The sequence below is a fragment of the Octopus sinensis genome, linkage group LG15 (assembly GCF_006345805.1).
Source record: "Octopus sinensis linkage group LG15, ASM634580v1, whole genome shotgun sequence".
NCBI classification, from domain to species: domain Eukaryota; kingdom Metazoa; phylum Mollusca; class Cephalopoda; order Octopoda; family Octopodidae; genus Octopus; species Octopus sinensis.
In genome coordinates this window covers 49,821,740-49,877,962 of record NC_043011.1, presented here as the reverse complement: position 1 = coordinate 49,877,962, position 56,223 = coordinate 49,821,740, and the positions used below count along the sequence as shown (strand labels likewise).

Genomic DNA, 56,223 nt, shown 5'->3' with positions numbered 1-56,223 from the left:
CAAGCTGCCAGAATCGTTACTATTCCCGACAAAAGGCTTCGCGGGTGATTGTCAGTCTTTACGTCCTGAGTTCAAATTCTGCCGAGGTCCGCTTTACTATTCATCCTTTCGAAGTCGATAAAATAATTTGAACCGGGGGACTATTGGTTCTGGGGGACTATTGGTTCTGTGTCAGAAACTAAGAAGAATTATCACGTATATACACACATACACACATATGCACACAAGTACGCAATCACACATGCACGCACACACACTAACACTCTCAGTCATACATGCGGTCGTGGACGGGGGCGCGATATATGTATACCTTTGAGTTTTTCTGAGGTTTCATATATATAAATATATATATATATTGTTTGTTCCTTCTCAAGCCATGCCTGTCTTATGATGAGCCGGTTTCCCGGTTTCATTGGCGTATAGGTTCCCCGTCCATCGCAGGTGAGCTGCAAGATGCAAGAGGAAAGAGTGAGAGAAGGTTGTGGCGAAAGAGTCAGCTGAAGTGTGCCACTACCTTCTGCTTGAGCCGCACGGAGCATAGGTGTTTTGCTCATAAACACACACATCGCCCGGGCTGAGATTCGAACCCGCGATCCCTCGACTGCGAGTCCGCTGCTCTAACCACTAGGCCATGTGCCTCCAAACATATACATGCGCATACGTAAATAATATGTATGTGTGTGTGTGTGTGTGTGTGTGTGTGTTTGGATGACATATCTGTCTCTGTGTTTGAGTAGGCGTATGACGTGTATGTTTGTATGTAGGTGGGTCCACACGTATATTTATTTACGTATGCGATATGTACGTGTTTCTATGTATTTTCCCAAGAGTGTGTGTGCATGCGGGCCGCGCACATTATCAGCATTACTTCGATACTGGTTACATCATCTGCTTCACAGCTTTGTCGGATGACAAAAACATTCCAGTTGATATTGAGAAAGGTACCAAAAAAAAAAATAAGTAATGGAATGGAAATCACATAGGTCCAGCCAGTATCAAATATTTGTATTCAGGGCCCTAATTCAGCCCTCCAGTGTAGGATTCCGTCATCTTACTACAATGTGCACACTCTTCGGAAATATTTATTTTCTCTTTTCCTTCTTGCAACAAGTACCTCTTAACACTTATAGAAAAACTTCAGTAAAAATTCATACTTAACTTGTGGACAACAAACGTCTAGTATATATATATATATATTATATAATAATAGGAGATGTGGAACACGAGGAGTTGTGAATATAAAAAAAGGAAATGAAGAAAATGCTGACAAATAATTTAAGTAAGGGAGAGTGTATTTAATTAGGTGAAAGTTTCACCTAATTAAATACACTCTCCCTTACTTAAATTATTTCGTCAGTATTTTGCTTCATTTCCTTTATATATCTCGCCCAGAGATTTATTATTGTTTATATATATATATATTTATTTATACACTGACGAATTAAAGTAGCGTTAGCGTTGTAAAAATACATACTCAACGTATGTGCTTTCTTTGTTCGTGGGTTTGCTGCAGAATAGAGTTTGGGGGTACGATTCCCTCATAATGTTGGGTGTTAAAATATCTGAAAGTCATAGACAGACGAGTTGACCCCCAAGCACTATCTGGCATCGAACCATTGAAAATACAATACAAAACACATACGTTGAGTATGTGCGGTCGATAATATATACACACATGTGTGAGGTGTGTGTATATGTGTATATATATATTTATATATATATCGTGGCACTCCGTCAGTTGCGACGACGAGGGTTCTGGTTGATCCGATCAAAGGAACAGCCTGCTCGAGAAATTAACATGCAAGTGGCTGAGCACTCCACAGACACTTGTACCCTTAATGTAGTTCTCAGGAATTCAGTGTGACACAGAGTGTGACAATTCTGACTCCTTTGATATACATGTACAACAGAAACAGGAAGAGATAGTGAGAGAAAGTTGTGGTAAAAGAACACAGCAGGGTTCGCAACCCTCCCTACAGGAGCCTTGTGGAGCTTTAGTCTTTTTCGCTCAATAAACACACACGATCGAAACCGTACAAATATTGGGTTATATATATGTATATACACTTTTACACTTTTACTTGTTTCAGTCAACTGACTGCCATCATGCTGGAGCACTCACACACACACATACACACACATACTCTTTTACCCGTTTCAAACATGGTCCTTCACAGTGTGTATAAATATTGTATTCAGGGCCCCAATTCAGCCCTCAAATGTAGGATTCCGTCATCTTACTACAATGTGCACACTATTCGGAAATTTTTAGTTTCTCTTCTCTTTCTATTTTCTCTCAAGGAGAGGTGTATGTACACCTCTCATGTGACAAAATTTGAAATCCTGTGAAATGTCATAACAACACATGAGCCATTCTCTCCACTTCCGCATCACACCTATCCGCTACGTGCCTCAACTGTTGTTTTTATTAAGTTTTATTTCCTTTTTAGTTCGAGAAATTTCGTCCTCATTGTTTAGAATTTCCCTTACGACGCCAGACCTCAGGACCCAAGGTGAATGCCTAGTTTCCAAGGCACTGCACACAAAATAGTAACAAAAAAAAATGTAATTTGTAAAATATATTTATGAAATATTTAAAACCGATAAACGTCGCCCTTTTCAAGCCTAACCAGGTTCATGGGCCTGGTTTCCAGGTTTCTGTGGCGTATGTGTCATCCCCTCCACCAGCTGGATGTGACGCCAGTCCATCGCAGTTACTCAAGAAACAGGAAGAGAGAGTAAGAGAAAGTTGTGGTGAAAGAGTACAACAAGGGTCTCCACAAACCCCTGCCGGATACACGTGGAGCTTTTAGGTGTTTTCGCTCGTCCGGTCTGGGAATCGAAACCGTGATCCTCCGACCGCGAGTCCGCTGCCCTAACCACTGGGCCATTGCGCCTCCACTATGAGATATATACAAATGTAGATATGAAAGTTCAATAAGGCAGTGAAATACAAATCATTGCAAACTATATTATCGCCGGCCCAAGAAAAGAGAAAGACAGGTCAACCTTGTTATGATTAGAACTCATAATCTACAGGAAAGAATAACGATTCAGTTAGGAAATATACCGCAGTACTTATGACCACGGCTTTTGCATTAAATTTTGTACTTGAGACATTGTGAGGTGGAAAGGGGCATGTGTTCTCTCTGAGTTGGGGGCTGTTGATATTCTGCTTGAATAAACGTAGATCGTTGACTTTAGAGTCCAAACGAAAGCGTGGAGGAAACTCCAGTATTTCTATCGCTATTCAGAGTTTCTCGCTACAAATGATTGTTCAAGAAAACAATCGCACGTAGTAAAAAGCTCTGAGTAACGATGGAGTGAATCGCCAGTCTCTTCCAAATGTAATATACTCTTCTGCATGTACGGAGTACATTTTCTCACGATTTTGTCTTTAAACATGGTGTAATCACATATAAATGTGTGTCTATGTTTGTGTGTGCGTGTTGTGGAAATCATCTAGATGCGTTTTGGTGTGGGCATGCGCGACTTGTGTAGGTGTTTGCTGCGTGCTAGAGACCTGTCCGGAGAAGAACAGTTTAGTGAGTTGGATTTTACCCTAGTCATGGGTAAAGCCAAGCTCTGGAAGTGAAACCGGGTAGACAGGAAATGCATATATATATATGTGTGTGTGCACATATATATATATATATATATATGTATATACATGTCTATATACATACATACATACACATATATACATACATACATACTACATACATACATACATACATACATTACATACATACATACTTACATATATACATACACTCACACATATATTTATCTGCATTTAGAAGTGTATGTATATGTATCACTTCCAGATATATAGAGGGCGCGAGAATGTGTGTGTGTGTGTGTGAGGGACAGAGAGAGGGGGGAGAGAAAGGAAGAAGAGGGAGAGATTAAAATGTAAGAAATACCTGCTTTAATGATTATTTTAGTTGCACAATAAATTCTTTTATAAGTGTATTTGAAGAGATGAATTAATGAATTTATTACTAATTAAGCAACGAATGAATTAATATGCGATGGATGTCATAATGAACCTCTCTCGCTGCTACTGATGGCCTCGTTCTATGTGTGTGTGTAAGTGTTCGCGTGTGTGTGTGTATGTATATATGTATGCATACATATACTCTTTTAGTCTTTTACTTGTTGCATTCATTTGACTGCGGCCATGCTGGAGCACCTCCTTTAGTCGAGCAAATCGACCCCACGACTTATTCTTTGTAAGCCTAGTACTTATTCTGTCGGTCTCTTTTTGCCCAAACGCTAAGTTACGGGGACGTAAACGCACCACCATCGGTTGTCAAGCGATATTGGGGGGACAAACACACACACACACAATTACACACACACAGACACAGACACAGATACACACACACAGACACAGACACACACACACACACACACACACACACACACACACACACACACACACACATATATATATACGATGGGCTTCTTTCAGTTTCCGTCTACCAAATCCACTCACAAAGCTTTGATCGGCTCGAGGCCCTAGTAGAAGACACTTGCCCAAGGTACCACGCTGTAGGACTGAACCCGGAACCATGTGGTTGGTAAGCAAGCTGTGTGACACCTTGCGCAAGTGTCTTCTATTATAGCTTCGGGCCGACCAAAGCCTTGTGAGTGGATTTGATAGAAAGGTGTGAAAGAAGCCCACTCTATACATATACATACATACATACACACACACAGACACAGACACAGATACACACACACAGACACAGACACAGATACACACACACACACACACACACACACACACACATATATATATACGATGGGCTTCTTTCAGTTTCCGTCTACCAATCCACTCACAAAGCTTTGATCGGCTCGAGGCCTAGTAGAAGACACTTGCCCAAGGTACCACGCTGTAGGACTGAACCCGGAACCATGTGGTTGGTAAGCAAGCTGTGTGACACCTTGCGCAAGTGTCTTCTATTATAGCTTCGGGCCGACCAAAGCCTTGTGAGTGGATTTGATAGAAAGGTGTGAAAGAAGCCCACTCTATACATATACATACATACATACACACACACAACACACACACTCACACACCACACACACACACACACACACACACACACACACGCACACATATATTTACAAATTCTGTTTGTTTGTGGAGACTTATTTTTCTAGTAGTAGTAATGGCAACCTATTTGGCTGCTATTTCTAATATTTTCGGTATGTGGTTTAAGCAACTTGTTGCAATTAACCCTTTATTATAATTATATATAATCCTTACCGAATATGGTCATTTCCACACCGAAAACACTACTAGGTGAAATTTATTGATTTTATTAAATTAATTATATTTCGCCCCTTATGTGTATCGAATATATATATATATATATATATATATATATATATATATATATATATATATATATACAGGTAAGTTCAGTCAGAGTTTATAAAAACCGTCCAAGAGACATTGGTAGCCAGTGAATTACTGGTGTGTTACCTATATGTGATAATGACTGTTAGTATTACTGCTAATAGTAGATTGGTAAGGAAAGAAATAATCAGAAGTGTATCTATATTTAAGGAAAAATGAGAAAATAAAATTTTGTTGCGGCAGGTCGAGTCATTACATTTTTTGTCTCCTCCTATTTAACACACTCACTGGTAAAGTTTCAACTCCGGTGAGTGTGTTAAGTGATAAAGTACTAAAAGAGAATGACTCTCCCCCAGACACAACAAAATATGCTTCAACCCACGAACTCACATAAAGAATCTTGCAAACTAAATCCCAAAACGAAGGGAGGTAAAACTGATAATTGATGAACATTAATTAATATTTATTGATTATATAAAGACAATATCTCATCTTACAGCTGTTTCTGTTCGCGCCATTTTGGGCATAATCAGACTTAATTATTACAATATTATTTATCATTATAAATAATTACTCCAATGTAAATAGTAGAACTTCATCAGAGCAGGAAAATAAAGAAAAAGAAAAGAGAAAGCAAGAGAGAAATATAACATAAGGATATATCAACTGATGTTACATATTAACCATCTGAAAATCTTTCGACCGACTGAAAAATTTAGTTATACAATTAGAATAGTTATAATACTCAGCGGTACATGTCTATTTACGGGGGAGAAAGGCTACTGCCGGCGTAAGTTAAATATATAATAACTGTTGGAGTATTTCGGTTAGGTTATAAAGTAAAAAGTAAAAATCCCGGGAGTTACAGAACTTAAAATGATAACACTCTCTTACTCTTTGACTTGTTTCAGTCATTTCACTGTGGCCATGCTGGAGCACTTGACTTATTTCAGTCATTTGACTGTGGCCATGCTGGAGCACCGCCTTTAGTCGAGCACATCGACTCCAGGACTTATTCTTTGTAAGCCTAGTACTTATTCTATCGCTCTCTTTTACCGAATCGCTAAGTTACGGGGACGTAAACACACCACCATCGGTTGTCAAGCGATGTTAGGGTGACAAACACAGAAGCACAAACATACACACACATACACATACATATATATATATATATATATATATATATATATATATACGGCAGGCTTCTTTTAGTTTCCGTCTACCAAATCCACTCACCAGGCTTTGGTCGCCCTGAGGCTATAGTCGAAGACACTTGTCCAAGATGCTATGCAGTGGGACTGAACCCGGAACCATGTGGTTAGTAAGCAAGCTACTTATCACACAGCCGCTCCTATAACAGTTAACCGTTATTTATTTAACTGTTATCATTTTAATTTCTGTAAATCCCGAGATTTTGATTTTTACTTTTTACTTTATGACCAAACCAAAATACTCCTACAGTTAATATAAATTTAACTTACGTCGTAGATAGACCTTTCTACCGTTGATAGACTTTTCTCAAGTACCAAATGTGAATTTGTCTGTATTAACTACATCCCAAAGATGGAGCCTTGTGTCTTTGTTGGAAACCAACTCTCTCCTCAGTAGAAGATTTATAATAATTAAATAATAGAAGAGACATACATACCTATATGCATACATACATACATACATACATACATACATACATACATACATACATACATACATACATATATACATACATATATACATACATACATACATATATACATACGTACATACATACATACATACATACATACATACATACATACATACATACATACATACATACATACATACATATATCATTATCTTTTGTGTTTTACTTGTTTCAGTGATTAGACAGCAGCTATGCTATCGCACTGCCTTGAAAAAAATCATTAGTCGACTGAATCAGCCCGAGTGCTTAGTTTTTTGTTAAATTTGGTACTTATTTTATGGTTCTCTTTTGTCGAACCGCTAGTTTACAGGGGCGCAATTACACCAACACAGGTTGTCAAGGAGTGGTAGGGAACAAACTCAAAAACGAAGACAGACAAAAGAAAAAAACAAACAGGCACATACGCATATTCTTTTACTCTTTTACTTGTATTGGTCATTTGACTGCGGCCATGCTGGAGCACTGCCTTTAGTCGAGCAAATCGACCCCAGGACTTCTTTGTAAGCCAAGTACTTATTCTATCGGTGTCTTTTGCCGAACCGCTAGGTTACGGGGACGTAAACACACCAGCATCGGTTGTCAAGTGATATGGGAGGGGGACAAACACAGATACACAGACCACACACACACACACACATATATATATATACATATACATATATACGACGGGCTTCTTTCAGTTTCCGGCTACCAAATTCATTCAGAAGGCTTTGGTCAGCCAGAGGCTATAGTAGAAGACACTTGCCCAAGGTGCCACGCGGTGGGACTGAACCCGGAATCATGTGATAGGTAAGCAAGCTACTTACCACACAGCCACTCCTGTGCCTATATATACACACATACATATTTCCTCGCCACTAAATGCGACTGACGGTGCTGAAGCACATATATTGCTATAAACAAAGTTAGAGACTCTTAATGGTTTAAGAAGAGTCATTAACAGCATTAAGAGTCTTTAACTTTTAATTCCAACAATATAGGTGCTTTGGCACCCTCAGTCACAATTACTTACGATAATTATTTTCCTTTATTGAATGTTATTGCGCCTAACTCTTTCTATTAAGTTACATATATATCTGTATGTGCGTGCGTGTGTGTGTGTGTGTGTGTGTGTGTGTGTGTGTGTGTGTGTGTGTATCCAACGGGTTTTTCAGTCAGTTTCCGTCTACCGATTCCACTCACAAGGCTTTAGTTACTCCGAGGCCATAGTAGAAGTCACTTGTGTTCGGGAAGCGACTTACTTACCACACAGCCATTGCTGCGCCTATATATATATATATATATATATATGTAGGTTTGAGAGTTGGTATGCGAAAGCACGTGGTTGGATGTATAAAAGACAAAATAGAGTGAAAAAACTACAGAAGACTTGTGTTATATGGTTAAAGGATATATTTAAATCGTTACGTTAGAAAAATGTCATAAAATTTTCTCGAAGAACAATGTTACTTTACACAAAATTTTATAACATTTTTCTAGCATAACGATTTAAATATATTCTTTAACCATATAATACAAGTCTTCTGTAGTTTTTCACTCTATTTTGTCTTATGTATATATATATATATATATATATATATATATTTATGTGTGTGTGTGTGTGTGTGTGTGCGTGCGGGTGTGACCGCGTGTGTATTGTTGGCGATTTTCTCTCTCTGTCTTGCCTTCTTTGGACTTTTTCTATATTTCTGATGAAGAGCACCGCTCGAAACGTGAAATCCTCTTTCTTTCTTTTCCTTTACTGAGCGTCCAATAACACTGTACTTATTCCACGTCCTCGCGTTGTTGTTTTTTCTTGCTTGTTCAAGTTTCAGTGTGTGTGTGTGTGTGTGTGTGTGTATGTATATGTATATGTATTTGCGTGTTTATGTGCGTGCATGTATATGTATATGTATTTGCGTGTGTATGTGTGTGCATGTATGTATGTGTGTGTGTATACACATATGATTTGGACACCTTTTAATAGAATTCCACCAAACGACGCTATCGATGTAATATTCATGATACTAAAGGATATCTTAAAGCTTCTGACCCATATTTAGACCGTGGTTAGCTTCAATTACTGAGGGCCAATTGAATGCGTATTATTACCTTGCGCCAGGGCTCCCTCAGCAGCATTATAAGCTCCCGGGCAATTCAATGCGGTTGGTCTTACAGTATTTATTTACTGACAACAAACCATCGCATACGTAGATCAGAATTGGGCACCTATATCCTTGATGCCACCGGAAACATACGTAGTGTCGCTGTACCTCTTAAGACAGTATTGCTACGTGTAGATGCGAATCGGAAGATATATGGGCTGGAGAGAATTTAAATAAAGGTAAGTGGTAGAAGTACTAGAAACGATGAGATGAATCATTAAGGTAGCAAGAGGGGATTAAGAAAGGAGTAAGATTCTTTCTGTATGATTATTTATTCATTTATCTATCGTGGCCTTTGTGTCTGCATCGACAATTTATTTTCGTATCTCAATTTAAATACATAAGTACACTATAATTTCTTACAAATAGGCACTCACCGTATATGTGTGTGTGTGTATGCATGTGTGTGTATGTATTTGTGTGTATTTGTGTGTGTATGTGTGTGTGTATATATGTGCATATATATATATATATAACGATATACATGCATGCATATACATATATATATAAATGGGAAAGTGTGTATGCGTATATATGTGTTTGTGTATGTATGTGTGTATATATATATATATATACGCATACATGTATATATGTATGTATATATATATATATATATATATATATATATATATATATTATATATATATGTATATATGTATGTATATATATATGCATACATGTATTTAAGGTTGTGTATAACTAATTCACCATGTTATATATATATATATTTATATGGTAAAAGAAAGACGGCAGATGGAATATACGAGAATTTATTATTAATCAGGAGAATTGTTTCTCCTTATCTAGCATCGACCTCCTCACAGATGGGACACTTAACAATGGCGGTGTAGCTGTCTCTCATGGGGCGATAAATAGACACAACTCGTTAAAGTTACAGTTTCGCAATTATATTTTCTCATTTCGTAGAAAGAGAAAGCAGCAAAGCGAAGAAAATAACTTCATTTACATCAAAGATCACAAATAAAATCACAGATGCAGAAAAAAAGAAGAAAAAGAAACGAACACGCAATACACCGAGAAAAGTATTAAAAACAAACGTTAACAAATTTTGACGTATAAACGCCCTCTCGCAAGCCGCGTGGCGTGTGTATACTCGCTCATACATGCATCCGCGAAAATGTAAGCATACGCACACGTGTGGCTTGTTGCAATCATGATTACAAAGCGAGTTAAATAGCTACTCGGTGTTTATAAGAATGGGAAGGTTAAAACTAAACTTAATTCGTCCATACCTTAAAGTAAATTTTGTTGACAGTTACTCAAACTCATTCTCACTGCATTGTGCGGAAGTACACTTATATGCTTGTAGGAATCTTGAGTCTTTCAGAAATTCTATTAATGATCTTTTCATTGGTCCACAGAATAGACAGGGATGCCTCGGAGCAGAGTCGGCATCTCCTGGCAATGATAGTGTATGGTTTCGCGTGCCTTACTATGGACAAATTATGTTGTACTTTCTTTTATCCTCCTTCAGTCACCATACAAAATCGGCCAAAGATGTTGAATGTCTCCTATTGATGCTCTTAAAGCTTGATGACAAAGTCGCAATAACGTTTCTTACATGAATCAGCTGTCTGCCCAATGTAAATACACGGCCATCCCCTTGTGTGCACGGTACATTTATATACTAGATTTGCACTCATACACAGGTTCGTCAAAGGGCATTTTGATTTTTCTCAGCATGAGAATTTATGATATTTATTTGTTAGTATGGCAGTTCTGACTCCATTTTCCGACTCCATAAGAACTGACATACTTACAAATAAATGTGTTAGCTATATCTTAAGCATTTCTACTATTGCAATTTGGCCGTAATTGGTGCTTTTCATTGCGGTTTACACCTCCTTTGTTGGTATTTAAATGCATATGTTCGCTAAATCCAGTAGGCGGGTTATTAAATTGTTGTCGTATTATTATTATTGTTTACGTGGAGCATAAGCGGCTCTAAATTACCAGAATTAGCGTAGGATATCTTCACTGTGTGCCAATTAAAAATAGCATGATATCGATTAGATTTAGGAAAACATTTGTCCAAAGCGGCAAAAAATTTTCCAGTGATCTTGTTTGAAACACGCGAAACGAAAATTGGGTTGCACCAGAGGAAATCCTGATTCGTATATCTGTTGTTACGCTTATTTGATGGAGCGTGATGTATCTGATTAGAACAAGCTGTTGGATTATCCTGTCGTGTGTGTCTATGAGTTTTCGTTGGTAGTTCATTGTCTTGACCAATTCTTGCTGGCCTATATTCTCTATCTGAGTGGGTTCTCATACCGTGAAGTTGTGATGTTGTACAATGTGTATTACTATTGGAGGAATTACCAGTGTTGTATATGCCTGCTTCTGTATATATTGAATTTTTCACGGTACCCAGCAGCATTATGATAATTTGCATGTGATTCGAAAATTTTATTATTTGTAGGTAATCTAGAAATTCTTGTAGAAATATTCTTAACTAATCTCTGTATTATCGAGAGTGGGTGGTCGGATGCTCCGTTAATGTACTTAATATGAGCATTTGGCTTATGAAATGATCCGGCATCAAGACAGAAAGTAGCGTCAAGAAAATTTATTCTACGATAATCTTTTCACATAGTAATGTTTAATCCTATTTTCTTTTCTTTTTCAATTGAAAGAAATCTTTTCTACGCGTTTATAATTGTACTTTGCTACTTCTGTCCAGAAAAAATAAGGCATCATCCCTATATAGATGACGCCTGATACTGAAGACTGGATTAACGAAAGAATATACATTCCGACTAAGTCTGTGACCTGTGCAGAGTGAGATGACCCCATTGCTATATCAAAAGCATTCTCCCTATCTAATCTATTCCATAATATACAAATAATTTCTGATTTTCTGCTGATGTACATTAAAACTTCACGTTCTTAATCATTCTATATAATTCCTCTTCAAATCTGGTTAGGTGTTGGTTAGTCAGTGGATTCCTCCTAAATTTGAATACTATACTTTTCTTAGTAAGTCATCAAATCTATGTACAAATTGGTTGGTTTTCTCCAAAAGATCGCGTATATGAATAATCCTTCCTATTGGGTATAGGTATGTCCTTTAGTGAGACATCCAGTGTTATTTTATCCATCATGGTGGTACGCTACCTTATAGCACCTTCCTCCCGGGAATCGGAAATTTGGTTGTGGTTATTAGATAACAAAACGAATGCATACGTGTTGGTATGTGGAGGCGCGTGGTTTAGTGATTAGGATGTCAGCATCATGATCGTAAGATTGTGGTTTCGATTCCTGGACCGGGCGATGCGTTGTGTTCTTGAGCAAAACACTTCAGTTCACGTTGCTCCAGTTCACTCAGCTGGCAGAAATGAGTAACGCTGCGATGGACTGGCATTCCGTTCAGCTGGGAAACTCATACGCCATAGAGACCTGAGAACCGGGCCTATGAGCCTGGCTAGGCTTTAAAAGAGAAAGCACAACAACGCGAGGACGTGGAACAAGTATAGTATTATTGGACGCTCAGGAATGAAGGGAAGAAGGAGGATTTAACGTTTCGAGTGGAGCTCTTCGTCAGAAACATAGGAAAAGGAAAGATGCAAAGGGAAGACGGAGGAAAAAAATCGCCAACGGTACACGCGTGGTCATATATATATATATATATATATATATATTATATATGTATATATATGTGGAGGCGCAATGGCCCAGAGGTTAGGGCAGCGGACTCGCGGTCGTAGGATCGCGGGCGTTGTGAGTGTTTATTGAGCGAAAACACCTAAGAGCTCCGGTAGGGGGTGGTGATCCCTGCTGTACTCTTTCACCACTCTTTCTCCCACTCTTTCTTCTGTTGGCTTGCTCGCTTAGCCAGCGGGGTGGCGTCATTCGAAGGCTAAAACAATGCGAATGCATTGTGACCAGCGATGTGTAACAACATCTGATGGTCTGGTCGGTCACGTGATCACGTGATATATATATATATATATATGTATGTATGCATGTATGTATATATATTTATATATATATATACATATATGTATATGTGTCAGAGTGTGTAAATATATATATAAATATATATATATTTATATATATATATACATATATGTATATATATACATATATGTACATGTGTGAGAGTGTGTAAATGTGTGTAAGTGTATGTGTGCGAGTGCGTGTGCATGCGCGCACGTGTTTGTTCGCCCTTATATCGTTTGATAACATTATTTTCAAGATGTTCTTTGGCAAAAGCCCAACGAAAGTGTCTTAACAAGCTTTTTTTCCACCATAAACTCGTGGTATATCTACGTGTCTACTTTCATTATCGTTTCGGACGCCAACAACGTTGGATTGACGGAACCATTAACGCATCAGACAAAACGCTCGTTTCTTCCGGCTCTTTACGTTCTAATTTCGAAATTCTACCGATGTAATTTTACCCTGTCACTCCTCTGTAAAATAATAAAACATAGTATAAGTCAAGTACTAGAGTTAATCGAATCGATGAACTCCGCCCCCTTTCCTTTGAAATCTGCAGACCTTGTACTTAAAAATCGAAACAATTATTCCAGAGGCCATGTAACTAGACTTCAAAGTTTTCATTTTTAACTGATTCTTCTTTTCGCAACGAAAGAAAAAGAAAAAAAATAGGAAAAAATCCTCCAATTTGGCACACAGTATTATAATTATTATTATTATTATCATTATTATTATTATTATTATTATCATCATCATCATCATCATCATTATCATTATTATCATTATTATTATTATTATTATTATTATTATATTATTATTATTATTATTATTATTATTATTATTATTATTATCATTATTATTATATTATTATTATTATCATCTCATCATCATCATCATCATTATCATTATTAATCATTATTATTATTATTAATTATTATTATTATTATTATTATTATATTATTATTATTAATATTATTATTCTCATTATTATTTTATTATGATCATCATCATCATCATCATCATTATCATTATTATCATTATTATTATTATTATTATTATTATTATTATTATTATTATTATTATTATTATATCATCATCATCATCATCATCATCATCATCATCATCATCGTCGTCTCTTTTTTTTCTTCGAATTTCTGCCTTCCTTTACCGGAAGACAATAGATATTTTCTTTACTGATAAAATTCTAGTTCAATTTTCTTTTCTTAGAATCATTAGTAAGTGAGATTTATACCACATTCAATACAAACTGGCCGGTTGCCACCAGACTTGAAACCTACCAAGAAGTTAACATCATCATTGCATTTTCTTTTAATGTTTTTAAGAGGACAGGGACTAAACATTTTAAAAAGAATTCGTTTTGCTTCTTCATTTTTCTTTTGCTCCATTTTTTTATATTAATACCGCACTGAAATAGCAAAAAAGATATGAATGTTGGTTGCGTTTTCGATGGGTTGCTGATTTCATCACTTAACGCTTTTCATCTAATGGATAGAGGTGGGAGGGAGGGAGGGAGGGAGGAAGAGAATAACAGAGAGAAGCAGGGTGAGTTGATGTAAAAGGGTGCACAATGAGTGCGTGTAGTAGGCTCGGTGCTAGGCAATGAGTAAAACAACGCTGCTGCACGCAAACATACACACATACACACACGCACACACAGACGAACACACGCACAAAGAGAGGTAACGAATCATAGAAAGAGAGAAGAGGAGAAATAGGTGATGGAAGACGAGTATGAGGAGGGCAGAAGAAGAGGAAGATGGCGAGGAGCAAGAGGAGGAGGAGAAAGGGGAGGAGAAAGGGAGGAGGAGAAGGGAGGAGGAGGAGGAGGAGGAAGAGAAGGAGGGGGAATTAATTACTCAGTAGTCTCGGTGGAGTTATAGAAATGAGAAATTTGTTTCATTTAATTCTTATTTCCAGGTAATAAATATTTTTCCTTTTTAAAAATTAGTATTCTTTCCATCATTTTATATGAGCACCAAGAAATTTGATAAAATTCAAATTATATTAATTTTTATGTATACCGCATTTCTAGATGTTACCCATGCCAATTCATTAGTTTATAATATAGATTCTACCCATTATTCGAGATTACAAATAGCGTTTATTCATAAAACTCTGACATGTGTACTTTGTTCTTATTTTAACTGACCCATGGTGTTACAAGAAGCTTCTGTCACGTGCCTGAGAACCTTCCTGACCTTACCATTCAGAATACGACATACATATATATATATATATATATATATATATATATAAACAAGAGCACTCTGAGAGCGCAATCCTCTCCCAAGGCAACACGAACGTCCTCTCAACGATTAGCCAGAGATGATTTTTAAAATGCGAATATATGAAATAAACTCAACAGCTCTCACAAACGAGAATACTAAAAATGAACCCGACCACGCTCAAAAATTAAGTAAAAGCAGGAGGAAAAATAATCCAGAATCCTTGTCCGGTACCAAAATCTAATCAGTTTGTGCCAATCACGAGGCCAAACATCCCTGAAAGTTTCCTCCGAATCCATCCAGCGGTTCTTGAGATATCTTGTCCACGGACAGACAAACAAACAAATACGACTGAAAACAATACCTCTAATTTCGCTAAGGCGGAGGGAATTACTCTTGTTGATGCTGTATAAGAGAGGTTCTCAACCATTTTTTGCCTATTGACGCCTTTGATTCCTATTTTACTCAGATGGATCCCATAAGCAATTGAGAAAACACAAAACAACAACATACTTTTATACTTAAAAAAATTATTAGGGATTGTATAAAAATTGTAAAGATATTTTCTGCATTTTGGAAATATAACCAATTTACTGCATATAAATTTTGACAGCAAAATCTTAAATAGGCCTGCAAGGGCCACGTGGACCCCGGTTGAAAACTATTGCTGTGTAAGCAGACAGTGTTCGCTTTCGGCCACTTAAAACAAACTTCTTGTTAAACTTATATATTCCTTAAAAATTACAATTGGTGTGGCCCACAAAACTTTGGTGAGGTTAACATGAGAAAACAATGCTGTTCTCAATCCACCTGTACAAACTATACGTATACAAAACTTCCAAGACGCGCCCACGCACACGCATACACACACACATACCCACACGCACGCACACAAATGTTTCATAACATGTTAACTCCGCATTACTTGAAGTTTCGTAGACATTAGTGGTTCACCCAGGCTGCCACATCATGCGTCACAGTTCTACCTTAAACAACTTGACCTAGCGTGGTATAAAGTGACAGTAACATATCTCAACATCACTTCATCCTGAAGACGGGGCAGCAAACGAAAAGAAATATTGTTTTTATATATATATATATATATATATATATATTGCGGGAAGGACTACTGCAACGAAGTAGCGTATTGTCCTTGCCTTCGAACGCGGAATAGATGAAACAGGGACAACTGAAGGGGGGGAATATTTTTTATGTTGCATGTTTCGTTTCTCTGTTTATTTTTTTCGTTGTTCGAAAAAAAGATCATTTCTATGTTTTTTTTAATGTTTTCCTTTCTCATCGGGTTCAACGTTTTTTTATGTCCTGTACCCATATATGCATGTATATATACATACATATGTAGGTATGTACGTATATGTATGTATATATATATATGCATATATCTATGTATTATTTATATTATATATATATATAATAAAAAATGCAAGTCTCGCTTAATATTTTACAGACACACCCAACCCATACACAGTCACTCACACGCATACCCTCGCAAAGTCACTCAATAGCACACAACGTGTTGACTTAGCACCACATTACTCAAAGTTTCGTAGTCATAGGCACATCCGCAAAAAAACGCACATCACCACTTAATGTATTGAACACTATTTTCCTTCCTTTACAGATCTACTCGTGCATGGGTGTTTGCATATATACATACATTCATACACACACACACACACACACACACACACACAAAAGTATACGCACACACACTCACACACATATACACACACATATGTATAACAACCGTGCGTTTATAAATTTTTAAAAATCTAGTACTGGAAGCTGTGATGTTGTTTTGTTGCTGTGGTGGTGGTGGTGGTGGTGGTGGTAGTAGTTGTGTTTGCTGTTGTAAGAAAGCGTGCACGAAAGAGAGAAAGAAGAAAGAAACGACAAGGCAGAGGAATAAGATATTAAAGGTGTTCGAGAGTGTAAGAATGTACGAATGGATAAACGAACGAATAGCCGAAAGATAACGATAAAAGCCTACAATTATTGTATTTACTCACAATAGCATGGAGTTTTTCGGTGTTGAGAGTGGACAGCAGGGGTGCGCATCAGGAATTGGAGAGATGTGAGAGACAAATGGAACAGATGCTAATTACACACATTAGACAAACAATAATTAATCCACTCGGTAACATTAACACACACACACACACATGCACGCATACTCACACATGAACGTGCATATATATATATTCAAGCATATACGTACATAAGTGTCCACAGTGATATGTTCATACATACGTAGTCGTGAATTTGTATCAATCAATCTATCTGTCTTTCTGTCTATTTATTATCTCTATCTATCTATCTATCTATCTATCTATCTATCTATCTATCTATCTATCTATCTATCTATCTATCTATCTGTCTATCTAACTGCATATATATATGTATATATATATATATATATATATATATATATATATATAATATATATATAGATATATATATACACATATATGTGTGTGTTTATATATGTATATTTATATATATATATGTATATATATATATGTATATATATATAAATATATATGCATACACACACACATAAGTTTTTATGTATGTATATTTATATTTAAATATATATTTACACGAAGATATCATAATAATATATAAGTATATGAATTTATATATATGTATGTATGTGTGTATATATATGTGTGTGTGTATAAGTGTCCCTGCATATATGTATGTCTCACTGTTTCTATCGTCGTGTGTGTATATTGTGTATACCTACCTACCTACCTACCTACCTACATACATACCTACATACATACATACATACATACATGCATGCATGCATACATACATACGTGTGTGTGTGTGTGTGTGTATACAGAGGTGAGGAAAAAGATAAACAGAAAGATGTGGCCACACAGACAGACGGACTGATATATGATTGCCGTCTCAAGTATATAAGTTTGTATATATATATATATATATATATATATATATATATACAAACATATGTATGCATGCATATAGAAGTACACGCACACACACGCACACAAACACACAGACACAACCACACGTGTGTGTGTATATATATATATATACATGTATATGAATCTGTGTCTCTTTGATAGACGGACAGAGAGAGAGAGAGAGAGAGAAAATGTGTCCCTGTTTTATTTGTATAGCACATTGGGCCCTTGTGCATCCGTACGCACTTGTGTCTACACTCAGACAGATATATACACGCACACACACATATTTAGGCAGTCACACACACACAAACATAGACATATATACAGTTTCATGCACACACACACACACACACACTCTCTCGCCCTTAGATATATATATGCAGCCACGCACACGCACTTGTACATAGATATATATGCAGCCACGCACACGCACTTGTACATAGATATATATGCAGCCACGCACACGCACTTGTACATAGATATATATGCAGCCACACACACGCACACACACTTGTACGTAGATATATATGAAGCCACACACACACTTGTACGTAGATATATATGCAGCCACACACACGCACACACTCATACATAGATATATATGCAGCCACATATACGCACTTATACATAGATATATATGCAGCCACACACACACACTTGTACGTAGATATATATGCACCACACACACACTTGTACGTAGATATATATGCAACCACACACACACACTTGTACGTAGATACATATGCAGCCACACACAGGCACACACTCATACATAGATATATATGCAGTCACACACACACACTTGTACGTAGATATATATGCAGCCACACGTACACACTTGTACGTAGATATATATGCAGCCACACACACACACTTGTACGTAGATACATATGCAGCCACACACACTTGTACATAGATATATATGCAGCCACATACATACACACACACACACACTCATACATAGATATATATATATATATGCAGTTACACAATCACATCACACACACACACACACACACTCAATGACACATTGATATATAGGCAGGTATGTATGAATCTAAATCTTGGTGAGTCGTAGAAAATGATTCTCTAAATTGATTCGTTCAACACAACTCCCAGAATGCCCTCTGAGAAACCAGCTGCACTACCAACTGAAAGTTCACTTAGGTCTTTGGAGTCGCTTATGCCATATTCCGGGCGATATACCTTTATCTATTCCCGCTAGGCATTTCTGAAAATTTCAGAACATCATACATCATATAGAACGTATTTAATATTCCCTTGAAGACATTTTGAAAGTGAAACTTGCTTGATGTCTCTTTATCCGTTGATATGTGTGTGTGTGTGTATGAGTGTGTACGCGTGTGTATGTGTACATGTATGCACATGTGTGTGTGTGTGTATGAGTGTGTACGCGTGTGTATGTGTACATGTATGCACATGTGTTTGTATGCGCTTTTAGCCGTGTATTTATGTATCCGCGTAATTTATCAACAAGTGACATTTTCATGCGTTCCAGCTTAAGGCTCTGAATATCATGACTATAGAGATAATTCATATATATATGTATGTATGTATGTATGTATCTGTACATGAATATATGAATTGTCTCTATTCATCATACATGTATATATATACATATATATATATATATATATATATATATATATATATATATATATATATATATACACAATATATACATATGTAAATATATATGTATATATAATATGTGTATATCCACATATATATGTGTATATAGGCGCAGGAGTGGCTGTGTGGTGACAAGCTTGCTTACCAACCACATGGTTCCGGCTTTAGTCCCACTGCGTGGTACCTCGGGCAAGTGTCTTCTACTATAGCCTTTGGACGACCAAAGTCTTGTGAGTGGATTTGGTAGACGGAAACTGAACGGAGCCCGTTGTATATATGTATAGATATATATGTTTCTGTGTCTGTATTTGTCCCCCCAGCATTTCTTGACAACCGATGTTGGTGTGTTAACGATCCCGTAACTTAGCGGTTCGGCATAAGACACCGATAGAATAAGTACTAGACTTACAAAAAAATAAGTCCTGGGTCGATTTGCTCGACTAAAGGCGGTGCTCCAGCATGGCCGCAATCAAATGACTGAAACAAGTAAAAGAGTAAAAAGTTAAAGAGTGTATATATATATATATATATATATATATTAATATATATATATATATATATATATATATATATATATATATATATATGTATGATGTATGCAGTTAATAAATGACGGAAGATGGAATAAACGAGAATTGTTATTATTAATCACCACAAGTCTTTCGACATATCTAGCATCGGTCTCTCATGGTTGGAACGCTTGACATCTGATTCAGGAGCAAGGCAAGAAGCAAAAATACCAACACCTTGCATTACTAAACGAAAATGTATTACAGAATGGCTAAATGCCAGGACATCAACAGACTACATAACTAAACCTGCCCATCCAAGGACAACTTGTTTTTACAACTGTCACATTTTAAACGTAAAGTCAGCCACTGCAATCCGCAATGCATTCCATAATAAGGAATTAAATATACGATTGTTAGACTACAGATATTCCCTGAGAAGAGTCCTAACTAAAAAGCAGTTCGAGATAATACAATCATTTATGTACATTGCCTAAGTTCCCGAGCAAAAATGAAAATACTCATCTGCGACTCTGGGTTGTATATAACATGACGTATATAAATGTAATGAATTTTACATCAGAAGTAACAACACACAAATTAATATTCTGGTTAAAGAAAGGCTATAAGCTAATATTACTTCCATCGAAAACCTCCAACTGAAATGTCATTCACAATACATCGAAGTTTCCATTAAAGCAACAGAAAGAAACATCGGTAACTTGAGAGTAAAAGAAGCTATTTTAATTTACAAGTACAGGCCGCAAATAAAAGACAGAGAAGTGCTGCATGCAACTGATTGATTACTATAAAAATATAAAATAACCCTGCACACGCACAAACACATACTACAACGAAGATATGTCAGCTAAAAATCCTCTCTGTAAATTTTCCAAACAACGGACAATAACCTTGTAATATTGAAATAGCAGATTGATACAAACGATCGCTCTGTATATTAATGCTTCAGCTAGCATTGTTTTCACTTAGAGATAATTTTTAAAATGTATATATAGACACAGGAGTGGCTCTGTGGTGGGCAGCTTGCTTACCAACAGCATGGTTTCAAGTTGAGTGCCACTACGTGACACCTTCGGTGAGTGTCTTCTACTATAACCTCGGGCCGACCAAAGCCTTGTCAGTGGACTTGGTAAACGGACACTGAAAGAAGCTTGTCGTATATATATATATATATATATATATATATATATATATAATATATGTGTGTGTGTGTGTGTGTTTGTGTCTGTGTTTGTCCCTTCAACATCTTTCATCGATGCTGGTGTATTTATGTCCCCCGTAACTTAGCGGTTCGGCAAAAGAGACCGATAGAATAAGTGCTAGGTTTACAAAAGAAGAAGTGCTGGGGTCGATTTGCTCGACTAAAGGCGGTGCTCCAGCATGGCCGCAGTCAAATGATTGAAACAAAAGAATAAATGAATAAAAGAATACGTACATAAACACATGTACATACATACATGACCTGCTGTTTAGATATATATATATAAATATAATATATATATGTGTGTGTGTGTGTTGTGTATGCATACGTATATATATATATATATATATATAATATATATATATATATATATATATATATATCTTACGTTTTACCGATATATATATATATATATATATATATTATATATATATATATATATATATATATATATATATATATATATATTCCTTCACCAGAATCTACAGAAAAGCAAATGAGAGAAAACGTGACATATATATCTATATATATATATATATATATATATATATATATATATATATATATATATATAATATATATATGCATGTCTGTGTGTCTGTGTGTACATATATGAAATTATACGTCTATGTATATAAATACATGTATATATACATACATATATATGTATGTATATATAGATGTGTGTGTGTGTGTGTGTGTGTGTATGTGTGCGCGTAAAAATATATAAATTCCTGCTTAATTTTAAGCCTCTTCCTAAGGAGACATATCGTAGTTCCTGAAGACAGACAGAAACACACAGAAACGCACGCTCAGGTGCACCACACACACACACGGATAGAAAGTAATCGGTCATTCGCCGTTTGTTTGCTTTCAAGTTTTTTAATTAATTGCTTATATAACAGCGTACCCCTTACCTCCCAATGTCTCTATTTATATTGCACAGTAATTAAAACAATCTGTCCAACCGGGTATCTCATCATGTCTCATGATGTTATCTCAGATTGTTGTCCCATTAAGCGTAAATCAATATTACGTAGATATCAAATAGGGACTTATGAAATAGTGGCAGGGAGAAGGAGAAGCTGGGTGGCAAAATCATAAGGGTCTAAAGGGTCAAATTTATAGGCAATAAAATAGATACCGTTTGAAGTCCGTGTGAGTGTAGGACCCCTAAAATAGCATAGGGATACTGTAATATGATGGAAAATATAGGGTAAATGTGAAGGTTTGGACCGAGTGAAAATATACAGTGTCTCTCAGAAATCTCTCAAAAATGGCATTAATTTCAAGGGAGAAGGAGAAGCTGGGTTGCAAAATCATAAGGGTCTAAAGGGTCAAATTTAAAGGTAATAAAATAGATACCGTTTGAAGTCCATGTGAGAGTAAGACCCCTAAAATAACATAGGGATACTGTAATATGATAGAAAATATAGGGGTAAACGGGGGGTTTGGACCGAGTGAAAATGTACAGTGTCTCTCAGTAATCTCTCAAAAATGGCATTAATTTCATTATTTCAAAATGAAATAGTGGCAAGGAGAAGGAGAAGGAGAAGCTGGGTTGCAAAATCATAAGGGCCTAAAGGGTCAAATTTAAAGGCAATAAAATAGATACCGTTTGAAGTCCGTGTGAGTGTAAGACCTGTAAAATAGCATAGGGATACTGTAAAATGATGGAAAATATAGGGTAAATGTGAAGGTTTGGACCGAGTGAAAATGTACAGTGTCTCTCAGAAATCTCTCAAAAATGGCATTAATTTCAAGGGAGAAGGAGAAGCTGGGTGGCAAAATCATAAGGGTTTAAAGGGTCAATTTTATAGGCAATAAAATAGATACCGTTTGAAGTCCGTGTGAGTGTAAGACCCCTAAAATAGCATAGAGATACTGTAATATGATGGAAAATATAGGGTAAACGTGAAGTTTTGGACCGAGTGAAAATGTAGAGTGTCTCTCAGTAATCTCTCAAAAATGGCATTAATTTCATTATTTCAAAATGAAATAGCAGCAGAGAGAAGGAGAAGCTGGGTTGCAAAATCATAAGGGTCTAAAGGGTCAAATTTAAAGGCAATAAAATAGATACCGTTTGAAGTCCGTGTGAGTGTAAGACCCCTAAAATAGCATAGAGATACTGTAATATGATGGAAAATATAGGGGTAAACGGGAAGGTTTGGACCGAGTGAAAATGTACAGTGTCTCTCAGTAATCTCTCAAAAATGGCATTAATATCATTATTTCAAAATTTGAAAGACGGTAAGAATTATGGTTGCTAACACTGAATGTCTGTATGGTAAGAGCTTACTCTGCTACACTGCATTTTCTCCAGCAATTAGAAGAACAGCTGCTATCTAAGTATTCATGGCTGTCCAAGGCTAAATAACCAATGACAGTACATACACATACAAATATCTATAAATGCATATATATATGTGTGTGTGCGTGTGTGTGTGTATAACATGAGGATGGAGCATATAAGGATTTTTAAGTACTCTTTTACTCTTTGACTTGTTTCAGTCATTTGACTGTGACCATTCTGGAGCACCGCCTTTAGTCGAGCAAATCGACCCCGGGACTTCTTCTTTGTAAGCCTAGTACTTATTCTATTGGTCTCTTTTGCCGAACCATTAAGTTACGGTGATGTAAACACACCAGCATCGGTTGTCAAGCGATGTTGGGGGACAAACGCAGACACACAAACGTATACACACATACATATATATATATATATATATATATATACATATATACAACGGGCTTCTTTCAGTTTCCGTCTACCAAATCCACTCACAAGGCTTTGGTCAGCCCGAGACTATAGTAGAAGACACTTCACCAAGGTGCCACGCAGTGGGACTGAACCCGGAACCATGTGATTCGTAAGCAAGTTTCTTACCACACAGCCACTCCTACGCCTATAAAGTAGATCACATTTGCGTTTCAGCAACAGGTGTGTGTGGGTGCTTCATCTGATGGAATACGATTGATTCTAGTTGGATTTCTCTGAATACTTTCTCCCTTCTCCCTAACTCCCTCCCTCTCTCCCATACCCAATCTCTCTCCATATATATATACACGCATACATACATACATACTACATACACATACATACATAACATACCTACATATATATATATATATATATATATATTATATATATATTATATATATATATATATATAATATATATATATATATATATGTATGTATGTATGTATATTTGTAAGTATGTGTGTATATATTACATGAATATGCATATTAGTGACAGAAATATATCAACATAGAACGCACGTTCATGATAGGATTACTGTGGAAAATATGTAATTTTCATTTTCTTAGAATTGGACATACCAGAAGCACTATTACCACCATATAGGACGTTTGGTTAGTACGTATACATTCCAATTACTTTCTGACATTCATATATCTTGCCCTCTAGATGTACTTCGATAAACCTGTATTAGAAGATCTATCAAAGTTTCTGAAAGCATATTGCGATGATTAAATCTGAACTTAAAAGGATTTTCAGTTACCTTGATGAAATCAATAGTAACTAGTTATTAACTAGAAATACTTTCGCAACAATAAAATATCGATTTCGGAAGACAGAAATCATTGATTGGATAATGTTTAATGTCAACTAATATATATTGTATTGTGATGCATTACATATATAATACATGTATATACGCATTTGAATAAATATATAATCACGTACACATACATACGCATGCATATATATATATATATATATATATATATATCTATATATATATATGCATATGTAAATATATATATATGTATTTATACATATATGTATATATATATATTATATATATATATATATATATATATGTGTGTGTATACATATATATATTTATGCATGGATATATATATATATATACATCCATGCATAAATATATATATATGTATGTATACACACACATATAAGTATTACATGCATGCATACATATGTAAATACACATATACATGTGTGGATGTATATATGTATATATATATATATTTGTGTATGTGTCTGTTTGTGTGTGTGTATGTGTGTGTGTGTGTGTGTGTGTGTGTGTGTGTGTGTGTGTATGTGTGTGTGTGTAAGAAACAATACATTTCGTATTCTTTGGCAATAAATGTTGCCCATTCAATAATTTATGTGTTCTGAAATCGATGATTTAGATTATTTATTGTGTGAAAGCGTTTACAGTTAATAACTAGGTTTCTATTGATTATATCGGGATAACAGGAAATTCTTTTAACTTAAAACTTAATCAGCATAAATATATTTTCGGAGGGTTTGAAATCTCGTTTACTGTGGGTTTATCGAAGTAAATCTAGGGGGTAAGTCATATCAATATCAGAAACTATTAAATTATTTGAGAATATATGAGAAAAATCACCAAACATAGCACACTGGTTAATAGTGTATGTGATTCGTCTAATTCTAACTAAAAAAATAATAATAATGTATTTATCGATAATAAATCTATCCAAAGTATATGTTCTGAACTTATATGTTATTGTCACCATGCATCGACATTGTTGTCGAAATACTTCAAAATGCGTAATGGATAAATGCCAGTTCTGTATCGTAGAGTCACGTGTAACAGAACTACCGACGAAATTTTCCGATTTCTTCTGCTGCATATCAAAAGTTGCTATCATTATTAAAATATTTGTTGGGGTATTTTTCAAACGTCTAACAGCTGAATGTTGTGTAATCTTACTCCTAATATTTCATCTAAGCTACGAAGTTACCTGGCTGCGCAGTTGCTGTACTGATGCTCCGGAAACGGAAATATTGCCGTCCTTCAGTGTGTGCGCATGCGCATAAAAACACATGTACACACAAGCACACAAACACACACACATACATGCACGCATATATATATATATATATATGTTCATATCCTACAGGTGTTTTAACACCCGGGACTTTGAGAGAGTGTTCTTCACCGCGCTATCTCGTAGCCTACCGGCAAATAGAAGTGGTGTATACGTTCCGTGTATGTGGTTGATAACGTTTATTACGATAGAGGCTTCTATTTCATATTTGAATATATTTATTTATAAGAAAGAGAGATTTATATAAACATGTGTGTGGGTGTGTGTGTGTGTCCAATACAGTAACTTATAATAAGAAAATATAAAAAAAAATTAAATGCGCCCTTTTAAAGCCTAGCCAGTCTCATGGGCCCAGTTTCCCGGTTTCTATGGAGTATGAGATCCCCAGCTCGATAGGATGCCAGTCCATTGTAGCGTGACTCATTTTTGCCAGCTGACTGGACTGGAGCAACGTTAAATAAAGTGTTTTGCTCAAGAACACAACGCGTCGCCCGGTTCAGGAATCGAAATCACAATCTTACGATCATGATGCTGACACCCTAACCACTAAGCCACGCACCTTCACAAATTGTAAATATCTACTTCTGTAAATACCTAGATAACTGTTAAGCAGTTATTCCCTTCATGCCATTATTCATCATTAAATTTTAATCGCTCTATATTTGGCTCTACACTAGTTTATCTATAATCTATTTTCTTCTATTTCTTTCACTTTATCATTCCTAACTCTACGTTCTTTCAACATTAATGTCTTAAATAATATGAGTGTATGTTTTAAATACCTACTTTATTTCCATCCATTTATTTAGTTAATTACTATATTTTTGCTCAAAGCTCGGTTAGCCTTAGAAATTCTGTATCTTTTATCTTACCATGTCGGAATCTTAGGTCTCCATCAATGGTTGTGATATGCCTCATTTCACCACTTCCACTTAACCCGTGTGTTTTATTGCACGTCTGCATTTTCTTTACCCAGTTCGTCTATTACCGTCAACATCGTGTCATAATCAGTGACTGTCCATTCCTTATATGCCAACCCACAACTATCATAAACACGGCTTCTAACGTTGCATTCATTTTGGCTTCATTATTATTAATATTGTTTATATTCTACCTATTTTCACTGTTGCAGCTCTTAAATATCGACAGGAACAGGTAGCACAAGAGGTGAGTTCCTTGTGATTCGAGGATAACTGGTAAGAAAGGACCCAAACGACTTAACTAGCGACTCCTTATTGCGAGCAGGTGTGTCACCTGACATGTAGGATATCCGCTGTCAGTCTCGTAATACGGTTAGTGGAAGGTCATGTTTAGCGTTCTATAGAGGGTTAGCGACCCCTGAATGCGGCTACACTCTCAGTAAACACTGGGCGTGAATCAAGTAACTGGCCTGTTTCAGAAGCCTTTGGCAGTGTTACCAGGAGGCTCATAAGGCCGGTTTCCCGGTTTCCTTGGCGTATAGATTCCCCACCTGGACGGGACTCCGCTCCGTCGCAGGTGAGCTGCAAGATACAGGAGGAAAGAGTGAGAGAAAGTTGTGGCGATAGAGTCAGCAGAAATTCGCCATTACCTTCTGCCGGAGCCGCGCGGAGCTTAGGTGTCTCGCTCATAAACACACACATCGCCCGGTCTGAGATTCAAACCCGTGATCCTTCGACCGCGAGTCCGCTGCTCTAACCACTTGGCCATGTGCCTCCACAATGTTTTATTAAATTCTTGTTCGTTTTGCGACAAACCGTGAATTTTATTTCTTCAGGAAAGAACCAGATTCTTCTCCACAAAAGTTGTACCGATTATCGCTGCTTTTTACGGCCCTTTTCAGTTGTTTTATCTGTGTCATTTTTGGTCTTTGTTTTTTCCCTGTCTTTGAAAAGGGCTGATCGACTCCATTAGGCATCAGTTTAGACCCCCATTTTTCATAATTGGTTGGGATAGTGCTGCTGGGAAGGCCTAATTGGTTGTTTCACTATTTTTGTTGCAGATGACAAATTTTGTCCGCCACTTGTACCTTGGAGAAGGGCTTAGGAGTTTTGGCCAGGAAGAGGCATTATTTTGGCAGTTCTAGAAGTTTTTCAGGTGCCGCTTTAGAATCATCATCATAGGCGATTTATTTTTGTTAGTCCTCTTTTTTTTCGTTAAGCATTCTGGGTAGTAGGCCCTCACATGAGTTTTACAGCCACATGTGTAACAGTTTTGCTTTCTACCTTTTGCTTTCTACCCACCCTCCCTGCTAGGTTTGAAAGTTTTCCCAGTAGCCTCTACAGGACATAATTCTGGTGTTGTTTTGTGGCTTGTAGGATGACAAGGATGTGTGTGCTCTTGATCATCGTTTGTCACCCACAGTTACATTGATAGTAACCATTTTCCATTGCTGTGCCACCAGAATGATTACTGGCAATCGTTTGACGTCTTTTCCGATATCTCTGATGTGGATCCCGTATTTCTTCTTGACAAATATTGAACGATTCACTTTCGGCGATCTGTCTCGGATAATTAAGGGCCTGTGCTGTTGTAGACCCGTCACCTGTTTAAAGATAATATCAATGTCACCATATGCTCACTCTCCTCAAATGAAGGAGATTTCACTTCATGTCTATGTCACGGCTGTCTGTAAAATTGTCTGTGTGGAATAAACCCCATGGCTTTAACAAGGCATGGGCATGACCCGTTTTAGTTCTCGTGCAAATTTCTGAAAACTTAGGCTATGTTGGAAATTGTCTTCTGCACAAATTGTTCTAAGTTTTATTTCTTTCACCAAAATTCTCCATATTTAAGCACATTTTTTGTTGGAAAAGATATTTTCTAAAGACAATGTTTCACAACTTTATTTTCGTTTGATGTATATTTTTTCATGTAAACTTTTGCTCTAGAAGTTTCAAAACATGTCTATTCTGCAATGTATTTTTTCTGTGTGTGTGTCAGGTGGTGTCTTCTTTTGTGGAAATGTTATAATCCGTATAATTCTCTGCAATGTGTTTATACATTCCTTCATATATTTTTTACATTTTGCTCGATTGCTCTTTATGCTTTGTTCAACGTAAGCTTTCATAGGGAAGTATCCCCAAAAAACAGAAGCAATTTTTTTTTGCCATTGAGTAAGACGTTAAAAGAGGATGATTTAAATTGGAACAAACTTGGCGTATGACTCTGTTACAAAGTGGTAAACACTTCAAAATGCTTAATACTCTTTTCTTGAATTAATATTCAAAATGAAAATAAATATATTTCTGTACTTAAATTTGAAAACAAAAATTGCTGGAGCAAAATCTTAAGCGTATGAACAAGACAGCTGGTGAATAATAATAATAATAATGATGATGATAATAATAATAATAATAATAATAATAATAATAATAATAAGTATAATAATAATAATAATGATGATGATAATAATAATAATAATAATAATAATAATAATAATAATAATAATAATAATAATAATAATAATAATAATGATAATAGCAACAACAACTTCTGACTTTCCGCAAGGGTAAAATAAATACAAACCATTTAATATAATCTATAAAGTAGAAAAAATGGAAGAAAAAGAGAGGGCGAAAGAAATATTCTTATGCTACAGAACGAAAAAGATGCCAAGTCTCATATTGAAGTAGGCCAACAAGAGAGGAAATAGGTCAGCAGAGGATTAGAAGAAGAAGAAGAAGAAGAGCAACAACAACAGAACAACAACAAATTTACTGTGTTCGAATCTTGATGAGGAAGTGTGCCAGCGGTGCATTAGTTATCATTGCCATAGTCTAACTTATTTTAAACTATTTATACAACTAAACAACAAATACAGACCATCAAATAGAAATATCTAAAAAAGCACCATTTCTATTGTTTTATCGATTTTTGTGTTGGAAACAAACATGCCGTGGAATTTTGCTTCAAATTTAATTTAATTCTATTATCTATTTATTTATTAAATTATTAATTTATTTATTCGTACATTTACCGTTTCGGTGTCGAATCCGAACAGGGAAAACTGTCTTTCATCTTTGAAGAATCACTTAAATAATAAGTACCCGTTAATTTAATCGCCTGCACTGCTTTTCGTTATATTTTCGGACCTTAAAGGTAGATTTTTTTCTATTTTAGCGTTATCGGTTTAGCCAGGGGCTGCGGCCTTTCTTGGATAACCCTATTAGCGTCAATGCTTTGGCCCCCTTACTTCCCTGGTCTGTATCCAGAATCGTTTCCTGTGAAATCGTGAACTGGACAGAACCTTTTTTACGTTTCTTATTTTGATGTTGCTTCATTTGGTATATCAGATAAAAAAATTGTCTAATTTAGTTCTTTAAACACATCCTCATCTCTAGATCTCCATGCATCTCCGAGGCCCTTTGAATATGTTTTGAAAATCTGTGGGTCTTTAAAACACAAAACTGTTATATATTGGGTTCCTGCAATGGACGTAGAACGCGAGTTCCTTGGTACAAAGCAGTGACTTCCAGTCCAGTAATTTTTAGAACTCTCAATCATAAAACTCAATCACAAGACCGAGATCTTCCATGTTGGTTTATATCTATCTATCTATCTATCTATCTATCTATCTATCTATCTATCTATCTATCTATCTATCTATCTATCCATCTATCTCTCTCTCTCTCTATCTCTCTCTCTCTTCTCTCTCTCTCTCTCTATATATATATATTATATATATATATATATATCTTTTTTACTCTTTTACTCTTTTACTTGTTTCAGTCATTTGACTGCGGCCATGCTGGAGCACCGCCTTTAATCGAGCAACTCGACCCCGGGACTTATTCTATCAGTCTCCTTTGCCCAGTACTTATTCTATCAGTCTCCTTTGCCGAACCGCTAGGTAACGGGGACGTAAACAAACCAGCATCGGTTGTCAAGCAATGCAAGGGGGACAAACACAGACACACAAACACACACACGCATATATATATATATACATATATACGACGGGCTTCTTTCAGTTTCCGTCTACCAAATCCACTCACAAGGTTTTGGTCGGCCCGAGGCTATAGCAGAAGACACTTGCCCAAGATGCCACGCAGTGGGACTGAACCCGGAACCACGTGGTTGGTTAGCAAGCTACTTACCACACAGCCACACCTGGTATGTATACCATCTTGACATAATTTATTATAGTGGAGTCGACAAAAATTGATTTTAACAACACTCAATTGTCCTTTCTGAAAATTTTAAGCAAATTTATTCTAACATGGGATAGGAACGCCTTTGGCAGTAATTACACCTAGAATTCTACGAGGTATGGACTCGTACAAAATCTGAATTGTTAAAGGAGTATTTGTCAATTCTTCAGCTAAAATAGTCTCCACTTCTTGTAGTGATGATGATATTGACTCATTAATTGTTTTTCTAAAATGCACAATAAAGGTTCAATAATATTCAGATCTAGGGACTGTGGTGGCCAGATAAGATGTTCAACATCACTAGAATGTTCTTCGTGCCATTCAGTAACAACTTTAGCTGAGTGAATTGGTGCATTATCATCCTGAAAGATTGTGTTTCCCTCCGGAAACAGTTCCGCAACCATAGAATGAATTTGATGAGATAAAATGCTTAAATAGTCTTGACTATTAGTTCTGCCATGAAAGGAAACCATCAGGCCGGCGGATTTCCAATATATAGCCCCTCATATCATCACAGATCCTCCTCCATGCTTAACAGTTGGAAGAAGACAGTTTCCACACGTATACTTAGCCGGTGGTCGAAAATGAGATAAAGGATGACTCGCCTGAGAAAATAACATTCTTCCACTGCCCTAGGGACCAATTGTATAGGTTTTTACTCCACTCTAAATGCTTTGCAATGCCTGTTTATGAAAGTAGTGGTTTTCTGATTGCAGCCCTCCCGTGAAATCCAGCTTTGTACAGCGCACGGGAAACTCGAGGTGGTCATTAAGCTCTGCAGTAATTTTGGGAGCTGTACTTTTGTGATGCTTTTTAACAATTCGCGTAGGAGTTCGACGGTCCCTCTTTCTCAAAGGATGTCATTACTTTCGAGACAGAACTTCTTGATACACCAAACATTTCGGCTATTTTTGTTACGCTAGCGCCTGCCATAGAGCACCAACAATTTGACCTCTTTGAAAGTCCGATAGATCTGTCATTTTAATGAATTTCAATTACCTTTTTCTGATTACAACTGAAAAGAAACAGCAATTTTAGCAAAACATAATAAGCAACACTAATAATGAATCAAAAAACAAAATTAAATAAGATTTTTTACGGTTTTATAGATATTTCAAAATTATGATGTAATGATGCTAGGTGTTTCCATTCTTTTGTCCAACCCTTGAATGTGTGTTTGTGTATGTTCGTGTGCGTGTGTATGTGTGTGTGTATGTGTCCGTATATGTATGTGTGTATGCGCGCGTGCGTTCGCGCGCTAGCCTGTGTACATGTCAGAGCGTGTGGGTGTAAATATGTGTCGGTGCTTGTATATGCACCGGGTGTGTGTGTGTGCTTCGACGTATATATGTATGTATCCATCTATGGCCGCAGCTCTGAGCTGAAAAAAAAAAACATAAACATATATATATATATATATATATATATAATATATATATATATATTATATATATATATATATACACACATACATACATACACACATACATACATACATATATATATATATATATAATATATATATATATATATATATATATACACATACATACATACACACATACATACATACATACATACATACATATATATATATATATATATATAATATATATATATATATATATATATATAGTTAATCCAAACATGAAAGCACAAAAAAAAAAACAACGCGAGGACGTGGAACAAACATAGTATTATTGGACGCTCAGGAAAGAAGGAAAGAAGGAGGGTTTAACGTTTCCAGCGGAGCTGTTCGTCGGAAACATAGGAGAAGGAAATATTCAGAGAATGGAAGACAGAGGGAAAAAAATCGCCAACGGTACACACGCGGTCACATATATATATATATATATATATATATATATATATATATATATATATATATATAATATATATATATATATATATATATATATATATATATATACATGTAATGTCTCATATAGTTTCAATTAGAGACAAGTAGTAAACATTATTCTCTAAAAACATATTATTGTCTGTTCCATTTGATTGAAAGAGCAACTTCCGTTTGTTGGTTCTATAAACACTCTCTGCAGCATTGTGTTATATATTCACGGCGTCTAAACACAGACGGACGGAGAAAGGAAGAAAACGAAAACAATTTGTAAATGTCTGAACATATGAATACGTGAGTGTTTTTCATATACACATTAATACACATGCATATATATATATATATATATATATATATATATATACATACATCTACATATATGCCTATATATACATATGCATATTATATATAATATATATATATATATATATATATACATATATATATGCATATTATATTATATATTATATGTATATATATATAAAATCCGTTCCATTTGTCTGTGTGTGTGCCTTCTAGGATCTCGGGCATCCTCCATCCGATTGCGCTCAAATTTGATGTATAGATACTAACGGTAACAGGGCGTGTATAAGTCTTTAAAAATTACAAAATCCGATTCCAGGTGAGAATGCGATCGATAAAGCCGTGGGAACTTGCATTTGTACGCGCAAGTAGGTCAACTGTTGCGATCGATACTACGCAACCGAGAATGCCCATCATATTTCGTACCCACTGCATAGAGTTTGGCCATGAGCTGTTCGTATGGCACAGAATTGGAGGCTTTAAGATATATATATATATGAGAGCTGATTAATAAGTATCCGAAATTAAAAATATAAAATAACGACAACTTACCCATTGCACCCTCTATGTATATGTATATGTGTGAGTGTGTATGTATGTATGTATACATATATGCATATCTGTTTTCTTCTACCTCTTATCTTTTACTCGTTCCAGCCTTTTGACTACAGCCATGATTGGGCACCGCCTAAAAGGTTTTAGTCGAAGAAATTGACACCAGTGGTCATTTTCATAATACTGGTAAACCGTAAAGTTACAGGGACATAAACAAACAAATATCGGTTGTGTGAAGAACCGATATTTGTTTGTTATACAACAGGTTTCAACTAACTCAAGCTCAGTAAGAGAACAGAATGATTACTTCTAGTGTCGTTCAATCATCTTCAGAGAGACCAATTTTGCGCTGTCCGAGTTCCTGTACACTATAGAAAACCATAACCGTATATTCCTCTTAAGGGGAGATAACTGGCACTTTGGGAACCAGGCAAAAATTGCTGCAGCTCTGCTGGGATGTGTTACCCCAACCTCCATATACACCAGATATTGCTCCTTCAGATTTCCACTTATTCAGGTCTCTGTAGAATAGTCTTAATGGTAAAAATTCCAATGCCTTGGATGACGTAAAAAGATACCTTGATGAATTCTTTGTCATGAAACCACATCAATTCTGAGAAGGTGGGGATTTTGAAGCTAAAGGAAGGATGGAGACGCATTGTGCAACAAAATGGTTTATATTTGGTTGATTAAAAATGTAATGGCAAGTATTTATTTATCTTTTTCCTTTAATAATCGACACGAACTTTCCGGACAACCCAATATAAATATATATAAGATAGTATGTGTATGCATGTGTGCAAGTATGTATATATGTCTGTGTTTGTATACACATGTGCGTATGTGTACGTACATTCATATAGTCATAACCTAGACTGTATACTCCGTTTGTGTTAATGTGCTCTTTCGCTAATTTGTATAACATTATGCATTCACAAGTATATTTAATAATTAATAAAGAAAGCTGACCAGAAGAGAATTAATGCATTCGAGCCTTGGTGTTGGAGAAGACTCTTGCGGATTCCATGGACAGAAAGGCTCACCAATGGAGAGGTTCTTAAGCAGATAAGGCCGAAAATGTCGCTAGAAGCTCGGATCACCAAGCGTAGATTGGCATATTTCGGTCATATTATGCGGAGAGAATCCCAGGAGAAGGACATCATGCTAGGAATGGTCAGTGGCAAGAGAAGAAGAGGCTGATCAAGAACCCGCTGGCTTGATACCATCAGGTGTGATACCGGAATGGACATGGCCAGTCTGAAGGAAGCGACCCAGGATAGAACTGACTGGAGGACACTGATCCAACGAGTGACCGAGAGTCGACTTCGACTGAGCGGATAGAGAGAGAGACACACACCGCTTTCATTTATAATTTTATCCACAACTTGAAATGTGAAATGTCAGCAAACATTCAACATTTTGTTTCCCTATGAAACGCAAATAAAACTTGTTATACAACAGGTTTCAACTACGTCAAGCACAGTAAGAGGACAGAATGATTACTTCTAGTGTCGTTCAATCTTCATCAGAGAGACCAGTATTTGCGCAGTCCGAGTTCGTGTACACTATAGAAAACCATAAGCGTATATTCCTCTTATGGGGAGAGGCACTTTTCCTTTAGTAATGTCTGACAAACGTAGAAAGAACTTCATTTTGAATTTTTTTTTTCTCGCAGAGTGCCATGTAAAACTATATCTTTTGTTTGGTACTAGATTTCTTTTTATTCAGTTTAACATGACAATTTTCATCCATTATCGCGTTTTATGGAGCCCGGATTTCGTGATCATTTGGCCCAGTTTTACGGCCTAAATTTTGAATCCGACGCCATGATACTCTATATATTTCTTACATTAGACAACGCATCATTGCTTTTAGTTTCATAAATTATGAATAAGCAAACAAAATGACAGAAAATAGATTGGATACAAATCTCTGAAGACAAATGGATGTACCAATTATATATTCCAGTAAATATACTGAGACATACACACATACGCTCACACACAAATACACATAAACACACACACACGCACATATATATATACGCATGTGTGTGCGTGTCTGTTTGCGCGCATGAATGTATATGTATGTATATACATATGTATATGTATAGATGTATATGTACAAATTTATGTGTGTATATAAATATGAATATAGATGTGAATGCGTATATGTATGTATGTACGTATCTATGTATGCACGTATGTATGCATGTATGTATGTATGCATATATGTATGTATGCATGTATGCATGTATGTATGTACGTATGTATGTATGTATGTATGTATGTATGTATGTATGTATGTATGTATGTATGTATGTATGTATGTGAAGCTACATGGTAGAGACATAAATATGGAAAATTTGCCTCTTGCTTTGTAGGTTGAAAAAATGATGAATGGCTGTAATCAACTTTTGACCCTTATAGGGTTCTCGACAAAAGTTTCGAAATGATTTATTTATATGTGTATATGTATTACCTAGAATGCACACGCGATAATTGCATACATATACACAGAAACACACAGCCCCGCGCGGCAGCCTCTGTAATATATCAATTTAATCAAGAAATTTGTACAGTCCTCCTGCAATTCCACCTGACAGTAACTTCCACTTTAATGGGAGACAAAAGGTTGGCCTATAATTGTCGGCAGTATTTCCTTTTGATGCATTCTTAAGACCTAACACTGCTCCTCCGTTTGTCACCCAACCCGGGATTTCCTCTTCTCCATCGCTCAATGCATTAAATTGCTATGCGAACAATTTATGGCACCCGCAGACCCTTTTATAATCCCATATCCCTTCAGATCACCAGGTCCCGCTGCTTTGCACTTGCTTTTCTATTTACTCAGGTTTCTGATACTGTTTTCTGTGAAGTGGGTAGCCTTTTGCAGAGAATAAAATCTGCTTGCTTCAGGCTGCAGAGCCGTCCGTGCTTACTCCATATCTTCCCCCAAAACTGTCGACTTCCATCAACATCAGGAACTAATCTTTCACATTTCTTGATAAAATCTTTTTTGGTCGATTCTCAACCTTAGGCGCAGGAGCGGCTGTGTGGTAAGTAGTAGCTTGTTTACCAGCCACATGGTTCCGGGTTCAGTCCCACTGCGTGGCACCTTGGGCAAGTGTTTTCTACTATAGCCTCGGGCTGACCAAAGCCTTGTGAGTGGATTTGGTAAACGGAAACTGAAAGAAGCCCGTCGTATATATATATATATATATATATATATATATATATATGTGTGTGTGTGTGTGTGTGTGTGTGTGTGTGTGTGTGTATTTGTGTCTCTGTGTTCCCCGCTAGCATTGCTTGACAACCAATGCTGGTGTGTTTACGTCCCCGTCACGTAGCGGTTCGGCAAGAAGGACCGATAGAATAATTACTTGGCTTACAAAGAATAAGTCCTGCGGTCGATAAGCTCGACTGAAGGCGTTGTTGAAACCTAGTACAGATATTGTGCACTACTTCAGTTCTTCAATTGCAACATTCAGACTTTTGAATTACATATTTCTTCACTTTTTCAAATTTGCGATCATTCTTCAATTTTCATTTCCTTTTCCTGACAAGTATTGACACTACACTATTCACAGAGTTTATATCTTCTGAAATTCTCCTTTTCCACCAAGGCTGCTTATTTCCCCCTTCTATCCGTTGATCTTCCGTTCTCAATAGTTCTGAATCCCATCCTTTCTGCCACAATCCTAATTGTAGCCTTGATGCGTTTTCTTTTTATGTTAGTGTGCTGTTCTTTGTTTCAATGTTTCAATACGTTATTGACTTCACTTGTTTCTTGATTTAGTCTCCATTGGTTAGCCTTCATAAAGTCGAACACAAATTCTGTCTCTTCTACATTTAGTAGATCCAAAATCCTGTTTCTTATTATTTAGTCTTCATTGTTACTATTATAGTTACTGATTTCGATTCTTTCACGATTTACGGTAGCATATTCTCGTGAATAATTGTCTATCAATTCCACTATAATACTTTCGTCTCTCGTATGCCAAACATGAACTGAATATCATCATCATCATCATCATCATCATCATCATCATTATTATTATTATTATATTATTATTATTATTATTATTATTATTATTATTATTATTATTATTATTATTATTTCCTTCTTTCTTCAAATTTTTTTCCGTTTCTCGCCGACTGTTTTCCATACACCTAGAGCAGACAATCTCATTGTATGCATTCCCAGATTACACACGCAAATTAACAGGTAAAATAAGTATTTAAAAAAATTAATAAATATATAAATTCATGAATGAATTATTATTATTATTATTATTATTATTATATTATTATTATTATTATTATTATTATTATTATTATTATTATTATTATGAGAGAGAGCAGTGCATGCCATCAAAGTGACACTGGGGTAAAATATACGAAGCCCAGTATACACATCATGACTACCTGTCTGATAAGGGTACACTAGGCACATGCATCACGACCATATGTGCGCGACACATATCAAGATATGTATCTCATATCAAGATAAACAGCACATGACCCTGCAGGTGGGCCCCACTGCATCAGGGCATTTATTATTATTATTATTATTATTATCATTATTATTATTATTATTATTATTATTCAGTAGTTTTATTTTTATAGCGTGCTTTCACTTCACTACCGAGCGCAGCTCTGTGTGCCTTGGGTATGTGCTGTGATTTGTTGTGATGCTCTGATGGTTATTGTATGGAAAGTGTTCTGCGTAGGATGTGTGCAGTGCCTAGTAGTGCAATTTTCTGTATGTTATATGTGTTTGTAAGTCCTGGTGTTTTTGTTATGTATTTGTCTGAATATTTTTTTATCATGCCTAATGCACCTACTATGATAGGAATTGTTTCTGTCTTCAGATTCCACATTCTAGTTACCTCTATTTCCAGGTCTTTGTATTTTGAGAGTTTCTCCATTTCTTTTAGAGACACGTTGTCATCTGCCGGTATTGATACATCAATTAGAAAGCATGTTTTTCTTCATGATCTCTGACAACTATATCTGGTCTGTTGGCCTTAATTTCTCTATCTGTGTGTATCGGCATATCCCAGAGTATGGTTGCTTTCTCGTTTTCTGTGACCTTTTCTGGTGTGTGCCTATACCATCTTTTTTCTGTTGTTATTCCATAATGTTGGCATAGCTTCCAATGTATGTAGGTTCCAACTTTGTCATGTCTGTGAATATATTCCTTCATAGCCACGACTGGGCAGCTAGAGATAATATGATTTATTGTTTCTTGTCCATCTCCACATATTCTGCAGTTACTTGTAATATTTCTTTTCATTACATGTTTTTGGTAATTTCTGGTGATTATTATTATTATTATTATTATTATTATTATTATTATTATTATTATGTTTTTTCCTTCTTTATTCAAATTTTCTTCCGTTTCTCGCCGAGTGTTTTCCATACACCTAGGGCAGAGAAGGGCATTGTATGCATTCCCAAATTACACGCGCAAATTCACAGATAAAATATGTATTTAAAAATTAATAAATAAATAAATTCATGGATGGATGTTATTTTCATAGCGATAGTGCTCTTCTCAGTACATGAGCCGTTCCAGTTAATACGATTTTTTGCACTTCCTGTAGGGATGGTAGGCCGGGAATCATTTTCAAATAGGTTTCAGTACCTTTTTTTTATCATTCCTAGAGATCCTACAATAACTGGTACTGTAGTCGCCTTGAGGTGCCACATTTTTTCAATTTCTATTAGCAGGTCTTTATATTTACTAATCTTGTCAAATTCTTTCGCCGCTATATTGTGATCACAGGGAATACTCATGTCAATTAATAAACACTTCCTTTTTGTCTGATCTTTTATAATAATATCCGGTTTATTAGCTTTTATAGTCCTGTCGGTCTACACGGGGAAGTCCCATAGAATCGATACATTTTCTCCCTCAGTCACAGCTTCAGGATGATGTTTATACCATTTGTCTGCGGTTTTGATTTTATAATGCCGACATATTGTCCAATGAAAATACTGGTCGAACACTGGAGTCGATGTAACCGATTTATCTCCTCCCTAAAAACTTGCTGGCCTTGAGCCAAAATTTGAAACTATTATTATATGTTTTTACACATATAATAAATATTCTAGTATAGCTTTGAGACAGGTTACCAACCATTCACCAATGATTTAAAATTATCGCTTTATTTGATTGCTTTTTTATGATACATATTTAGATTTTTTTTTTAATATTTAATCAATTTCATCCTAAGCTGTTATGCTTCCAAATTTGAAGTATAATTTACTGCATAGAAACTATTCCCTTACGGTCAAAATTCTCAGTCGATAGCAAAACAGAGGTCAGCTTAGAAGACAAAACAGTTCTATAGAAATGTCTTGTAGCAGCTGCATAAGGAACAATAGAAATGTATCAAAGTTAATGGCAATAGTGTCGAAAATTTTAAATAGATGTAGAAAAATAACATAGCTTTAATATGGAAGTACTCTTTTCCCGCCATCATATCATTAATTATGCAAATACTTCACAGTTCGTATACATACATATGTGTGTATATCTTTATATATATATATATATATATATATATATATATATATATATAATATATATATATATATATAAAACACAGGTATCCCCTTCGATCATGAATGAGCATAGGATTGAACCTAGAAAGTTCCCCTCCGAGGCACATTTCCGTCAAGGCTGTTTATGGAAGATCAGCAGTCACACACGCATAACGGTCTCCTCTCACCTTGCCACCGATGTTATGCAAGGGAAGGGCAAATGCTGATAAGGCTTGGTGCCAGTGACGTCGCAATTCATCAACCCCAGGACTCAACTGCTACTTATTTTATCGACTCTGGAATAATGAAAGCAAAGTCGACCTCGGCAGTATTTGAGCTCAGAACATAGCGACGGGCGAAATGCCGCGAAGCATTTTGCCCGGCGAACAAAGGATTCTGCCATATTATTCAGAAATGGTAGTTTGAATCTTCAAGTACTTGGTATAACTACGTGTAGAAAGATAGCTTGAGTCGAAGAGTGCAAAATGTTATGAGATTTTCCAATTCCAATAGATAAGAAGATAGAAAATAATAAGCCGGATATAACAATAATAGACAAGCAAAAGCGATTTTACTTCCTGATTGATTCCTCATGTCCGTTAGATGCCAGGATTGTAAATAAAGCAGATGAAAAATAAGAAAGAAATATAACACCTTAAAATCTAAAATTGCAAGAATTTGAAGTATGAAAACTGTAAAGGCTGTGCCTGTAATAATAAATGCATTAAGGACCGTGAGTAATGACATAGACAAATGGTTGAAGGCTATCGTAATGGAATGTCAGGTACAGTCTTTAGAGAAGGTTTTGCGTTTTAGGGACAGGAAAGATTATCAGAAGTGTTTTGAGAACTTGAAAGATTATTGGATTATTAACAGCTTGGGGATATCTAATTTTACAGGCTGTAATCCGTTACGCACGTAAATTCTACAGGGAATAAACCCAATCCTTTGTCAAGTCGAGCAACAGCAGCAACAAGAACAGCAAAAGCAGCAAGAACAACAACAAAAGCAGCAGCAGCAGCGACAGCGAACAACAACAACAACAACATCAATAGCAACAAGAAAACAAAGAAGAAGAATGGTTTCAAATTTTGGCACAAGGTCAACAATTCCAAGGAGGTGGGCGTGTGGATTGCATCGGCCCCGAAACGATGAAAGGTAAAGTTAGCCACAGTGGAATCTGAACTCAGAACATAAAGACGGATGAAATCCGGCGCAGCATTTGGTCCGACGTGCTAACGATTCCACCATAATAATAATAATAATAATAATAATAATAATAATAATAATAATAATCTGGTGTCTATTTTAATGGCCTACGAATATATACAATGAGCTCCTCTGCCCTAGGTATCAGGAAGACACACGACAAGAAATGGAAATAAAATTGAAAGAAGGTGTTAATAATAATAATAGTAATAAAGTGTTCCCATTGATAAAAATATATCTGTTAAGGAATTTGAAAAAATTAAGTAAATATATATCAGTCATACTGTAACATCCTAGGCCGCTGGTGATCGGCAAGTGATAATAGCAAACATGCAAATTAAAAGTAAATGATAATAATAATAATAATAATAATAATAATAATAATAATATAATAATAATAATAATAATAATAATAATAATAAAATTCTTTCTACTATAGGTACAAAGCCTGAAAATTTGAGGGTGGGCGCTAGTCAATTACATCGACTTCATTACTTGACTGGTACTTTATTTCATCAGCTCAGAAAGAACGAAGAAAAAGATTAACCTCGCCCGAATTTGCAGTCTTTAAATAAAATTTAACTAAATTAAATCTCATGAAATTAACTTATTAACAAATAACGTGTGTTTGTTCTCTGTTCTATAGTATCCAAGCATTCTACTCTATATGCTTCTCACAGGGTTCGCCAACAATACAAGGGAAATGAAAGGCAATGCTTCAGCACACAGACTAGACGAACCGACCAAATATTTTCACAAAATACGTGTAGCAACGACCAATATAAATTAGTTTTCCTGGACATGTTAAACAATTGCTCGGTTATATATATAATATATCTTATGTATTGGCTTAAGTTTTTCATTGTTTGATTTGCCTAATAGTGGTTTTGTCTCTAATTTAATATAATATATATATATATATATATATATACATATATATATATAATATATATATATATATATATATATATATATATATATATATATAATATATATATATATATTATATATATATATATATATATATATATATATATATATATGTACTCGTGTGTGTGTGCGTGTGTGTTTGTCTGAGTGAGTGAGTGCAAGATGACGCAATGAAGGATGGATGGCGTGTAATAAACAGTGGATAACGGAAAGATGGAGAAGCTGAAACAGTAAATATTATGTGTGATAATCACTCTCGCAGTATGTCTTTCCGCGCATAGATACAAATGAAGCTTGGGGGCACTTCCGTTTAAAGTTGCAGGAAAGGCGTTACATTTATCTAATCTTGGTTTTAAGTAATCGAGTGCACCGCGTACATGTGTATGTGTGCTTATGTGTGTGCGTGTGTGCGTATATGTGTATAGTGTATGCTTTCGATTAAGCAAGATATTATATAAGTATGTTTGTTTTTCTATATGTCTTTCACTGTGAGTGTATGAATGTATGTGTATATATATGTGCAAGTGTGTGTGTGTGAGAGCGAGAGGGAAATAGTGTACAGATCTCTCAATATATATATATATTGGTATATATATAGGTATACATATATATATATATATATATATATATATATATATATATAGTTAAAAATGTATTAATATACATACACACATTTATACATATATATCCACACGTGTAAGCATATATGCATAAATATATGTGAATACACACACACATACTAATACATACACACAATCTTCACAAGCATCCATGTGTATATTAACATACGTATCCACAACCACGCTCGCAGAAGTTCATACATACAGAGATATACGCAAATATAATTATATTTGTGTATGGATAGATGGATGGATGGATGGATGGCTCAATGGCTGGAAGGAGAGATGGATGGATGAATGGATGTATTTATATATGTATGTACGTATGTATATTCGTGATGCACCTATTTACAGCCATATCCGACTAGATATTTCAGTTACGTAACTGGTGAAAATGAAACAGAAGGAAATTAGCTGTTAGGCTACAGTTCTAAGAATATGGTTTTATAATATCAAGTATACAAACAGACATACATATCTATTCATTCATTCAACTATATATACGAGTGGGGTGCTGAAAAGATCACATGGCTTAGAAAAACTGAAGGACCGCTGCAATAAGTGTGTGAGTCTGAGAGAGGAATTTGAGTTCTTAAGGACTCACATTTGAATACAAACTGTAAAACCCTACCAAAAATGTTTTTTCTCTCCCACTCTCCAAAATATTTTTTCTAATATTTCTAGTATTTCATAGGATCGATACATCGAAACCGGTAATATTTTATTAAACATTCCCTACAATATACTTCTGTGCATTTTCCAAGTTTATTTACTTTTTGTAACTATATATATATATATATATATATATATATAGGCGTGGCTGTGTGGTAAGTAGCTTGTTTACGAACCACATGGTTCCGGGTTCAGTCCCATTGCGTGGCACCTTGGGCAAGTGTCTTCTACTATAGCCTCGGGCCGACCAAAGCCTTGTGAGTGGATTTGGTAGACGGAAACTGAAAGAAGCCCGTCGTATATATGTATATGTATGCGTGTCTATGTTTGTGTGTCTGTGTTTGTCCCCCCTAGCATTGCTTGACAACTGATGCTGGTGTGTTTACGTCCCCGTTACTTAGCGGTTCGGCAAAAGAGACTGATAGAATAAGTACTGGGCTTACAAAAGAATAAGTCCCGGGGGTCGAGTTGCTCGACTAAAGGCGGTGCTCCAGCATGGCCGCAGTCAAATGACTGAAACAAGTAAAAGAGAAAAGAGAAAAGAGTATACACGAGTGGAGTGTTGAAAAGTTTTTGGCTTTAAAAATTATGCGAAAGTATCATCGTCCGTCTTTGTGCAAGAAATGAGTGACAATGAACAATTATATACGAGGGCGGAGTGCTGAAAAATTCTTGGCTTTGGGTAAAAAGAAATACATGAGGATCAGTTAATTATTATATTTATGCAACGTAGTGTCCTCTCAGATTCACACACTTATTGCAGCAGTCATTCAGGTTTTCTACGCCCTGTAAAAGAACTCGAAAGGATGGACCGCCAAGCAGGCCTTTCATGATACTCCGAAAGCCAGGAAATTTTCGGCACTCGTAGACACATTCTTGCATTAATGCTAAGGTGCTTACACCACTTCCTTAATTCGAGATCCACCATAAGCATTTTCCACTCAGTATTACTCTTTTACTCTTTTAGTATTTTACTTGTTTCAGATATTTGACTGTGGCTATGCTGGAGCACCGCCTTTAGTCGAGAAAATCGACCCCAGGACTTATTCTTTGTAAGCCTAGTACTTATTCTATCGGTCTCTTTTGCCGAACCGCTAAGTTACGGGAACGTAAACACACAACCATCGGTTGTCAAGCGATGTTGGGGGGATAAACACAGACACACAAACATATATAGAAACAACTATATATACATACATATATACGACGGGATTCTTTCAATTTTTGTTTACTAAATCCACTCAAGGCTTTGGTCGGCCCGAGGTTATAGTAGAAGACACTTGCCCAAGGTGCCACGTAGTGGGATTGAACCCGGAACCATGTGGTTCGTAAGGAAACTACACAGCCACTCCTACGCCTGTTCAATAATCCATCAATGTATAAGTTCCACAAGGATCAATAGCAAACCACTTCCGTTTGCAATCTTCGTTGATGATTTTTTACACCTGCAAACATATACTATTCCCTTAAACTGATAACGCCATGTTGTTTGTAACGATGCGATAGACAGGAAAATGTAATACCATAGCTACAATCTTACACAGAAGACGTAGCAGGATAAACATTACTGGAAATATAATTTCAGCCATGAATGTATGACACAACAGTTGTACCAATAAAAATAACTTTCTGGAGTATTTTCTTCTACTTTGGACACTGGCGACTAGCTCTTACAGAATGCCGCCAAAATGTATATGATACTGAGTATAATTGTCGGAATAATCATAAAATGTAGACGGGTATGTGTTGAATATACGTCTCCTATATATATAATATAGGTGTAGAAGACTTAGAGCTAAAAAAATTTGGAAAAAGGATGATAAAACCATTATTTTGAAAGGCCAAATGAGAAGTTCTACGAACGCCTAAGAAAAAAGCTGTCACTTTCTACATATCTCCTCTCCTCTTCTCTATGACTCCTTTACTCTGTGACTTAGTTTCTCTCTCTCTCTTTCTCTTTCTCTTTCGCCAAGCGCGCTTCCAGTTTTGCAGCCATTGGCAATTGGGAGCCACCATGCCAAAATCGGAAGATTTGTGATTTTTCTTGGAATAAATACAGCAGAGATTTCTCGTTGTTTTCTACCGCCGTTCTACTTTTAGTTTATTCTGCAAGAATCTTGCTCCACTGAGCGCGCGCTCCCTTGCAGCACAAGACGTATGCAACCGTAAGAAAGAGTGCAATGGTTCATACGATATTTTACTGATCAAATAAGTCTTTATTTTCTTTAATGCAAATAAATGAAAGATCTTCGAACTGCGAATTAAAACCAATAGTGGTGGATGATAGCAGGTTTATTTTTCTCTCGTCTATAAATATTAGGAAGATAATGAAATAGCAATTAGAGTTTCTCCATTTTAATGTTTGGAAGTGAACCGGGGAGGATGAAAATTCCAATATAACTACTAATTTAGTTATGACGCTTCGATCTAATAAATATTTCTATTTATTTTGTGGCTGATATTTAAGGGAGACATTAGGGGGAAGAAATTACATTTTTGGCTATTTGAGGAAGAAAACATTTTTAATTTAGTTAGATCGGAAGCTTATCTCAAGACATATTTTGACAAATAATTTTTCCATATCCAAAATATGGAATATATAGCTTCGAATTCAGAACGACTAGGAAAAAGTAATTAAAACATTGGCACAAACTCATTGGCGACATTTTATATTCTTCCTGTTTTCGTAGAGCTTCACAAAGAAGAACAAAACTAGAATTAAAAAAGAAGAAAATATCTATCTATCAGGCTTTTTATCAGTCTCTCCGTTCATCTCTCTCTCTCTCTCCTTCTCTCTCTATCTATCTATCTCCCTACCTATCTGTCTGTTTGTCTGTCTTTCCGCCCGTCTGTTCGTCTGTCTGTCTGTCTATCTATCTATCTATCTATCTATCTATCTCTCTCTCTATCTATCTATCTATCTATCTTTCTCTCTCTCTCTCACACAGACACACACACACTCTGTCTATCAATCGGTCCATCTATATATCTATTTGTCTATCCATCTATCTATCTATTTATCTGCCTGTCAGTCTATTCATCTACCTATCTGTTCATGTGTGTATGTGTGCGTGTGTGTGTGTGTGTGTATGTGCGTCAATACTTATGTATACATGTATATATAGTTTTAAAATCGAAACCGTTTCCTCTTCAATCACATCTGCATTCTAACTTCGTATGTATATGTAGTATTTGTGTAAGCAATCCACAAAATTTGAAAATACGGGAAAATACTTTTTGCAGAGTATTAACAAATCAAAACAGGGACTGGAATGATTTATCTATCAGTTTATCTCCATATACATTCTTCATGCTTATATACATACACACCACATGTACCAGTGGTGTATAATGGTTGCTGCAACAGAATGCGCTTTAAATTGGTTTTCATAAAACCCCGAGAAACAACAGACCTTTCGCGGTTTCTTTTGGGTCTGTGTACAACCATTTTAAATACAATATCCCAACGCGCTAGTTGCAGTAATGGATAATATATATTTCTTTACTACCCACAAGGGGCTAAACACAGAGAGGACAAACAAGGACAGACAAAGGGATTAAGTCGATTACATCGACCCCAGTGCGAAACTGGTACTTTATTTATCGACCCCGAAAGGATGAAAGGCAAAGTCTACCTCGGTGGAATTTGAACTCAGAACGTAACGTCAGACGAAATACCTATTTCTTTATTACCCACAGGGGGCTAAACACAGAGGGGACAAACAAGGACAGACATAGGTATTAAGTCGATTACATCGACCCCAGTGCTTAACTGGTACTTAATTTATCGACCCCGAGAGGATGAAAGGCAAAGTCGACCTCGGCGGAATTTGAACTCAGAACGTAACGTCAGACGAAATACCGCTAAGCATTTCGCCCGGGGCGCTAACGTCTATGCCAGCTCGCCGCCATGTAATGGATAATGGATAATATAGTTACATCAATTTAACGACTTAGTAAAACTTCATGGTGAGCATTAATAAATCCTATCATATAACATGTTAACATCGATTGGTGTAAACAACAGTTGGTTGTGTTTGCATAATCACGTTACCAAACTCCAAACTCCAACCGGATGTATAAGTATTTGTTTGATACTGTGCTTTACTTTAAGCAATAATTAATTACTTCTACACCTCCAACAGAAAATCTATTCTTAAGCTGTAAGAAAATGAGGATGAAAGAAGGAAATGAAAAACGGTTCAAATATAGTCCAAATAAGAGAAAAATTTGATATCCTTTTAGTACGAAGTCGATTTTATCCTTTTTTACATTTCTGATTTTTTTTTGTTTTTACAAGATTCATAATGTGAAATCGTGTGTTGAAATTTCGAAATGGTGATATTTTTCGTCAAATAAACACACCTATTATATATTCGTTCTTCCCTTCAAATTTATATCATTATCACTCTTTTCACTCTCTCTTTTACTTGTTTCAGTCATTTTGACTGTGGCCATGCTGGAGCACCGCCTTTTAGTCGAGCAAATCGACCCCGGGACTTATTCTTTGTAAGCCCAGTACTTATTCTATCGGTCTCTTTTGCCGAACCGCTAAGTGACGGGGACGTAAACACACCAGCATCGGTTGTCAAGCAATGCTAGGGGGACAAACACAGACAAACAAACACACACACACATACATATATATATACATATATACGACAGGCTACTTTCAGTTTCCGTCTACCAAATCCACTCACAAGGCTTTGGTCGGCCCGGGGCTATAGCAGAAGACACTTGCCCAAGATGCCACGCAGTGGGACTGAACCCGGAACCATGTGGTTTGTTAGCAAGCTACTTACCACACAGTCACTCCTATTGTTCTAATTTTATGTCATTTGTCTAGATATCTTTCGCCATACACCCTGTGACCTCTTCAGCGACTCTCCACCCTATGTGCTCCTCTTGTTCTGTTTAGCTGTTGGCGACTGACGTGGCTTGACAACTGTAGACAATAAACTCTACAGAATAACACGTTGTTTTCATGATCAACAAATAAAGTCTCACCGGCTTCAATGAAATCGTTCGTTGAAAATCATTTAAATGTGATTAAACGCCTCTATTTTGTGTATGATGGTGTCATGATCACATCTTCATTTCATATTTCATGTAATATCTGTGTTTGTAAATAATTCAAGACAACTAAAATTTGTCTTCAGTTTGCTAATTGTTCATTAGTTGTAGCAGTGCTGCATAAAGATAGTGAAACGGGGGTTTGCAGATGACCGCCCCGCAAAATATACAAAAATAATACAACATGAAACATTTACATTTAATTATATTTCGAAATGTACTCCGTGTTTTAAAGTGATAATTAAGAAAGGTGAACAAAGAGAGAGAGAGGTGCAGAGAAAGAGAAAGATATATATATAGAGAGAGTGGTAGATAGAGGGAGGGGTAGACAGAGAGAGAGAGGTAGAAAGAAGGAAATCTAGTTCGTAGATATTAAAGCAAATTCTAAGCTGGGCTCGAACATGCGGACGATATTATTACATTGAACAGTTGTTAATTAAAGCAGGAGAAAGATAATTAACGCAGATGCTACAAACTACGATACACGCGCGCACACACACACACACACACAGAATTAAATCCGCACATGTATGTAAATATTTAAGTATTACATCAATAAATATATGAAAAAATACATATCCATACGAACATATATATATATTTTATATATATAGAGAAATTATATGAGCATATGAAATAATATATAAGGCAAAAGACAAACCTATCACATAATTAAAAAAAGGAAGACAAAAACTTTATCAAAGCAGGTATTCTCTAATTTTATTCCGAATTATTTAACTTCTTCGTTGCTCTCTATATTAAATTTTTTCGTTTAATTGTATTTTCTCTAATTTTATTTTCTTCTTTTTCAAAATTTAATTTCACCGAATATTTACTTTTGGTTGTAGTTATTGTTCGACTTATTAATAAAATTTTCATTTCTTCATTCATATGTATTATTTATTATTATTATTATATTATTAATTATTATTGATTATTATTATTTATTATTATCATTATATTATTATTATTATTATTATTATTACCATTATTATTATTATTAGTTATTATATTATTATATTATTATTATTTTTTCTTATTATTAATTATTATTATTATTATTATATTATTATTATTATCTCATTATTATTATTATTATTATTATTCTATTATTATTTATTATTATTATATTATGATTATTATTATTATTATTATTATTATCATTATTTCATTATTATCATTATTATTATTATCATCATTCTTATTATTTATTATTATATTATTATTATATTTTATTGCATTTTAGTGTGTATGTTTTTTTTTTAGTAGCTTATTATATAAAGACTCATTACTAAGAGATTCTTTCGTTAATTAACGTATCTTTAATTGCATATTGGAGGAAGGAAAAAAAAAAAAGATATCAAAACCGACTGCCACAAAGAAACTCACACTCACACACACACACACACACACACACACACACACACACACACACACACACACACACACACACACACACACACACACACACACAAACGAACCACCTTACTAAAAGACATGGCGTTGAAGACAAAAAACAAAGAAATAACGAAACACCTGTATAAATATATAAATAAATAGTATAAAATATCATCAAATGAAATAAGCTATTTCCTCATGATATTATCGGAGTAATTGGAAACTAAGAAAAGAAACGAACCAAATCAAAATACTTTGCAATGATTATTTCCCTTGCTTTCGTTATGAAACTATATAGAATAGTTTCTTTTTTTTTTTAAAGGAAAACAAGGTATTTGATTCTGTTTGGGGAGTTAAATTTTATTTAGAGTTTCTTTTTGTTTTTGGTCGAAATAAATTTAAAGGAATCTATCAACCATCGTACAAACAATAACTCTGAGCACCTTTTCAAACTCCACCCATCTAACACCCGTGGACATATTTACAAAGTAAGAAAACAGCACAGCTCCCATGACTTCAGGAAACATTTTTTTCACGCTGAGAGTTGCTGAAGCATGGAACAAACTGCCGGCATCAGTTGTTAGTTGTCGGAGCACTGCATCCTTCAAAACTTCCATGCTTCTGAGATTCGCCAACACTACACTTGATTTTCTCCCCTCCATACACAAACAAGCATGTATCTGACTCATACATTGTGTCGCTTTCCAGACATTTTACATTACTGCATGTACTTGATATGCACTTTCTGGCAGTGTGGTGTGCTCCTGAGCACTGTATACAATAATTTATTATATTATTATTATATGAATATATAAACAGCATTTGCAATATGAAACCGAAGAAATGCATACATATTGCACATGTACTATATCCAAGATAAATGTGGGTATGTCTGTGGATATGTATATACGGATTCGCTCTCTCTCTTCTCACCTATCTTTCTCTATTATCTATATATATATATATATTAATGTGTGTGGGTAGAAAAGAGAAGTATATGGATATAAAGTTAGAGAGATAGGTATGTATATATATATATATATATACATATATATATATATATATATATAATGTGTGTGTAGAAGAGAAGTTTATGGATATAAAGTTAGAGAGATAGGTATGTATATATAATATATAATAATATATTATACATATATATATTATATATATAATATAATATATATATAGTTATAGATATATATATTATATATTATATATATATATAAAATATTAGGGAATAAATCAAATTTACAGGGAAAAAATCAGATTTAGGATTAAATCCAATTTTATAGTAAAATATTATAAAATATATTAGAGACAAAACCACTATTTTGCAAACAAACAAGGAAAGACTTAATCAATACTAAAATTTTATAAATAGTCAAAAAAAACGCCACTACAATTGTTTCTTGTCTTGATCGACAATCTTCAGGTGGACTTCCAATAAGTCAGTTTCAAATTATGAAGTTTTGCAAAATAGTGGTTTTGTCTCTAATAATATTTTATATATATATATAATGTGTGTATGTATATATACATATAATTGTATATAGTTTTATACATACGCATTTGTACTTATACGCACGTATGTAACTGTATATGCAAATGGTATTGCCCTTTCATTGATTCACATGCTGATTTAAAGCGTTGTATACAGTTAATGATACATGCATGCATAAATGTATAAATAGTTATGTACATGTATACGTATGTATATATATATATATATATATATATATATGTATATACCGTATATACCTATGTATGTATTTATGTATATATACACGTGTGAGTGAGTGTGTTGCGAGTGTTTGTGTTCAGCGTTTATAAATAATGAAGTTTGTGTCGTCTGATGAATGTGTAGAATATATCTTGACATGAGATTTCAGTCTTGGTATGAAGCAAACAGAGAGAATTATACTATAAAAGCATTTCATAAAAGCATTCCACTATAAATATTGACAAGTGTTCTGCTGGTCGTGTAAATACTTGCAACTACTAATCTATCTATCTATCTATCTATCTATCTATCTATCTATCTATCTATCTATCTATCTATCTATCTATCTATCTATCTCTATATCTATATTATATATATATATATATATATATATAATATATTATGCCCTCTCTATTTATCTATCTATCTGTCTATTTGTCTATCTCTTCCCCTATGCATCTCCCACTCTCGCTCTTTGTATGTATGTATTATATATATAATATATATATATATATATACACACGTGAGTGTGTGGTGTGTGTGGAGAGAGAGAGAGAGAGAGAGGATATATATATTACTATAGATATATATATATATATATATATATAATATAGATAGATAGTAAATAGATAGATAGATAGATAATAGATAGATAATAGATATAGTAGAGGATAGATAGATAGATATGCATATATGTAATAGATACCACAGACCACACCGCACAAAACGTACGCAAGCACGAAATCATACCGCGCGCGCGCACAGAAACACACACGCGCACACACAGAAACATGTTGCTGTAAGCATCAAAGAATGGGATAGTTCAATGCATTATAGAAGAACATGGTTCTTATAGTCAACTGAATGTCATTATTCGTTATTTGAAGCTTCCTTTTTCTTAAGGTCACGGAAACAATGATAAAACATAACATTACATTGGTGAATATTATAAAGAGCAGAACGGTAGAGATACACAAAGTTTCACAATGTAATCTCAACTAAAACCCAAGCTGTTAGTGTTGTGTTTTTTAATATATATTACACCTTAAGGTTGCCTCTAAGTTTGGGATGGAAGCACTCCGTCGGTTACGACGATGAGGGTTCCGGTTGATCCGAATCAACGGAACAGCCTGCTCGTGAAATTAACGTGTAAGTGGCTGATCACTCCACAGACACGTGCACCCTTAACGTAGTTTTCGGGGATATTCAGCGTGACACAGTGAGTGACAAGGCCGGCCCCTTGAAATACAGGTACAACAGAAACAGGAAGTAAGAGTGAGAGAAAGTTGTGGTGAAAGAGTACAGCAGGGATCACCACCATCACCTGCCGGAGACTCGTGGAGCTTTTTAGGTGTTTTCGCTCAATAAACACTCACAACGCCCGGTCTGGGAATCGAAACCGCGATCCTATGACCGCGAGTTTGCTGCCCTAACCACTGGGCCATTGCGCCTCCACAGCCTCTAAGTTTATAGTGCCATGAAGCAAAAAATATTCCTTTCCGTTTGGTGAATATAATCTCAGAAATATTGCCATAGCATCACGAATCGGAGCTGAGGTTACATTCAAACGCATATTTTAATCCATTTATTCAATCATAAAAGCATAAAAAAACTGGCAGGTATAAGAAAAAGAATGACAAAATAGAAAATAAAACTGAAAACAAAAAATAAAACAAGATAAAGAAGAACTAAATAACTTTGCTAAATGTTTTTGTTGCCTTCATAAATTGCAAGAATTTATTCAAGGTTGGTGGATGCTTGAAAATAAATTGCGTATCCTATTTCTTTATTACCCACAAGGGGCTAAACACAGAGCGGACAAACAAGGACAGACATAGATATTAAGTCGATTACATCGACCCCAGTGCGTAACTGGTACTTAATTTATCGACCCCGAAAGGATGAAAGGCAAAGTCGACCTCGGCGGAATTTGAACTCACAACGTAACGCAGACGAAATACCGCTAAGCATTTCGCCCGGCGTGCTAACGTTTCTGCCAGCTCGCCGCCTAAATTGCGTATCCAACTGTTGTTGACTTTTACAAATCAGTTTATAAGGTGTCATCTCGGTTAAAACTGAGCATTTTAATATGTATAATACGTCTGTGTACACGTGGACAAGGAACGACATAATCTGTAGAAACTTCCTCGAAGGAAATATTCTCCTTTCAAATAATATGTATGAAAAAATAGTATATATGAACATGAATACACCTATATTTCACTCATTGCTGTTCATGACTGTTGCAACGTAAACATCTCTAATTTATTGGGTATTTTTACATTGGAACAAATAATGCCATATGGTTTCTGAATAGTCTCTACAAGAACATAAATTTGATGCCATACGACCTGTTCGTGATAGAATAAAGATCAAAGTATTTATTAACAACTCATTTATTAACCTTGTTCAATATGTGATACATTTTATATGTTGTTAGATCTGACTGACATAATGAAGAGTTACAGTTTGATAGATCTGGTCGATATAATTGAAGATTATTTATCTTTTGATACTTTGAATGTTGATTCGATTGTTTATTTCTTGCTTTTTAAAATCTCTTGATTCTGAAAGATTTACAATGTAGTCTCTGTCTAGTATTTCTTATTCTGGTCTCTATTTTCGCTAATTTATCTGTTTTCCTATATATTCATCTTTACCTGCAGGTATCCAAATAACTCTTCCTTTTTTAAAAAATCTTTTTCCCAACAAACTAAATAATTTGCTTTTGTCTGGCTTTCAGAACCGAGAAAGTTTAAGTAGTTAGTATTATGATTCAATTGTAAGGTAATCTATATGGAGCCCTTTGCTGTTCAGAGAATCTCTGAAAGAAATAATCTTAAAGCTTGCTGGCACTCCTATTTTCATTGGATGATATAATCACATGAACGATATCATAGCTGTTTTGCATTGGTTGTGATATGATTTAAGATGTTGTTTCCAGTTTTGCAAGGAGCTTAGCCCTAGGTGATCCTTTATCAACCAAGTGTACATGATAATATCAATTCTAACAGTGATCATCCCGTTATTTTGCATTTAGGCAAGTATAGTCTCATTTTTTTATCTTTCCTTTTTTGAAGACAGCAAAGAGATATACCGGAAATTTCATTTTCATTTGGAGAAGGCCAAGCGTTCGTGTATAGGCATCCATGTTGGTGTAATACTTGTGAAGCCATTAATAATAACATTACTACTACTACTACTACTGCTACTGCTGCTGCTACTAGTATTACTATTACAACTACTACTACTACTACTGATGATGATGGTAATGTTGATAACAACAACAACAATAACAACAACAATAATAACAACAATAATAATAATAATAAAAATAATGATAATAATAATAATAATAGTCTGTGATTTAGGCACATAGCCGGCAATTTTGCACAGCGTGGGTTGTGGATTATATCGAACCTAGTAATTGACTGGTACTTCATTTTATGGACCACGGATTTAAAAGCAAAACAATCGATTTGTAGGCTTCAATATATTATTCCTATTTTCTCCAGGATACAAGAAAAGTAAACCACGGTCGGATTAAAAACGTAGCCAAATACCTTGATAGATTTTGCCTTCTTCCTCATCCAATCTTTACGAGC

General features: G+C 35.4%; 1 long non-coding RNA gene across 1 annotated transcript; it reads left to right on the top strand.

Moving 5' to 3' along the window:
- The first annotated feature begins 15,661 nt into the window (after positions 1-15,661).
- LOC118766339 lies at positions 15,662-36,035 on the top strand. The gene is made up of 3 exons (XR_005002274.1): positions 15,662-15,815; positions 28,126-28,131; positions 36,025-36,035. It is a non-coding gene; the product is annotated as an uncharacterized LOC118766339 (long non-coding RNA).
- The last annotated feature ends 20,188 nt before the right edge of the window (positions 36,036-56,223 follow it).